The following is a 72,089-nucleotide window of genomic DNA, read 5'->3' as shown; positions in this document are numbered from 1 at the left end:
CAGCCTATACCACCCTGAGAACTTGTTGGAAGAAGCCAACATCTGCATCAATAACGTGTCTAGTAGGGTGAAAGCAGGGCTGCGATCCCCAGTTCTTACAGAAGATACAATATAATATCTGAGTTGGTAGTATGAAAATAAAAAAGTATCAGTGAAATGTCACTTTGCCTTACACTCCTGAAAAGGGGGTACGTCTCCCCCCCCCCCAACAATCTGACCCACATATCTGCAACCTCCTTTCTGCCACAAATCCCAAATAGAGAAGCCTTGGCCTGCAGGAAAATCTGGATTGCATACAAGTTCCAGGAACGGTGAAGCTCCCCTTAGCTCCCCCTGTTCTTGAACGCCACCATTCCCATGCCCTGCACATTGGCCTTAGCAATGGTGATAGGGTGATCCGTGTTCCCCTGGCTTGAAGGACATTAAAAACAGTATAGGGGGAAACCTCCTATGACCATGTATACCCAGGAGCATATCGAGATGCCCCCATGTGTATCTCATGCAGCCAACATAGCAGGGCTGCCACATTATAATGCCCCCACTTACCCTGGGCTGTTCTAACTTGGCAACCCCTATGCAAGCTCTGCGAGGTGACCAAATAAAAGATGGCACCACCCCCTGTACAGCCCCTCATCTTTTCTGGTAACTCATAAGGGCATCATTTGGAGGGGATATAATAACTTGGGCAGAAGAACCATCTTTACCAAGGCTACCCTTCCCAGGAACAATATAGATAGATCGCTCCATCTTTGACACAAAGATCGGACAGTCTCCACTCGCTCATGCACATTTTTCATATACATAATCTCAAAATCCAAATGCAAGTATACCCCCAAGTACTTCAAAGGACCCGTGTTCCATACTAAGGGAAAATTTATCAAGGACCTACAAGGGCAGGCAGAGGACAGTACCATCGCCTCTGAATTCTCAAAATTAATCCAAAGTCCAGAGAAGGAGCCAAACTGCTTGATGAGGTCCACCAACGGGAATACATTACGGGTGGCATCTTCCATAAATATCAACATATCATCAGCAAATAAATTGATTTTGTACTCCTGCAGGCCCACTTGTATGCCTTGCATAGTATGGGACTAGCGGATTTTACAAGCCAAAGGTTCTAATGAAAGTACAAACAGCATTGGCGATAACGGACATCCCTGCCTCATTCCCCTTTGTAGCATGAAAGAGGAAGTGAGCTGTCCATTCACCAGAATTTGCGCCTTGGGACTAGAATGCCCGAATACCCATGAGGAATTCTCCCATAATACCAAACTGGGGAAGAACCCAGAACAAATAATCCCATAAAATTTTATCAAGTGCCTTTTCGGCATCTAAACTGGCAATAATGGCATCCCCCGGTCTCCCACCCTTTGCCTGTATTGCACTTTGTGCTCTTAAAATGTTAGCAGATGCATATCTCCCGGGTACGAATCCGGTTTGGTCGGCATGCACCAGTGAAGACAATACTTTTTCTAGCCTAGAGGCCATTATGCCAGCAAAAAGCTTGAGATCTTGGTTCAAAAGGGATATAGGGCAATAGGAGCCCAACAATTCTTTATCTCTGCCCGGATTGGGGAGGACTACAATAGTTGCATGTGCCATCCTACCAACGTTCTGCCCTCTACTGCACAGTGCCTGACACAGCATCTGAAAAGGGCCAGCAATACAGTGATCTAATATTTTATAATATTCCGGGCCTAGCCCATCCAGCCCCTGAGTTTTTGATAGTTTCAGGTGCTTCAATGCTTGCTGTATCTCCTGCCCAGTGACTGGGGTATTAAGACTGTGTAGTTGGGCCTGAGAGAGAGTGGGAAGCTCCAACTCCCTGAAAACCTGCTCCCTTCTTTCCGCATCACAATGGCCTTTATCATATAAGGTTCTATAAAAATCAATAGAAATCAAACAAAATAAAACATGGAAAAGAAAATAAGATGATACCTTTTTTATTGGACATAACTTAATACATTTCTTGATTAGCTTTCGAAGGTTGCCTCCGAAGCTACTAGAGCACCAGGGACCTTTAAGATAGGACCCACTTGCAGGGGTCTGTAGTGTGAAGGAGAGGTCGGCAATTGCGGCGGTGGGAGGGGGGCTGTGATGTGCGCGAGGGAGGCGGCAGTGCAACGGTGAGGCGGCAGGCAGTGGCCGGGGGGGGGGGGGGGACTCAATGACCCCCACTACCCAGGGGATCCAACCATTGTCAGTCTGCCCCTTTATTTACTCTTACTCTATCCTATATAAAGTGTAGCTTCCTTTCCAGCCTCTTCATATTCCACTTTTATCTATCTCAATTTATTTATGACTCTGTAAACCACTTAGCCAGAATACTGATATGCAGTATATCAAAATAGATGTAAACTTGAACTGCTGTTAGATGCGTAACTGACAATATTCTATAACCTTAGCACACAAATGCGACACACCCCCAGCCCCTCCCATGCCCACACCCTTCCAGCAGTTGCATGCCATGGTTAAAGAATACTAAGTGCAGTTATATACCAATTTGCTCCTATTAACAGACATGCAAGATGATAGAATTAAGGGACATGTTTCTAGAATGGCGACTAAGTGTAATTACTCACCTATTTACAAATTAGTGCCAATTAACTCCAATTATTGCAGATAAATGGTTGTTAATGCCAATTTCTACTACTACTACTTATCACTTCTATAGCGCTACAAGGCATAAGCAGCGCTGTACATCATACACGAAAAAGACAGTCCCTGCTCAAAGAGCTCACAATCTAAATAGGTCAAACACACAAATAGAACAACTAAGAGGTAAGGGAATTAAAGAGAGTGGGGATAAAAGGGTAGATAAAAGGGTACAGGGCAAGTGAGTAGAGGTTAGGAGTCAAAAGCAGTGTTAAAGAGGTGGGCTTTTAGCCTGGATTTGAAAACGGCCAAAGACGGGGCTAGACGTACAGGCTCAGGAAGTCTATTCCAGGCGTGAGGTGCAGCGAGATAAAAGGAACGGAGTCTGCACTTATAGGTCAGTAAGCGAAGTTTGAATTGAATGCGGAAACGGATAGGGAGCCAGTGAAGTGACTTGAGGAGAGGGCTGATGTGAGCATAGCGACTCTGGCGGAAAATGAGTCACGCCCCAGAGTTTTGGACTGATTGAAGAGGAGAGAGATGGCTAAGTGGGAGACCGGTGAGAAGCAGATTGCAATAATCTAGACAAGAGGTGATAAGAGTGTGGGTAAGGGTTCTAACAGAGTGTTCAGACAGGAAGGGACGGATTTTGTTGATGTTATAGAGAAAGAAATGACAGGTTTTGGCAATCTGCTGAATGTGAGCAGAGAAGGAGAGAGAGGAGTCGAAGATGACCCCAAGGTTACGAGCTGATGAGACAGGGAGAATGAGAGTGCCATCCACAGAAATAGAGAAAGGGGGAAGAGGAGAGGTGGGTTTAGGGGGAAAGATGAGGAGCTCGGTTTTGGCCATGTTAAGTTTCAGATGACGTTGAGACATCCCAGGCAGCGATATCAGATAGGCAGGCTGATACATTGGTCTGGATGCTGGTTGAGATTTCAGGGGTAGAGAGGTAGATCTGGGAGTCGTCAGCGTAGAGATGGTATTGAAAGCCATGGGATGATATCAGAGAGCCAAGGGAAGAAGTGTAGATGGAGAACAGGAAAGGACCGAGAACAGAACCCTGAGGTACACCAATTGGTAGTGGGATAGAAGTGGAAGAGGATCCACCAGAGTGTACACTAAAGGTGCAAAGCGAGAGGTAGAAGGAGAACCAGGAAAGAACAGAGCCCTGGAATCCAAGAGAAGACAACATATCAAGGAGTAAGCTGTGATCAACAGTGTCAAAAGTGGCGGATAGATCGAGAAGGATGAGGATAGAATAGAGACCTTTGGATTTTGCCAGTAACAGGTCATTGGAAACTTTTGTAAGCGCAGTTTCAGCTGAATGAAGAGGGCAAAAGCCAGATTAGAGTGGGTCAAGAACAGCATGAGATGAAAAAAAGTGAAGACAGTGGAGGTGAACGGCACGTTCAAGTATCTTGGAGAGGAAGGGGAGGAGGGAGATGGGTCGATAGTTGGAAGGGCAGGTAGGGTCAAGTGAAGGCTTCTTAAGGAGTGGTGTGACCACAGCATGTTTGAAGGCATCAGGAACGGTTGCAGTGGAAAATGATAGATTGAGGATATGACAGATAAAAGGGGTGAGAGCAGGTGTTAAGAAGGTGAGTAGGAATGGGATCAGAGGAACAAGTAGTTCATTTTGAGGAGGAGAGAAGATGTGTTGTTTCCTCATCGGTGACCTCGGGAAAGGAGGAAAAGGACAGAGGGGTTGGGGAGTTTGGGGAATGGATAAGGGGAGGGAGAGGTGGGGGTAGCTTGGTAGAGAATTTGAGGTTTATTTTCTGAACCTTGTCATGGAAGAACTCAGGTAGTGTTTGAGGAGATAGTGAGGGGGGAGTTGGAGATGGAGGCACCTTGAAAAGAGAGTTCAGTGTGGCGAAGAGAAGTCGAGGGTTTGATCCAAGAGAATTAGTCAGCTGGATGTAATAGTCCTGTTTGGCAAGCAAAAGAGCAGATTGGAAGGAGGTCAGCATGAACTTGAAGTGTATGAAGTCAGCAAGGGCAAGAGATTTCACCCACAGGCGTTCGGCTGAGCAGGCACAGGAGCGTAGGTAGCGGATTTTAGAGGTCAGCCAAGGCTGAGGTTTGGTATGCCTTATAGGACGGGGCATGAGAGGTGCAAGAGTGTCTAAAGAAGAGGATAGAATAGTACTGTAAGAAGAGACGGCTTCATTAATAGATTTGGATGGTGCAGTGGTAGAGAAGAGGTTCGAAACACTGGAGGATAGGGTAGTAGGGTCAATAGCCTGAAGATTCCTAGATAAATTGGTTAAGATTGGACGGGATTGGGCAGGAGGAAGTTTAAGTGTGAAGGTTATTAGATGATGGTCAGAGAGGTGAAGATCTGAGGCAAAGAAATTGGAGGGAGAGCAGTTATAGGAAAAAATAAGATCAAGACAGTGACCATTTTGGTGAGTGGGGGAAGTGGAGCTGAGTTGGAGATTGAAGGAGGAGGTTAAGGCGAGGAACTGGGAAACGTAAGAGTTGGAAGGATCATTAGCATGAATGTTAAAATCGCCAAGGATGAGGGAGGGGGAAGAAGGATCATGAAAGAAGGAAAGCCAAGCGGCAAAGTCGCTGAGAAAGGATGTAAGGGACTTATCAGGGGGACAATAGATAACTGCTACTCGAAGAGGCAAAGGAGTGAATAGGCGGACGGAGTAGACTTCAAAGGAAGAAAAGCAGAGAGACTGAGGTGGCAGAAGAGATTGAAATTTGGAAGAGGGTGAGAGTAATAGTCCAACACCACCACCACGGCCAGCAGGGCAAGGAGTATGGGAGAAGAGATAACCACCATGGCAGAGGGCTGTGACTGAAGCCGAGTCTTCAGGGCAGAGCCAAGTTTCTGTTATGGCGAGCGGAGGCTACGAGAGATAAAAAGGTAATGGATAGGAAAGTTTATTGTAGATGGAGCGGGCATTCCATAGGGCGCATGAGAAGGGCAGAGAAGGGGGGGGGGAGGAGAGGAATAGAGATGAGATTGGAGAGGTCATGGTGCGACCTGCACAAATAGGATGAGGGGGACCAGGATTGGGATTGATGTCTCCAGAGAGAAGAAGAAGGAGTAAGAGAGTGCGGAGGAGAGTAGGAGAGGAGTGGTGATGAAGGCGACGAAGGCGAGATGAACTCAGATAGAATGGGGAGGGTACAATGGAAGGAATGAAGTGTTGAAGGCAGAAAGCGAGGAGGGAGGACGAGGACAAGAGAGATGGTGAGGTAATAAAATCAACAAAAGGGCAATGTATAACTGTAGAGAACAGTGGCTTCGGGTGGAGGAATAGATTGGGAAGGGACAGTACTAGGAGGAGAATGTGAAATGGAGCCATATGCAGTGACTCAGGCAGTCCCAAGCGCTAGGTAACAGTCACAAATAAAGGTAAGGCAGTAGGCTGGAGTTGAGGCTAAAAGCTGGAACAGGGGAGCAGAGGTTGCAGGACTGGAGTTGAAGCAGCAGGCAGGAACAGAGGATGCAGGACATGAGCTGAAGCTGCAGGCTGGAGCAGAGGATGCAGGACAGGAGCTGAAGCTGCAGGCTGGAGCTGAGGTTGCAGGCTGGATGCAGGACAGGAGCTGAAGCTGCAGGACTGGAGTTGAAGCTACAGGCTGGAGCAGAGGATGCAGGCTGGATGCAGGACAGGAGCTGAAGCTGCAGGACTGGAGTTGAAGCCACAGGCTGGAGCAGAGGATGCAGGCTGGATGCAGGACAGGAGCTGAAGCTGCAGGATTTATTTATTCAGAAGGTGTGTGAAAAAGATGCTGGTCTCTATGCTGCCTGGGCCAAAAATTCTAGTGGTACTATCTCTTCCAGTGTCACCCTCCATGTGAAAGGTAACAGGTCACCTCTCTTCTTATCTCTCCTCACCCGGCAGGTTTCCCAGTTCCTGAGGTGATCTGGTTTCGGGATGGCCAGGTTCTCTCTGCTGCAGCTGTACCCAGCGTGCAGATCTCTTTTAGCGATGGCCGCGCTAAAATAATGATCCCTGCCGTATCACAAGTGAACAGTGGAAGATACTCCGTACGAGCCACCAACGGAGCAGGACAAGCAACTAGTACCGCCAAACTACTCGTCACAGATATGTCACCGCTTACAGCCACCTTTCTCTGCACATGCACCACGCCAAGCCAATTAGTGCTTAATTTACCAAGTCATTTACATGCATAACTGGCAGTACTCTACAACCTGCGTGAACATTTTGCTCACTAAATGCAAAAATGTGCACAAAAGATTATACAATGAGGGGATTGATGGCTGGATTTAGGAAGCAGGTGCACCAGGCTGCAGAGATAGCTGTGATCAATGGCCCCTGGCCAGGATTGTTAGTTATGACTGATGTAGGTAAGGAATCGGGTTACAAAATAGAACAGGCTTTGATTCATCTTTAAGAGACTACTATTGTATCTGCACCATACAATTAATTCTTCCTTAACAGACCAGACCTTCCTGCCTCCCTTCTCTCCCCCTATCATTACTTTTGTCTATGTCCTTTAAAGAAACCCAGCATTGTCTTCTTCATTCCTCCTTAAAATACCCTATGCTCAACTCGCTGCATAGTATACCACCTTAAATTAATTCCTCCTCAAAATGAGTTTATAAAATTGACTATTTTTTTTCTTCACCTTAACTACTAGGAAACTGTTATACCAATAAAGTTAATTGAATATGATTCCCTCCTTGTTCCCCTTAAGGGACCTTCTAATTACTTTCCCTCACAGCTCTTTGCGCGTCCCCCTCCTCGTTCTGCCTTAAGGTCCCTATGACGTAATGCCCTCCGTTAAAAGCCACACCTGGGCGGTTACCCGGTACTCTGTGAAGCCTTTCTCGTGGGTGCGGGTCTCAGTCACGGAATACTGCCGTTCGTGTTCCTGCCAGCGGGCAGCGCCACCCGCGCGACACGACATGGCATGGGGTAGAAGAAAACCCTGCTGGTGGCGGTCCCTTTAAGCGGAGGAACGCCCTTTCCCCGCTTTTTTTTTTTTTTTTACCCAAGGAGGTTAGATTGTTTCTACCCCCAATACGTCACTGGCGTGGCGAAGCCTTGCGCCAGTACCCGCGAAAGTCGCTTCTGCGCATGTGCTCCAGTCCAGACGGGTGCGTCTTCGTACTTAAAAGCGCAGGGCGAGGGGAGGGAGTTTGGCCTGTGTTAGGCGTGTACTTGCAGGAGCAGAGATGTTTGTAGCCCGCCCATGAGAATGGAAGCCCTAATCTGGCATCCCAAACGTGGTTCTGGAGATACTCCAGTTACTGAAGTTTTCAGCATATTCACATTTTTACTTTGAATATTGATTACAGAGATTTGCGTATCCTGAAAACCTGAGTGTCTGGGGTGCCTCTTGGCCGATTCTCAGAACTCCCAGCGATGAAGCCTACGAGGAGATCCTGTACTTCTGTAACAGTGCAGAAAATTAGGTCTCCAATGCTCAGAGGAAATGGCATTCAAATTATATGTACAGTAAAAGCACCACTGGCCCCTCCTTTTGTTTGCACAGTCCCTGTATGGGATATGTATTGACCTTTCTAGTGTGAGTGCTATTTACGTTATTCTCTGAACATTGTAGTTCCTTTCTTCTATCATGTTTGTTAACTAATTTTTAGAATTGTTAACCGCCTAGTTCTACTGGTTACTTCAGGTGGTATATCAAATTATTATAAATGAATAGCAAGGTGGAGGAATGTTCTTGGTGCATGCGCAAAAGTGTTTAGCAGTAAAAGTAGCTCTTGTGTGCATGCACCAGGCAAACCCAACCCAAGCTTTTAAATATGCTTTTCAAAATTTATTTTAGTTGGAAGGCTTATACTTAAGCTCAGAAAAAAAGTGCTTTCTCTTTCAGGTTATAGCAAAAGAAATCCTCTCTTCAAACCTATCACTACCAGGTCCGAGTTTGTGTTGTTTTTCCGATGTTAAGAGTAGGGTTTGTGCGCTGTTCTCTGAGCATTGGGAAGGCATAGCAAATTATGTCATTAACATACATTTGACTGTTTAAATACAATTTGTGGCCATCTCTGCGACGCATATTGTTCCTGTGCTAAAGATCTCTGAGCATTCCATGCAGATTTATATGCATGCTATTCCTGTGCAAATTGGCCTTACCACCTGTGGTAGGTTTTGAGAATCAACTTGCAGGTTTGGGAGTCATTGCAAAGGCTACACTCCCCCTCCCAGGCATGGCTCAAAGCCTGCTCCGAGATATGAAGAAAAAGAGTAGGTGGTCAACCTCCCACTCTTTTTCTTCATATCTTTGTGGTTTCTCCTGGGACGTTCGAGTTCTCTGTTTTGGCGGATTTTCCTGGACTCAAAGCCTGCAGTTCATCTTCCCTTTTTTAACCGCCCCCCCCCCCCCCCCCCCAGGTAGACAGCATTTCACCTCCCCCTCCGTGCTTCTTCCACGTGGTCAGCATTCCCACCCACCTCTACTCCTACCACCCCTGCCCTGCCCCAAGATACATAAACACCTACAGGGTCCATCCTCTCCACCCAACAGTCAGATTCATTATCAATTCATAATTAAACCAGCAATCCAACACAGTGGCATAGCTAGGACTGAATTGACCCCAGGTGGAACAATTAAGATGGGCCCTCTATAACACCATCTCTGGCACTTGGGGACAGGGGGAGAAAGAAACCCTGCTAAAAGTAAACACATTACAGCCATATATAAAAATCCTTTGTAGAAACATGAAGTAGATAAGGACCAAATAGCCCATCCAGTCTGCCCTTCCTCAGTAACTACTAATTTTTCATTTTCCTAAGGGATCCCACGTGCCTGTTCCACGCTTTCTTAAATTCTGACACAGTCTTCGTCTCCTCGACCTCCACTGAGAGGCCATTCCACACATCCATCACCCTTTCTCTGAAAGTATTTTCTTAGATTCCTCCTAAGCCTATTTCCTCTTAATGTCATCCTATACCCTCTCATTCCAGAATTTTCCTTCATTTGAGAAAGGCTCACCTGTACATTAAAGCCACTGCGGTATTTAAACGTCTCTATAATATCCATCTTCCAGTGTGTATACATGTTGAGGTTCATGAGCATGTAACCTAATACCAAAAAAACCGCTCTAGCAAAATTAACAAATTGGTGCTTATTTGTTAAAAAATGGAGAAAAGCCCTCAGAAACCGTAGGCCAGATTGCCAATGGGTTTAGAGCGTGGTTAGAGCTTGTATCAACTTATAACACACGCTACAGTTCAATCACTGGGCAAAAAAACTCCATTTAAAAAACAGGGCTCATAAAGTTTTTATCACCTCAAATTGATTTGTAAATACACAAAAGGATTTTCTTTCAATATATTTTTTTAAATATTTTTTTCTCTAAATGTTTTTTACACATCAGCATTTCAAAAAAGGAACACTTAGCTTTGTAGTGTGTTAAGACCAGGCACTCATCACTGTCCGTTCTTTTACGGGAACCCGTTTCGCCTAGAAACGTGGCTTCTTCAGGAACGGAGTACTGTTGAAATATGCTGAGAATCTAAGATGAACAAAAATCAAAACGTAATCAAAAAATGAAAGAAAACAATATAGTGATAACACACCTAAAACTCACACCATGGTCATAGATTATAAGTAGATTTTATAAGTAGATTTTTTAGTGTGTGTTAAATTTAATAAAATATTGTATTTGAAAAATATTTTCTATGTTAATTTGGATAATAGAAGATTAGGTCATTGAAAAAGGATAGAAGATTAATTTGACCGATAATTAAGATATTTTACCCATGTTAGTAGTGTAACATTGTGTTTTATGACAGAGACGGCTTACCAATTTAGTAGCCGCCCTCTGGACCAACTCCATCCTATTTATATCTTTCTGTAGTAGCAGTCTCCAGAATTGCACATAGTACTCAAAACGGAGCCTCACCAGAGACTTATACAAGGGCACTATCGCCTCTTTATTCCTGTTGGTCATCCCTCTCTATACATCCAAACATCCTTCTGGCTTTGGCCATCACCTTTTCTACCTGTTTAGCCACCATAAGTTTAGCAGACACAGTCACCCCCCCACCCACCCACAAGTCCCGCTCTTCTTTCGTACACAAAAGCACTTCAACCCCTATATTGTACCATGCCCTTGGATTTGTAACCCTACATTTCTTAGCATAAAATCTTAGTTGCCAATTATCAGACCATTCTTCTGCTCAGCGGCTTCAAAGTGTGCTCGGTGCCAGCGGTCGATATCGGGTACTGACCCGCACGCGTGGTGCATCCAGTGCTTTGGGCCCAACCATCGCCCAGACGCTTGTAAGTTGTGTCTGAGCTTGAAAAAGCGGACACAGGTGTCGAGAAGAGCTCTTTGGGACCATCTTTTCGGAGCTCAGACTGATTCCTCGCCGTCGACATCGGTTCCTCGGCGTCGAGATGGGCCCGGTTTCGGACTGCAGTTAGAGAACTCTTGTCCAATACTGAGGAGGATGCCTCGTGGGATGAAGGGGAAGATCCCAGGTATTTCTCTTCCGAGGAGTCGTGTGGCCTTCCTTCTGATCCAACTCCTTCACCTGAGAGGAAGCTTTCTCCACCGGAGAGTCTCTCCTTCTCGTCATTTGTCCGGGAAATGTCTGTGGCGGTTCCCTTCCCTGTGGTATCTGAGGATGAGCCCAGGACTGAGATGCTTGAGGTCCTTGACTATCCTTCGCCACCTAAGGAGTCATCCACTGTCCCTTTGCATAATGTCCTTAAGGAGACATTGCTTAGGAACTGGATGAAACCACTAAATAATCCCACCATTCCCAAAAAAAGCTGAGTCCCAATATCGGATTCACGGAGAACCTGAGTTGATGAAGTCGCAGTTACCTCACGACTCTATGGTTGTGGATTCCACTCTCAAGAGAGCCAGGAGTTCTAGAGATTTTGCCTCAGCGCCCCCGAGATGAGAATCTAGAACCCTGGACTCTTTTGGGAGGAAGGCCTATCAGTCCTCTGTGCTCGTGTCCAAGATCCAATCATACCAGCTCTACACGAGCATCCACATGCGGAACAATGTTAAGCAACTGGCGGACCTGGTGGACAAGCTCCCTCTGGAGCACGCCAGGCCTTTTCAGGAGGTGGTCAGGCAGCTGAAGGCATGTCGTAAAATCCTGTCCAGGGGTGCTTATGACTCTTTTGATGTTGCATCCAGATCAGCTGCTCAAGGTATAGTGATGCGCAGACTCTCATGGCTGCGTGCCTCTGACCTGGACAATTGGGTCCAGCAGTGGCTTGCGGATGTTCCTTGCCGGGGGGGATAATATTTTTGGCAAGAAAGTTGAGCAGCTCCAGCAGCGGGAAACCGCCCTCGACAAACTCTCCCACCAGGCGCCTTCAGCATCTACCTCAACAGGTAGACGTTTTTTCAAGGGAAGGAGGAATGCTCCCTATGCTTACAATAAGCGTAGGTACATCCACCTTCTTGACAGCCTTCTCAGGCTCAACCCCAGTGCGCTCATTCTCGTCAACAGCGTGCGCCTAGACAGGCCCCTGCAGCTCCCCAGCAAAAGCAAGGGACGGGCTTTTGACTGGCTCCAGTTCAGCATAGCCGCTATAAAAGTGTCTGTCCAGACGATCTGCCAGTCGGGGGAAGGTTAAAATTTTTTCACCAAAGGTGGCCTCTCATAACCTCCAATCGGTGGGTTTTACAAATGGTCCGGCTCGGATACTCCCTAAATTTGATTACCACACTTCCAAATTGCCCACCGGGAGCTCAGTCCTTCAGCTTCCAGCACAGGCAGGTACTTGCAGAGGATCTCTCTGCCCTTCTCAGTGCCAATGCGGTCAAGCCCGTTCCACCAGGGCAAGAAGGGCTGGGATTCTATTCCAGGTACTTCCTTGTGCAAAAGAAAACAGGGGATGCGTCCCATCCTAGACCTAAGGGGCCTGAACAAATACCTGTCCGAGAGAAGTTCAGGATGGTTTCCCTGGGCACCCTTCTTCCCATGATTCAGAAAAACGATTGGCTATGCTCTCTGGTCTTAAAGGATGCTTATACACACATCCCGATACTTCCAGCTCACAGGCAGTATCTTCGATTCCGTCTGGGAACACAGCACTTTCAGTATTGTGTGCTACCCTTTGGTCTTGCGTCTGCGCCCAGGGTCTTTACAAAATGCCTGGCAGTAGTTGCAGTGTCGCTACGCAGACTGGGAGTGCATGTGTTCCCTTATCTCAACGATTGGCAGCTGAAGAACACCTCAGAGGCAAGAGCTCTACAGTCTATGCAGATGACTATTCAACTTCTGGAGCTACTTTGGTTTGTTGTAAATTACCCAAAGTCCCATCTTCTTCCAGTTCAACAACTAGAATTCATAGGAGTTCTTCTGGACTCACAGACGGCTCATGCCTATCTTCCTGAGGCGAGAGCAGACAACCTTCTGTCTCTAGTTTCCATGGCCAGAGCGTCTCAGCAGATCACAGCTCAACAGATGTTGAGGCTTCTAGGCCATATGGCCTCCACAGTTCATGTGACGCCCATGGCCCGCCTTCACATGAGATCTGCTCAATGGACCCTAGCTTCCCAGTGGTATCGAGCTGCAGGGAATCTAGAGGATGCAATCCAGCTGTCCACCGAATTTCACAATTCCCTTCAGTAGTGGACAATTCAATCCAATTTGACCTTGGGACGTCCTTTCGAAATTCCTCAGCCTGACAATGGATGCTGACAACGGATGCATCTCTCCTGGGGTGGGGAGCCCATGTCGATGGGCTCCACACTCAAGGAGCTTGGTCCCTTCAGGAATCAGATCTTCAGATCAATCTCCTGGAGTTGCGAGTGGTCTGGAAAGCTCTAAAGGCTTTCAGAGATCGGCTATCCAATCAAATTATTCAAATTCAGACAGACAACCAGGTTGCCATGTACTACATCAACAAGCAGGGGGGCACCGGATCTCGCCCCCTGTGTCGGGAAGCCGTCCAGATGTGGCTTTGGACACTCCAGCATGGTATGCTTCTCCAAGCCACTTATCTGGCAGGTGTAAACAACAGTCTGGCCGACAGGTTGAGCAGGATCATGCAACCTCACGAGTGGTCACTGAACATGGGCGTTGTCCGCAAGATCTTCCAAGTGTGTCTTCCAAGTGTGTCTTCCAAGCATGGGGCACCCCCTCAGTGGATCTTTTTGCCACTCAGATCAATCACAAGGTCCCTCAGTTCTGTTCCAGACTTCAGGCCCACGACAGACTAGCGTCAGATGCCTTTCTCCTTCATGTATGCATATCCTCCCATACCTCTGATGGGGAAGACTTTGCTGAAACTCAAGCAAGATCGCGGAACCATGATTCTGATTGCTCCTTTTTGGCCGCATCAGATTTGGTTCCCTCTTCTTAAGAACTGGAGATTGGAGTGTTTTCCAACCCTCAGAACGAGGGGGCGCTTCTGCATCCCAGCCTCCAGTCTCTGGCTCTCATGGCCTGGATGTTGAGGGCGTAGAGTTCGCCTCCTTGGGTCTTTCTGAGGGTGGCTCCTGAGTCTTGCTTGCTTCCAGGAAAGATTCCACGAAGAGGTGTTACTCTTTTAAATGGAGGAGGTTTGCTGTCTGGTGTGACAGCAAGGCCCTAGATCCTCGCTCTTGTCCTACACAGACCCTGCTTGAATACCTTCTACACTTGTCAGAGTCTGGTCTCAAGACCAACTCCGTAAGAGTTCACCTTAGCGCAATTAGTGCTTATCATTGTCGTGTAGAGGGTAAGTGTCACGCTTCTTACGAAACACTGGGTCTGTGAGCCCCTGGGCCACCACCGAGGAGCGGCAGCGGCAGGAGAATCACCCAAACAGGAGACAAGGCAGAACACAGACAGACAGGTACACCCCGGACTGGAGTGGCTGGGCTGGAATAGTTCACGAAACCAGCAGAGTCTACTGGCAGGCAGCAAAGCAGCAGGGAACCTAGGAACCACACAGAGTCAGTAGGCTGGCGGCAATCAACAGGAACCCAGGAATCAAGCAGGGTCTTGGGCAGGCAGCAATCAGAAGAATAAACCGGGAAACAAGCTGAGTCTCGGACAGGCAGCAGGCAGCAGAATAATCCAGGAAACAAGCAGAGTCTTGGCCGGTAGCAGACAGTAGAACAATCCAGGAAACAAGCAGAGTCTTGGGCCGGTAGCAGTCAAAAGGGCAAACCAGGAAACAAGCAGAGTCTAGCAGGAACAGAAAGTAGCAAGGAAAGCACAGCAACAAACACTCACAGAAGAACACTCCTCTGAGGACCTCTGTTGCAAGGCAAACTAGAAAACTTCCAGGTGGTTAATAAAGGCAAACTACAAGGGAGTTCACCAGGTACGGGTACTGCTTAGTTCCAAAAAAACTCCCAGAACAGTCTGGAAGGCTGGAAGATCCGGACCGGAATACCTTCTGGAACATGGGAAACAGCCAGCAGTCAGTCCACAGCAGCCACCAGGTCTAACCACCAGGGGGGTGAGGTGAATGAGAGCATGAAACATGGGCACAATCGTAACAGTAAGCCTATCTCTGGACAGCCTTTAGTTGTTCGCTTCATGAGAGGTTTGCTTTTGTCAAAGCCCCCAGTCTGACCTCCACCAGTGTCATGGGATCTCAACGTCGTTCTCAGCCAGCTGATGAAAGCTCCTTTTGAGCCACTGAATTCCTGCCATCTGAAGTACTTGACCTGGAAGGTCATTTTCTTGGTGGCTGTTGCTTCAGCTCGTAGAGTCAGTGAGCTTCAAGCCTTAGTAGTGCATGCTCCTTATCTCAAGTTTCATCACAACAGAGTAGTCCTCCGCACTCACCCTAAGTTCCTGCCGAAGGTGGTGTCAGAGTTCCATCTGAACCAGTCAATTGTCTTGCCAACATTCTTTCCCTGTCCTCATACCCGCCCTGCTGAACGTCAGTTGAATACATTGGACTGCAAGAGAGCATTGGCCTTCTATGTGGAGCGGTCAAGCCCCTTCAGACAGTCCGCACAAATGTTTGTTTCTTTCGAAGCGCGGGGTACAAATTTAACAAAAAAAAAACAGAAGGGGAGTGGCTGTCGGGAAATGCACCATTTCCAATTGGCTAGCAGATTGCATTTCCTTCACTTATGCCCAGGCCCATGACTCTTGAGGGTCATGTCATGGCTCATAGTGTTAGAGCCATGGCAGCATCAGTCAGCCACTATAGAAGAGATTTGCAAGGCTGCGACGTGGTCATCAGTCCACACATTCACATCTCATTACTGCCTTCAGCAGGATTCCCGATGTGACAGTCGGTGCTGCAGAATCTGTTTCGGGTTTAGAATCCAACTCCACCCCCCAGGCCCATTTTTGTTCTGTTCCAGGCTGTACTCTCAGATGTTTCTTCGTAGGTCAGTCTTTATGTCCTTGCCGTTGCGAGGCTCAATTGACCTTCTTTTGTTGTTTTGAGTGAGCCTGGATGCTAGGGATACCCCAATTGTGAGAACAAGCAGCCTGCTTGTCCTCAGAGAAAGCGAAGATACTTACCTGTAGCAGGTATTCTCCAAGGACAGCAGGCTGATTGTTCTCACCAACCTGCCCACCTCCCCTTTTGGAGTTGTTGTTCGTTATATGCTTTTTGATATAACTGAGGCGGGAACAGACGCGAGCGGGCTCGCACTCCAGAAGCTGTCACAAAGCTCTAAGGATTTTTGCTGGGAAAAATGCTCTGTTCCTGGGCCGCCGTGGACACCGACCCACATGTGAGAACAATCAGCCTGCTGTCCTCAGAGAATACCTGCTACAGGTAAGTATCTTCGCTTTATGTGGGATTAACCACTCAATCAAGAGGCTTCAGACAATCCAAAATTCTGCAGCTAGATTGCCTTATAGGGCATGTGAGTTTGATCATATCTTCTCATTGCTTGTTCATCTTCATTGGCTCCCTGTGCCCTTTGGCATTCTTTTTTAAACTCCTTGGCCTTACATGGACTATTACTTATACCTACCCCTATATTTATTTTATATTTGCTCAAACCTTTTTCAGTAGTAGCTCAAGGTGAGTCACACTAAGGTACACTGGGTATTTCCGTCCCTGGAGGGCTCACAATCTAAGTTAGTACCTGAGGCAATAGAGGGTTAAGTGACTTACCCAAGATCACAAGGAGCAGCAGTGGGATTTGAACAAGGTACCACTGGATGTCAAGATAGGTGCTCTAACCACTAGGCCACTCCTCCACTCCTATATTTGGCTTCTCTCACTGTGCCTTACACTCCTTCCTGTTTCTCTTAGATGCTCACTGACTGATTCTTCCCTCTCCAAAACAATCCCAATATGAATCCACCCATCACTATGCTTTTTTCTTCTTTGCCCCAAAATCATGGAATGACCTTGTCTTTGATTCGAAGTAAACCTAATTTAAGAATTTAAAAACTTTATTATAGACTATTTTACGGAAGCTTATCCCTATAGGTGGACTTTGAGTGATGTTGAAAATTAGATGGTTCTGGCATATATTAATAGATGTTTCTCTCCAATCTGAGTTGTGTATGATTACAGTCCTTTATTTATTGTACTTATTTTCTGTTTCAAGTTGTAGTTGTTATAAGCCGCTGTATGACAAAACAGGGGACTTATGTCTATGACTTCTTATGTGAGTGTATGACATATTTGTTCCCCAGTGCATTTCCTCTGTTTGGCCAGCAGATGGTGAGGTTTTTTTAAATTTTTTATTGTAAAGCTTGGAGAAGAGACGGCTGAGGGGAGATATGATAGAGGTCTATAAAATAATGAGTGGAATCGATTGTTTACTCTTTCCAAAAATACTAGGACTAGAGGGCACGCAATGAAGTACAAAATAATAAATTTAAAATGAATCAGAGAAAATATTTCTTCACTCAACGTGTAATTAAACTCTGGAATTTGTTGCCACATCTATATATATAAAACTCACCCTCAACGTTCTATTGGCTGCTGACGTCACTGAAACCAAGGTTCGTATGTTCGAAGCTCTGAAGCCTCGAAAATCACAGTCTCTGGGCCCCGCCCTCGCGTCAAACGTTATGACGTTGAGTGCAGAGGCGGAGCAATTCACCCACATCGACGACGGGTGGGGAGGGGGCCACAGGAAAGCCTTGCTAGCGCCCGTTTCATTGGCTCCAGAAACGGGCCTTTTTTTTACTAGTAATGTAATAAAAGCAGTTAGCTTAGTGAGGTTTAAAAAAGGTTTGGATAGCTTCCTAAAAGAAAAGTCCATAAACCATTGTTAAAATGAGCTTGGGGAAAATCCACTGTGTCTTTCTAGGATAAGCAGCATAAAATGTATTGTACTGTTTCGGGATCTTGCCAGGTACTTGTGACTTGGATTGGCCACTGTTGGAAACAGGATTCTGGGCTTGATGGACCTTCAGTCTGTCCCAGTATGGCAATATTTATGTACTTATGTTACAGAAGTGACTGTTTCTTTCCCACCTGAGCTGTGAGGTAATTTTTAGTCTCAGTATGGGAGCACAGAGGTAAACAACTCTGTCCTCAGACCCTGTTCAAGGCTTCTGAGCAGTTAATTTCCTGAAGTGACAAAGTGTTTAGACAGTTTTAATATTTTATTTCCATTTTACTCACACCTTTTTCAGTAGTAGCTCAAGGTGAGTTACATTCAGGTATACTGGATATTTCTCTGTCCCAGGAGGGATCACAATCTTGGTTTGTACCTGAGGCAATGGAGGGTTAAGTGACTTGCCCAAGATCACAAGGAGCAGCAGTGGGGTTTGAACTGGCCACCTCTGGATTGCAAGACCGGTGCTCTAACCACCAGGCCACTCCTAGAAATCACTGGGGAATAGTTTGAGAGTGGGAGACTTGCCCAGAGGCACTTTAGACCCAGTTGGTGGAAAGGAGGGTGCTAGTATAGAGCACAAGCAGCATAGGAGCCAACGTTTCAAAATTATTGGGGGTGCTAAGCCCAGTGGAAATAACCCCTCCCTGGACACATTCAATTAATATTCTCTATATTGGGGGTGCTAAAGCACCCACAGAGTCGGCTCCTATGACAAGCAGCAGGTGCAGGCAGACCTGAGCAGTGATGGGGACAGATCCTCTAGGTGGCCGCAGGGTTAGCCCCAGGCGGGTGCTAGGCGTTCCATGACACACTGATCTGCTAGTCAAATGGCGGTATACCAAGTTTTAAACATAAACATCACTCTCTCCCTCTGAAGGTCCAGTCTGTTTCTCTTACTTTCTCTCTTCCTTCTACACTGGGGTCCAGCATCCCTCCCCCCTTCCCTTTCTGATTGCTCTCTTTCCTTTGCTCTACCCCCTTGGGTTCAACATCTCTCACCTTTTCTTCCCCAGGCTCTCTCTTAATTTTGCCTTGACCTCACCCTCCTCCCTGCAGACCCAGTATCCCGTTCTTACTCTGCTCCCTCCTCTCTCATCCCCATCTGGGATCACCCCTTTCCACCTCCCCATAGGTCCCAGCATTACTCTAACCCCCCTCTCCCCCCAGCCCTGAAGAGCTGGCGGCGGGCCTGCCAGCAGAGGTAGTAAGCAGGGTTGCCAGGTGGAAAATTTTTTTCCAGCCCGATGGAGCCCAAAAAACAGCCCAAAACCCGCCCAAACACAAACCCCGCCCCTGACACCCCCACCCCCGCGTCATCAACCCCGCCCCCGCCGTCATCAACCCCGCCCCCGCCGTCACCGGCCCCGCCTCCCACATCACCGGCCCCGCCTCCCCGTCATCGCCCCCGCCTCCCACGTCATCAGCCCCGCCTCCACGTCATCGGCCCCGCCTCCCACGTCATCGGCCCCGCCTCCCACGTCACTAACCCCGCCCAAAACGTCATTAACCCCACCCAAAAACGTCACTAACCCCGCCCCCCCGCGGCCGAAAAAACCGCCCTGAAGGCCAAAAACAGCCCAAAAAACCGCAACCCGCGGCGGGTCGCGGAAAACCGCCCAATTGGGCGGTAAAACCGCCCACCTGGCAACACTGGTAGTAAGATAAAGACTGTCTACTGGTGCCACCAGGGCCTTTCCACTGCTGTGGCCTGCCTCTGTGATGTCACTTCCTGTGGATAAGACACAGCAGTGGAAAAGCCGTAGACAGTCTGCTTATCTTGCTGCCTCTGCTGGCCAGCCATCACAAGGAGTGGGGGGGCGTGCAACAGCAGGTAGCTTTGGGCATTTTGATGGGCTCACTCAATGGTAGCTATACCTCTGATCTAACAGTAGTATTAGCAACATTTTACTCCCTGAATTCAACTTTTAAGATTTCTTCCCCTGAGTTGTACAGTACTCATAGCATATGATAGATCTGAATCAAGAATGTGTTTTTTTTTTGTATCAGATTTATGTCTTTGACATGTTATGGATACAGACCATACCAGTTTGCCCAGCATTTGCCTTACTTCCCAACTACTGCAGTTGCTGTCAAAGCCCACACTAGCCCATCCTGATGTGTTGCCATATGTGACACAGACCATGGAAGTCTGTCTGGCACTGCTCTTACTTCCCCACTGTTTGACTTACTGTCTAAGCACCAACTCCTGCCCATCATAACACATCAAAACCCATGAATGAGGTGGTTTAGTTATTTTCATACCACCCTCTATTTAGGGATCCTCTGTATATCCCATGCATTTTAAATTCCGTCACGACTTTTGTCTCCACCGCCACCGGAAGGGCATGTAGGCATTGTATAATTATGGTACAGCCAGAGACCCCCCCCCCCCCCCCCCCCACTGGAATGGTGGCGGGCCCAGTCATAGAGCTCAGGCCATTACAGACCTTGGCTGAGTCAGAAATCTGATGGCTGACATAACTGGGAGCTTACTGGAAAAGTATGGCCTAGTTTGTAGCCCGGATTGAGGCCTAAATAAGCTAAATTAGGAAAAGTTAGGTCAATAGATATGGAAACAAAATGGAGGATTTCAGCACAAAATGGAAGCCGTATCTGTTGCAAAGTGGAATTTTCTGTAATGTAAGTTAGAAAAACAAGTTGAGAAATGAGACTTTCCTGTGAGCAGGATTGTGGTCTGCCATGGTGTGAGAAAGGAAAGGTGTGGCTGGATGCAGGGTCTTGCTTAAGATTTGTGGTCAAGCGAGCTAAAGACAAAACCATGTTAGCAAGATAGAAGCTACTCATTAGCATGAGCCAATCAATGACAACCATGACATTAGCATAGATCCAATCAGGTATATCTACTGTCATATTATCCATATCCTGAGGGCACCTATAAAAATCAGGGTATTTCCTGGTTTAAGTTAGAGAGAAAAGGGTTGCCACTCTCTCTCTCTCCAAGGGAAACTAATGTGTCCAGCAGAATTGACAAATTACCTAATTGCTTTCCCTTGTAAAACCTTTAATTGGTAAGAGAAATTATAAAAGATTAGGAACTAATTAACACCTGTTTGCAGCTGGATTATTATATTCCTATAATTGATTGTACGTGCCTGTTGTCAATCACTGATTTGACTTGTATCTTGGCAAATAAACTCCTCATTCCAAATGATGATTTGTGGGCTTCACTTAATGATGAAAGGCTGTAAGTATAAATGCTTTTTTGCTGTTTCAGGCTATCTTTCGCTGCATTGTATAACTTGTAATCTAAATCCAGTTTGTCATAAGGCTGGTATCTTTTCCTTAGACCTAACGTCTCTCTTAGTGGCAATTCCTTTTAGAACATCACAACTCCTTGATTACCCCAGTACTAGTGCTATTTAGAGATGGAGTCAGATTTAAGGTCACTCCAGCCTTCTTGGGGGGGCTCGGGACCCCTAAATTTACAACAGCATCCACAACCCTCTCTTTGAAAAAGTATTTTCTGATGTTACTCCTAAGTCTATCACCCTACAATTTCAATTCATGTTCTCTAGTTCAACCTCTTCCCAGTCTCTGAAAAATATTTGTTGATATATTACTAATACTTTACTAGTATTTAATTATCTGTATCATATCTCCTCTATCCCGCCTTTCCTCTAGGGTATACATATTGAGATATTTTAGTCTTTTCTCATATCCAAACCCCATACCATTTTGTCACCTTCCTCTGAACCACTTCGTCTTTTTACGACCTTAGCAAAATAGAGACTCCAAAATGAACACAATATTCCAAGTGGGGACTTACCAATGACTTGTAGAGGGGCATTAACTCCCCCTTTCTTCTGCTGGTTACACCTTTATGCAACCTCAAAGTGCCCTCCCCCCCCCCCCCCGGTGGCCAGTGTGTCATCTCCATTTCCCTTCCCTACTCTCAATCCTCAGGATCTGCTACTGCCGCCACCTGCCTACCTCCTTCTATGCCAGCCCTAAGCTTAAAAATGAGCACTGGGTGGAGCAGCATACAGGGCAGGAACGAGCGAGGTTCATTCCTGCCCCCAAAGAGACCACTAGACCAGCAGGGTTTCCTAATATGGGGAGGGGGCATTTTCATTTTCTACAGAAACTGAGCTGCCAATTTCAGTCGCAGATTGGTTTCAGCAGAAACCAAAAATTTCCGAGTTCTGTCAGGCTCTAATCGCAACTCAGTTTCTCAGTCTCCACTTGTTAGTAGTATGGCAAAAATCTGAGTAACTGGACTAGTCTGGTGGAAGAGAAGGAATCCCTAGTTATATCATACTACATAACTGCTGTCGAAGTATGACTATCCTGTACCCAGTAACTGATATTTGCTCTGTTCAGCAACATGTTTAAGGAGTTATTTCACTCTGTGATGGTTACCTCACATCCTCCTCCCAAGCTATTTTGTTCAGGATTGTAATATTTCTCTCTCACTGCAGCTATTCACAAAGAACACCTTGCTCCTGATCAGTATGTAAGATTCCACAGGAACCACATTTCTGGAATTTTTGTTTAAACAGTTTTACCAAGAATAAGCAGGTAAAGTTTTAAATTCAAATTTTTATTTGCAAAAAAAAACAAAACAAATAATGTCATAGTATTTAGATAAACCATGTCATAGTCTGTCCTTCCTCCCTCCCACTCCAAAAAAGAAATCCCTGCAATGGCTGTAAGTTAAGCAGATATAGGTAAGAGCAGATGTTTCATATCATTCTAAAAGCACCATGATCCAAGAAAAGATGGGACACTTCAGCAGAGTGCTGCATTAATAATTGACAGAGGCTCTGATAGACAGCAATCAGTCTTCAAAACATCGCTGCACGAACAGAGACATGAGTTTGCATCTGCTGTCTACTGCCAGGATCTGCAGGTTTCATAAAAAAGCAGTGGAAGATAAAGTAGATTGGCTTAAGCCAGTAGTCCTAGCTGCTTATGAACAAGGAACATGTGTGCCCACCAAGCTGTCTCCTGATCATTCGGCAGTAAATATTCGGCTAGAGATGTCATCAAGAAGCCAGTCGATGCCCAGTAGCAGATTCTCCCCAGTGATGGCGCTACATCCCTGGATATACCAGTGATGGGTCTTAATGTTGTCAAGTTCCAGAGCCTATAGGACAGCAGAAAAAGTGTGAGTGCGAGAGAGAACATCTTAAAATCATATTTCAGCAAAATCAGCTGTTAAAAATACATATGTATGTTTGGGAGTGGAAAGAATTATTTAAAAGCATTTATATTCAGCATATTCAAAAGTTCTGAGCAGATTATAATAAAAAAGAAAGAAATACTTGGTTAGGATAAGGGGATTTTGATATTATTTACTTCCTTTTTGAAACAATTCACTCAAGAATAAGTAAAACATAGGCAACAGACAATTACAGCAGTAAAAATATTCTAATACAAGATATGGCATAAAATGCTACATTACAATGTCAACACAATATGCAATAAAAGTTTAAAAGACTGCATAGGGTGTAAGCAAAGATGGAAAATCTAGATAGATAAGATAGGGTATCAGGAGTAAGAAAATAACAGGACTAATTTAAAGAAAGCTGTACATGAAGTCAGAAAGGTGCTTCAACATTTATCTCAGCTAGGATACGAGTGGTCCCTATTACAGTATGTGCAAACAATATTACTCCTTGTGTGTGTTTGACTAGAAAGTTAATTATTTCTTCCATTAAAGGCCTGGGTGAAGAGCCAAGCTTTCACCTGCTTCCTGAAATAGAGATAAGTCTTGTGTCTCTTTGCGGATGATACCAAACTCTGTAATAGGGCGGACATCCAGAAGGGTGTAAACAACATGAGAGATCTAGAGTAATTCGCAACTAAAATTTAATGCTAAAAAATGCAGGGTCATGCACTTGGGTTACAAAAATCCAAGGGGACAGTATGGTATAGGGGGGTGAAGTACTTTTGTGTACAAAAGAACAGAACTTGAGGCTGATCCTATCTGATGAGCTTAAGGTGGCCAAACAGGTAGAAAAGGCGATGGTCAAAGCCAGAAGGATGCTCAGGTGCACTGGGAGAAGAATGACCAACAGGGAAAAAAAAGAGGTGATAGTGCCCTTGTGTAAGTCTCTGGTGAGACCCCATTTAGAATAGTGTGCAATTCTAGAGACCACACCTGCAAAAAGATATAAACAGGATGGAGCCAGTCCATAGGGTGGCTACAAAATTGGTCAGTGGTCTCTATCATAACGTGTATGGGGACAGACTTGTAGACCTCAATATATATACTTTGGAACAAAGGTAGTAGAGAGGGGATATGATAGAGACATTTAAATACCTCTGAGGCATTAACATACAGGAGGTGAGCCTTTTTCAAATGAAGGAAAACTCTAGTATGAGAGGGCATATGATGAAGTTAAGAGGTTCTAGGCTCAAAAGTAATCTAAGAAAATACTTTTTCACAGAAAGAGTGGTGGACACATGGGTCGTGGAGACCAGGACTGTGTCTGAATTTAAGCAAGCATGTGACAGGCAAGAGGGATCTCTTAGGGAAAGGAGGAGATATCGATTACTGAGGATGGGCAGACTGGATAGGTTATTTGGCCCTTTAAGCAAAGCTTTTCAGGAAGTGCATTCCAGAGTATGGGGGCTATTCCAGAGAAGGCTCATTGGTTGGTATCATATCATGTGATCTCCTTTGGAGAGGGTGTGGTCAGGGATACTCTTTGGGAGGACCTTAATTGGAGGTGTGTAGAAGGAGATTTAGTGCCCACCTTTCCAGTAGTAGCTCAAGATGAGTTATATTTAGATACAATATGTATTTTCCTGTCCCTAGAGAGCTTACAATTTAAGATGCACCTGAGGCAATGAACAGAAGGTTAAATGATTTGCACAAGGCCACAGGGAGTATCAGTGGGATTTGAACCTGGCTTCCATGGTTCTTACCCACTGCTCCAACCACCAGATTATTCCTGCACACAAACTGAGACATGCAGATAGATTTTCAATAACCTACATACCATAAACACTATAGAAGAAACTGGGTGAGATGCAAATGGTCAAGACGCTCACAAGAGGCAGGGCAGGTACAGTGCCTTGTAGAAGTCTTCACATTCCTGTGCATTTTTCACATTCTGAGGTCTAGAAATACAATTCAAAATGCAATAATTATGAGTTTGTTTCATTGATCTGCATAAAACGTACTCTACGCTTTCAGCATGAAAGAACAATTATTGGAAGATTCAAGATTAACTAAAAAAAAAGACTTGACTGCATAAGTCATCATGCCTCCAATTTAATACTTTGTGGAAATCGTGAGCCATTTAGGAAATGTGTTTACCAACTTTGCAATTGGATGGTGCAGTTTTTGCCCTTCTTCATGACACAATAGAGCAAACTTTTTCAATTTGGCTTGGGATCCACTATGGACTGCAGTCTTCAGGTCTTATCACAGATTTTCTTTCAGATTCATGTCTGGGCTTTTTTTCTTGCTGAGCTGCTCCATTGGTGCTTTTGCTTTGTGTTTAGGGTCATTATCCATTTTCCCTCATCCCAGTTCTAGGTCTGCCAGTACTTTAACCATCCACCTTTACCTCGATTTTCACAAACCTCCCCACTAGAAAGTTGCATGGTAACAAAAATCTAACCCGTCCCCGTGGGAATCTAACCCATCTCCACCCGTCCCTGTCGCAAGTAATCTCCTCCATTCCCACCTCTGGCCCACCCAACCCCGCTGCACTGCATTGCACCTCGCCGCACAGTCACCTTGACTCCCCCTCCCAAGAAAGCCAGATTCTATAATGCATTTTCTTCCATACTCTGCTAAATAAAAAAATAAAAATAAAAAAAAAACCCCGCACATTTTCAAAAAAAGCAAATCCATCCATGAGTAACATGTCCCCCTCTCCTCTCATCCCATGTGCTCTATTTCCCCTTTTCCCTTCCCCTTGCTCCCTCCTCCCATGCACAACTCCATCCTTCCACTTCCCCTCGCGAGTCTGCCACTTGAAGTTTCGGCAGCCAGTTTAAAGAAACAGCAGCAGAAAAAGGAACGGATTAGCGGCAACGGGCAGGAAGAATGGAGATCTTTCCAGCCCATTAGACCACCAGGATGTACTGAGATATGTTTGGTGTGGGCACAAAGGGCTAGAGAGGAGGGGAGACATCACTCAACTTGCCTACACTTCCGCGGGATCCCGTTAACCTCGTTCCCCTGCAGCTCTCTTCTCCCCACTGCTGCACAGCATAAGGCTATTACCACAATGCTTCAAAGTAGGGATGGTGTTAGCAGGTTGATATGCTGTGTTTTGTTTCATGCCAACAATGCTTAGCACTGAAATCAGAAAGTTCCACTTTGGTCTCAGATAATAAAATCTTCTCCCAGATGTGCAGTGTGTTCCCTATTTCTTTGCAAAGCTATATAGTACATCATATGGCTTTTCTTCAGCAGTGCCTTCTTTCTACCCTCCTATAAAAGCCATGTTTGTGGAATAATCTTGACATTGTTGAACAGTCAACATTATCCCCAGTCTCATGGAGAGACCTCTATAGTTCTTTTAAAGTAATCTTAGTCCTCACAGTGACCTTCCTTATCAGTTTCCTTAACCCATGGCTGGCTTTAGAACAAGCCTGATTGAAGCAGTGTCTTCATAGTGCCAATGTGCAGTGAAACACCTGCCAGTGTCCCAACAGATATTTATACAATTAAGTTTTCTTACAGTCCTCTCCCATGTTGCACCTTTATCCCAGAGTTCTTTCAGTAGCTCCATGTTCAGCATATTTAGACTTTTGCGTCACATTGACTTCATACAACAGAAACTGCATAACCGAGTTAATTTTGGTTTGCTATGAAAGGTGTGAAGACTTGTGCAATACATATCTTTAGGGTTCTTTTTAAATACGTTGACATTTCTATAATTATTCTTTCACATTGGAAGTGTTGAATATATTATATAGACTTGTGAAAAAAATCTTACTTTAATGCATTTTGAACTGTATTTTTTAGATAGCAAAATGAGAACTTATAGTACTTGTCAATTGTTTATTAGAGCCTGAATGCCACCTTATCTGGTGTAGAGGTCAAAGCGGTTTACAATTCAAAAGTAGAAATTTCTCATAGAAAAGGAACGCCAATTGAGTAATACAACAAACACAAGATTTACAATACATAAAATAAAGCACATCTAAAACATATGCAGGAAGAAAATACTAAAAAATATTTAATCAGAAGTCAGTCCCAAGTAATTACTCTGTGAATCATGTGGAGAGAGGGAGAAGATCCTCAAGTACCATAAAATGCAGTCCAAAACCAAGAAAATGTGGCAGAAAAGAAAAACATTTCCCTTCACTTTTGGGTGCCACAGGCCTGATTAGAATTTCCAAGCACACCTGGACAGTTTGCCTATACGTGTTACATCTTACAACTCCAGATAGAAGTTCTCTTTGGCACAATGCAAGTTCTATGGCAAGCACAGGCAGAAAATCTGAGATTGAGGATCATGCTCCACATGGCTTGGCTTAGGAGTGAAGTTCATTCCTGTCATGGATGGTATGTGCACATCAAACCCATCTGAAGAAATTGCCCCCAAGAGGAACTCAACTCACATCTGGCCCACCCGGCCTGGCCCCCAAAAGCTTATTTGAAAAAGTGTGTTTTAAGAGCAGACTTAAAAGATAATTCAGCGTGTAAGAAAAGAAGTTAAAGAAGGAGGTCATTCCATAGAGCTTCTGCTAAGAAAAAGACAGAATGGGGCTCATTTTCAAAAGAGAAAAATGTCCAAAAGGTGGCATAAATCTGCATTTGGATGTTTTTTCTACAAAAACATCCAAATTGGTACTTTTGAAACCAATTTTTAAATGTTTTTCTATGAAGTCCATCAGAAGTGTGTCCAAATCACAAGGGGTGTGTCAGGGCGGGATCTGGGGGTTCCTAACATTTGGGCATTTTTCTGCCATAATGGAACAAAACATAAAACATCCAGGTTTGTAAATTGGAAGTTTTGGTCTAGATCTGTTGAAGAAGCCAAAAAAAAAAAAAAACCATTCCCTAAATGACCACTGGAAGGAATCAGGGATGACCTCCTCTTACTCCCCTAGTGGTCACTAATGCTCTATCTCCAAAAATTGTGATTAAAAGCTTCAGATGTTATACTCAGGTCCCTTAGAGCAGCATGCAGGTCCCTGGAGTAGTCTGGTGGTGGGAGTAATGCACTACAGGCAGGTGAACCCAGGCCCATAGCACCTGTTATGTAGTGGAAACTGTGAACCCTAAAAAACTCACCAGAAACCCAATGTACCCATATATAGGTGCCCCCTTCACCCATAAGGGCTACTGTAGTAGTGTACAATTGGGAGTAGTGGGTTTTGAGGGGATCAACAGTGAGATGTGTAAAATAGTAACATACACAGTAACATAGTAGATGACGGCAGAAAAAGACCTGCATGTACCTGGGAGCATGTGCCCCCTAGGGAGCCCCATTGCTCTCCTGGGATGTTTGTGTGGCCAGCCTACTAAGAATGCTGGCTCCTCCTATATACTAATGGCTTGATTCTGTGTGGTTTTCACTTGGGACATTTTTTTTATTTTCAAAAATTGACCAAAAAGATAAATGCACAGAGCACAAAAACATCTTACAAATAGCCATTTTTGAGAGAAAAAAAAAAGAGATATTTTTCTGTTTTGAAAATGACTTTACTCCCCACTTGAATTCTGGATGTTATTTGAAAGGGTACCCTAATGCCAAACATTGTTTAATTGCACTATTATACACTCAGTGCAAATATCAGATAATCTAGCTTGTTGCAGTGGAGGTGGCCCATGAGTGATGGTAGAGGCCTGATGCACCAGTTCCCTTGCGCCTGCATAGCTCTGAGAATCCCCTCCACCCACAGAGGCAGCTCTTACCTCACGGATGGTGTCCTTCGTGAGTGCTCCAGGCAGGTCCTGCTTGTTGGCAAAGACCAACAAAGTTGCTCCAGCCAATCGCTAAAGGGAGAGAACAGAAAGAAATGCTCTCCAGAAACCCATCATATAAACCCTTTAGTATCATCCCTGTTTCATCTATAGATCTCGTACTGTACTATCCTCCTGTGGCTGAGACCAGGATGCAACTTGCACTTCATAGCCATTTTTGATGCTGCGTGACCCATCTATGTGTCACTATTAGACCAGCACATTTTTATTTTAAAACACAAAGGAGCCCTTTTCTAAAGCTTAACATAGGCTAATGGAATTAGTCTGCACTAAATGCTAAGAAGCCCAATTCTGTTTGTGCATGCTAAGCTTTAAGATTTAGTAAAAGGGCCCTAAAGTCTTACAAACCACTTCACTTTACAGCCTGATGCTCATTACAACACAGATACATGGTTTTATTTATGTTCAAGCATAGGTATAGTAATTACTATTCACATGCATGCTACATAGTAGCAAATCTATTTAATAGGTATCCTGCTCTTATAATTAAACACTCCAGACAACTTTGTATCCATTTTTACACACTTATGATCTGTTACGATAGAGCCATTTCTACCACGTTTCACCAGTATTTTTCAGGTGTCTACTTTTAGAAGTGGGTTACTGATAACCTTGTGCATGCAGACACTTATTAAAACTTTTTTCTTTTTAAGATTTCCTGTTTCAACAAACAAAATTGTGAAGTATGCTCTAGCTGGGACCTCGCTCCCTGTATTTCTAACCAAAACGTCTTAACCTCTCCGCATCCCTACCAGATATGTATAATTGACCATACTCTGCATCCCCTACAGCAAGCAAGGCTCAAATTGCTGAATTTTGGAAAATATAATGGGTACCAGTAAGCTCAGTGTAACAATTTATACAGTTTTGTGACTTTTATTACAGAGGGATTCATACACCAAAATTCCTGCCAGACTTCCTTATCAAGCTTTAACAGGAGAACCTGATTCTAATATTATATATATGCTGCTTTTTAGCTCCCATTACTCCCTCACCCATAACTGTCTTGTCTGTCTGTATTAGATTGTAAGCTCTTTTGAGCAGGGACTGTCTCTTTGTATCAGGTGTTCAGCACTGCGTGCATCTGGTAGCGCTATACAAATGCTAATAATAATAATTATATTAACATGTTACTTCTTTCAATGTCTCCTTGCCTTGTGTTTTGATAAAGTCTTAATGTTTTTGATACAGGATTATTGTATGTTGGGAGATGATCTCATTAGTTTCCCCACTCACTGCCTTTTGGACTTGTAGATAAAAGAGTAGTGTGTATAAGCTGGAAAATTTCAAAATTTCCCATCTCTACTCAGTAAATGATCTAAAAGTGGCTCCCTTCCATACCTGTCCTGAAAATTTAAGCCCAGCATTCTATCACTTATGCATGTCTGGAGAGAAGACTGTCAGGGGTAACTGAGTCAGCATAGAGATACGAGAGAGAATTTCTCATTTTTGTTTCCTATGTTCTTGATAGCTAATTGTTATGGCCACAAAGTAATTAAACAAACCATTTCTATTTCAGAAGCCTGAATAAAATATATTCAGCTCATTAAAAATCAAGACCAAATGACTGTCAGCATGGTTTAATGGTGAGGTAGAACAGGCGGTGAAAGGCAAAAGAGCATCTTTCAGAAAATGACAAGTAGACCCAAATGAGGAAAACAGGGATGCACATAAACGGTGCAAATTAGATCTAGAACAGTAGTTAAGCCAGGTCAAGAGATACTTTGAAAAGAAGTATGCTGTTCAGGCAATAACTAATTCTAAAAACCTTTTCAAGGGAAAAGGGGCAGATCAAAGACGGCATCTAGAGCTTCTGAGTTTGTCCTTTTTTGGGGGGAGGCTATTTTGTGCCATGCCAAAAGCATAAAGGTAGGCTATGTTCCCTTGTCCCATCACAACTCAACTTACTATGGGGGATCGGCAGCTGTCAATCACTGGCTTTATCCAGCATCAGCCATAATTGGGGATATCCATGAGCAGGGGCTAGGGCAGATCTCCTGCCTGGAGAAGGAGAAATTAGATCTTATCTGCTAATTTGCTTTCCTTTAGTCCCTCCGGACTGGCTCAGAATGCAACTGATGGGTTGTGCACACCTTCCAGCAGGTGGAGACTGAAAACTCTGACTCTAGAGAGCGCCAATAAGAGCCTTGGCTAACTGTAACTAGACTCAATATTATCCTAACAAAGCAGAAGAAGAAAGGCGAAGAAACAATCTGTCCAACCAGGAAACTTGAGCAGCCACCCAGGACGTAGTCCCATTGACTAGAGGCCTCATGGGAAATGGGCCTGTACCATTGCAAGCATAACTGTGGAACACAAACTAACTTGCATTGTCCACTGCTTTTTTTTACCAACAATAAAAACTGCAAACACTCAAAGCAGCTCCATGGAAAAAACTAGACATCATTCCAACAAGCACCGAGTGGGAGGAATCTGGGCCGGTCCGGAGGGCCTAAAGGAAAGCAAATTAGCAGGTAAGATCTAATTTCTCCTTCCTTAGCGTCCCTCCAGACTGGCCCAGAATGCAACTGATGGGAAGTAAAAAAAAGCAGTATCTTCATGGGCGGGACCCTAGCAATCCTGCCGTGAAAATGCGCGCACCAAAAACAGTTTCCTGACGACATTGAATATCTAACCAATAATGTTTTGAGAAGGAATGCAAGGAAGATCACATGATCGCCTTATAAATCTCCAACGGAGGTACCAGGAAACGCTCTGCCCAGCTTGGCCTCTAGTAGAATGGGCCTTTACTCCCTCTGGGATAGGTTTCCCGGAAAGCAGGTAAGCGGAAGCAATCATCTCCTTAAGCCACCTAGAAATGTTAGGTTTAGATGCGGCCAAACCTTTCCGGGAGCCTCCAATCTACTACTTATTTCTAAAGAGCTACTAGACGTACGCGGTGCTGTACACTTGAACATGAAGAGACAGTCCCTGCTCGACAGAGCTTACAATCTAACTAGGACAGGCAAACAGGACAAACAAGAGATAAGGAAATATTAAAGTGAGGATGATAAAATAAGGGTTCTGAACAAGTGAATAAGGGTTAGGAGTTAAAAGCAGCATCAAAAAGGTGGGCTTTTAGCTTAGATTTGAAGACGGCCAGAGATGGAGCTTGATGTACCAGCTCAGGAAGTCTATTCCAGGCATATGGTGCAGCAAGATAAAAGGAACGGAGTCTGGAGATAGCAGTGGAGCAGAAGGGTGCAGATAAGAGAGATTTACCCAGTGAACGGAGTTCCCGGGGAGGAATGCAGAGAGAGGTGAGTGGAGAGGTACTGAGGAGCTGCAGAGTGAATGCACTTATAGGTCAATAAGAGGAGTTTGAACTGTAAGCGGAAACGGATAGGAAGCCAGTGAAGTGACTTGAGGAGAGGGCTAATATGAGCATAATGACATTGGCGGAATATTAGTCGTGCAGCAGAATTTGAACAGATTAAAGAGGAGAGAGATGGCTAAGTGGGAGACCTGTGAGAAGCAAGTTGCAATAGTCTAAGCGAGAGGTGATAAGAGTGTGGATGAGGGTTCTGGTAGTGTGCTCAGAAAGGAAAGGGCGAATTTCGGTGATATTATAGAGAAAGAAACGACAGGTTTTAGCAGTCTGCTGAATATGTGCAGAGCAGGAGAGGGAGGAGTCGAAGATGACCCCAAGATCACGAGCTGATGACACAGGAAGGATGAGAGTGTTATCCATAGAAATAGAAATCAGCAGGAACAGATGATCTGAGCATCTAAGTTCTTCAATTGTCTTCAAATATTGCTTCAAAACTCTTCTGATATCCAAACACCGTAAGCAACGTTGATCCTCTGAACTGGAGGATGAACTTAAAACTGGTAAAACTACTGATTAAGACATATGAAAATGTGACAATATTTTAGGGAGAAAGGAAGGAACCAGGCGCAAAACTACCCGCTCTTTAGAGAATTCCAAAAATGGAGACGGACAAGAAAAAGCCTGCAACTCCTAGTTGAGGCAATGGCTACCAAAAATACTGTCTTTAAGTGTTAAGTCCTTCAGAGAGCAGGATGCCAAGGGCTCAAAAGGAGGCCTAGTAAGAACTGACAGGACCAGATTAAAATTCCAAACTGGAAACAGAGCCCTAGGAGGGTGAAGACACACCCCCCCCTGAAGGAACTGAGAGACACATGGATGACTGGACACGGCCTTACCCTGCACATGCCCTCTAAAACAGGACAGCGCCACTATTTGAACTTTAAGAGAAGCAAGCGCCAGACCTTTATCAAAACCATGCTGCAAAAAATCTAAGACCTCAGCCACCGAAGCACGAAACGGGGCAATGTCACGATTGGAACACCACGCCTCGAATACCCCTTAAGTTCTGATATAATTAAGAGAAGTAGAACGATGTGACCTAAGAATCGTGGCAACTACATTGGCGCAGTAACCTCTCTTCGTCAACCTAGCCCTCTCAAGACAAAATCGAGCCAGGTCTGGATGAACCACTAGTCCCTGCACTAATAGGCCGCGAGACTCTGGCAATCTTAGAGAAGGGCCCACGCAAAGGCGCAGGAGATCGGCATACCATAGCCTGTGAGGCCAATCTGGAGTTATCAAGATCACCAGACCCCTGTGAGCTTCGATTCTTTGAATTAGACGTCCCAGAAGAGGCCATGGAAAAAAGGCATTCTATACATGTTATTCCTGGAATTGTGGATTTTTCCCAAGTCCATAAACCACTACTAAATGGACTTGGGAAAAATCCACAATTCCAGGAACAACATGTATAGTATGTTTGTACATTTGGGAAGCTCGCCAGGTGCCCTTGGCCTGGACTGGCCGCTGTCGTTGACAGGATGCTGGGCTCAATGGACCTTTAGTCTTTTCCCAGTGTGGCATTACTTGTGTACTTATAAGAAGCCCCGACGGCCAGGGCTGGAGCAGAACATCTACCCCACTCGCTTTATGTCTCGCCTTCAACTGAAGTATTGAGGAACCTTTGTGTTGAGATTTGAGGCCAAAAGAGCCATGACAGGAAGCCCCCAACAATCCATAAACCACTCGAAACGCTGTTGTTCCGAGAGCCCATTCTCCCAGATCCAGAGTGTTATGGCTTAGAAAGTCCACCTAAACAGTTGCCATCCCTGCTATGTGAGACGCCGAGATAACTGACAGATGACTCTCTGCCCAACTTATGAGCTGAGCTGCTTCTCTTTCCAACAGAAGACGTCTTCCCCCCCCCCCCCCCCCCGCCAACTGACCTAAGCCACCGCCGTGGCATTGTCCGATAGGATGCTTACTGGCTTGCCTACCAGCAAAGGGCTTCCAACACTAACAGAATCGCCCTGGTTTCCAAGAGGTTGATCGAGCAGGAATCCTCCATCCGAGACCACAGGCCCTGTGCATACTGACCTTGACAGTGAGGTCCCCAATCTTTGAGGCTGGTATCCGTTGTGATCGCTATCCACTGAGGAGGGCCCAGAGGCATTCCCTTGGTCAGGTTGGGTGTCGGAAGCCAGCAACGAAGGCTGGTGCATTCCAGAGTTATCACAGGCAATGTCATCAATAGGGCATCCCTCTGCAGGGACCATCTGGACAGAAAAGACCTTTGCAAAAGGCCTCATATGCACCCTGGCCCATGGAACCACTTTTATCATTGCTGCCATAGAGCCCAACACTTGAAGATAATCCCTTGCACAGGACCTGAATTTGGGCCTGCAACTTGTGAATCCTGGACTGGGGGAGGAATACTCAACCCTGAGCCATGTCAAAGAAAAACCCAGGTAGTCGAGGGTGTGAGACGGAGCTAGGCAACTCTTGAGAAAGTTGACCACTCAACCTAGGGATTACAGAAATTGAACCACTCGACCCGTGACCTGCAAGCTCTCCTGATATGATTTTGCTCTGATCAGCCAATCGTCCAGATATGAACTAACTAAAATGGTGTCCTTCCTGAGACACCACAATCATCATCTTCGTGAAAGTGAGAGGAGCCATACCTAGACCGAACGGAAGAGCCCGAAACTGGTAATGCCTGCCTAAAACCACAAAACAGAGAAAACGCTGATGCATGGGCTGAACTGGAATATGCAAACACGCTTCCGTCAAGTCCAGTGCAGTCAAAAGCTCCTCGGACCTAACCACCACTATGACTAACTGAAGAGTCTCTATATGAAAAGGGGAGACCTTAAGAGCCCGACTGACAGCCTTGAGGTCCAAAATTGGACGGACAGTTCCCATCTTCTTTGGGACGACAAAAGGGAATAACGACCTTGTTTGACTTCCAAGGAGGGAACTAGACAAATAGCTTGTAAGTCGAGAATCCTTAGTATCCCGCACCGTACCCACCTTGAGACATGAGTGACAGGGAGCTTCCAGAAAGGCATCTGGAAGATGCCACAAAAATTCTAAGGCACGCACTTCTCTAATAACCTCTAGCACCCACTGATCGGTGGTAATCTGGGCCCACCTCCAACAGAACCGTGTTAACCGAGCTCCCACAGGAATAAGAGGCTGGACCTGGACACACTCATTGGGCAGGATGGGAGGAGGACTGGAAAGAAACTCCTGACTCACGGCCACCTCTGTGAGTCCCTGAAAGGACTGACCTCTCTGAAAAAAATGGGACTGCTGAGCCGGAGCTATTCTTCCTGGCCTATACTGCTGAAAATCTTGCCCACACCCCCAGACATTGGGGAATCTCGCGACCCCCGGGCTCTATCTTCAGGGAGCCGAGGCACTTTAGTACCTCCCAGACTGCAGACTAACTTGTCCAAGTTGTCTCCAAAAAGAAAAAATCCACAAAACAGGAACTTACTCAACTTCGACTTAACGCTGCATCTGTGAACCAACTGTGCAACCACAGTGTGTGTTTAGCGGCTACACTTAAGGCCATGGATTTGGACGAGGCTCTCAGCAAATCATATAAGGTGTCTGCCAAACAGGCAGAGCCCATCTCAATTTTCGCTACTTCAGCATCTATCACTGCCAAATCACCCAATGCTCTATCCAAGACTTGCTCAGACCAGCGGAAACACGCTCTAGCCACCAAGGAACTACAGACAGCTGCCTGAACCACCAAAGCGGAGACATCAAAACTGCTCTTTAAGACAGCTTCCATACGACTATCTTGAACATCCTTAAGAGCTGTGCCTCCATCCACGGGGACTGTATTTCTCTTAGAAACCGCCAAGACCACTGCGTCAACCACAGGAGGCCTAAGAAGGGACTTTTCAGCATCTGGAACCAGATAGAGACTAATCACAGACCTAGTAAGCCTAAAGGGGGAGTCTGGCACATCCCACTGAGCCTGAATAATGCAGTATTCCTAATATCCTGATGCATAGGAAAGATTTTACCTGGTTTTCTACCGTTCACTAGAAGATCCACTTTACAGCTCTCCCTCCTCAAAATGCAAGGTAGTAGCCACAAAAGACCATTATTAAATTGACTTGGGGAAATTCCACAGCTTATTTCTGGGATAGACCATTATTAAATTGAGTTCGGTAAAATCCACTACTTATTTCTGGGATAAGCAGCATAAAATGTACTGAACCTTTTCGGGATCTTGCCAGGTATTTGTGACCTGGATTGGCCACTGTTCGAAACAGGATGCTGGGCTTGATGGACCTTTGGTCTGTTCCAGTGTTGCAATACTTATGTACTTAAGAAATAAGCTCTTGCAAATCTTCCTTGTGGAAAATATGGACCGCAGACAGGAGAAGAGGTTCCTCACCCAGTTCCATCATACGTAGGGTTACCATATGGCTCCAGAAAAAGGAGGACGGATTGAGCCAGCCGGGTTTTACTTCCATTGCTTTCCATTGAAAGCAATGGAAGTAAAACCCGGCTGGGTCAATTACTTCCATTGAAAGCAATGGAAGTAAAACCCGGTTGGCTCAATCCGTCCTCCTTTTTCTGGAGCCATATGGTAACCCTAATCATACGGGCCTCTTCAGAGATCATACCTTCTCCCAAATAGTCAGCTCCCTCCAAAGAGGGCATATCATGATCGGAAAGCAGATCCTCCTCGGCCCCTGGGACACTTTGCAGGCAGTGTCTGCCTCTCCAATGCGGTACTGTGCCGCATAAAGGCTCTATACATTTGTAAAACAAATTCTGGCGGGACACCCCCTCCCCCCAAAAGAGGGCCCCAAGGGCACCAGTAAAGCTACATCTGCTTGCTTTAAAACTGAGGACTGCAGAGCAGGAGGATGATCCGGCGGCAGTGCATGAGTTAAAATACAGGTCTCGACGGACTGGCTTCCCCTTCATTATCAACGGCGGTGCAAAATTTGCATACCCCCCGTAGCCACAAGCCCCCGCTGCAGACACACTGAACACCGTCTGAGCTTCTCTGTCATGTCTGCAATTAAATGCACTGGCGTGGCTGTTTCACTATTATTTATTTAAACTGTGTGCCGTAGAAAAATCAAAGACAGAAAGAAGGATGCGCCACAGAGGCAAACACAGAGTGCCCTGCTTGTTCGCACCTTTTATATATTTATTTTTTAAGCGGCTGCCTCTCCAAAAGCCATCAAACACTCTTCCCTTGGAGAGGTTGAGGCCCGCTAACAACCTGCAGGAAAGCTAATGCACATCAGGGAGAGGATAGGGGGGAGGGACCCAGCCACTCGAATGTGACACCCGCGAGGCTTCAGGAAACCCCCCCGCGGGTCTTGGCCTTCAGAATTGCAAGAAACACCGGGGCACAGAATAAAACACCACCTCAAGGAAAACCTAAGACAAACACTACTAGACACTGAAAGGACTCACTACCTCCCACCTGCTGGAGACTGATAATACTGAATCTAGTTACAGTTAACCAGGGCTTTTATTGTCTTCTCTTTAGAGTCAGAGTTTTTAGTCTCCACCTGCTGGAAGGCATGAACAACCCACCAGTTACATTCCTGGCCAGTCCAGAAGGACGCTAAGGAACAATATTTTGCTTAGCCTGTCAGGACCGGAGGCTCCCCTGGGACTATGAAGGAATATGGAAGCACAGCTGGGAGGAGAGGTTGAGCAACCTACCCTGAATGCACGGCTGAGGGAGAACTCTCCTCATCTGCTTCTGCGACGGTGACAGTAGTAGCATTGGGAAGTGCAGAAATGCCATGCCCAGTATAATTTGCCACCGAAGAAAGTGTAGATCTTCTTCCACAAAAGCAATGTTGGTTGCAACAGGGGAAATTTGTCATCTAGAGTGGTTCAGGTGATAGTATAATCTCAAACCTCTGGATCATGCAAGGGAAACCATGTTTCATTCCATATGGAGAGCTCTGGAGTCTCCATACCATTATCTGTTCTGGGTTTGTCATTGCTTCTTTGCAATATTCTGCTAGGATTGGAAATCCAGTTCAAAGAACAAATCTGTTAAGACTGCTGAACTGGCTACCAAAATGTCAGCCAAAAAATATTGAATCCTCTATGTTTCAAGACAAAACGGTGGTTCATAAGAAATTGGAGACCCTACATAAATTTTACTAGACATTTACATTTAAAATTGTTGAATTTTCTTTAGTGATGCAGTTCAGGCACTTTATTATGATCCTAAGGCTTCGGTGTGAGCCAATGGGATAGAATACGATCTCTTTAATGTTTATAAAGGTACCAGGCAAGGCTGCCCATTCATTGTCCCCTCTTATTTATGCTGACTTTGGATGGACCTTTTCATAAGACAGATCTTGAACAATCCGGAAATAAAGGGCATCAGAGTAGGGCAGTCTGAATTTTAAATTTCAGCTTTTGCAGATGACCTATGGTCCATCTAGTTCAACCTAATAAATCTCTTCCAATATTGCTGGAAGTATGAGAAAACATGGACATTTTTCAGGTTTAAATATGAGCAAATCTGAGGCCTTGCTGACATCTCACCAGGAAGAATGGGAAGGGCAATTCCCATTACGCTGAGCAAATGATACCTTTAGCTATTTGGGTATTCAACTTATCACTGACCCTAAATATTTATACTACTAGTAAAAAAGGCCCGTTTCTGTTTGAAAAGAAACGGGCGCTAGCAAGGTTTTCCTCTGAGTGTGTATGTTTGAGAGAGGCTTCTGTTCCTGCTGCTGTGCATTCCCCGTGTTGTGCTGATTCGCTGCTCCCTGTATCGTGGCTCCGCCCCTCTCCCTTCTACTGGCCAATCTGGTGTGGGTTGTGTGACATCACTATTATCTACTCCAACTCCAGATCACCCCCAAGGGATCCACGGTTCCAGGCAGCCTCAGAATGTTGGAGGTGAGAATTATTATATAGGATAATATTAATTCCCTTTTACAACATACATGACAGCAATAGGCAATTTGGAATTTCCACTGTCCATATATGGTAGAATAAGCTTGTAACAAATGACTATTTCAACAATGGTTTTATGTGCTACCATATATTTCAGTCTGGATATTGCAAAAGGATCAAGAAATTGTTAAATTTTGTTGGAAAGGGAAAAAAACCTAAAATGAAGATTGACTTAATACACGGTAACTGCTCCTTAGGGAGCTTGGGACTTCCTAATATGCATACTATAATTTAGCTGGCTTTCTGTGACATCTTAAAAATTGGTTATTGGAATCTGAGAATTTTACTCCTTGGAATACAGAATGGGAATTATTTATGCCTCTGCATCCGATTTACCTGTTACATGTTTCATCTGGTAAATTACTACATTTTTTAAAGCACGTTTTGCTGAAACCCTCGAGAGATACATGGAGGGCCCTGATGATTCTATGGCAACACAGCATAACCAAAGCTTGTAATGGACACTATATAATCTTTCCTCTCCTTGATCCCCATTGTAATTGAAACACATGTACCTTATTCAACCACAGTATCACCTGTATTTGTTTCTTTACTGGACATGGCGAATGCCTTTATGATACTATGAGGCATATTTTCAAAGCACTTTGGGAAGCTAAGTTCCATAGGTTTCTATGGAACTTTGGGAGGCTAAGTGCTTTGAAAATGAGCTTGCATGTAAGCCACATTGAGTCTGCAAATAGGTGGGAAAATGTGGGATACAAATGTAACAAATAAATAAAGATGTGGAAGTGCTGGAACTGCGGAATGGGTGAGAGGCGGACATGTGAGGGTGAAGGGAAGAGACGCTGCACTGGACATGCAGAAGGTTGGAGGGAAGGAAGCGAGGGGATGTTTTGGTTGGGGTGCAGTGCTTCTGGGTGGGCCTGGGCCCACCTGTAGCTACACCCCTGGAGGAGAGGCAATACAAGACAAACGTGGGAACAGGGGCCAATAAAGGCACAGAAATCATATGGCAAAGAGAAAGTGAAACTTGCTGATGATGTCAGCAACTGTGAAAAAAACACACTATAGTAAAATTAAAGGAACCTCACAATTAAATGCCGAACACAACCGAGGAGAAATGAAAACTGAAGTAGTTCTGAGGACAGTACGGCTGTAAAGGACTGGGGGGGGGGGAGAGATGAAGACAGCACAGGAACCCTCACATATACTTAACCAAATCTTGATCTCTATGTTACAGCTATCTAGACACATGACTCTGTTGGATATCACCTTTGAGTGTGCATGCATTCTCCTGTGCTGTCAATAGAGAAGCAGTTTTATATTTGAATTTTCATTCCCAGGACATTGCTTTGAATGGAAATGTTCAAATGACTGCAGAGATTAGCAAATGGACCCAGAAGAGGAGGAAACAGTTCCTAGCCCTACATCAGGAAGTCTCCTTGCTGGGGGGGGGGGGGCTTTCCCTTTAAATGTCTTGTTGGTTAGAAAATAGGCAGAACATTTTTTTATGAACCACTCCAATTAAGATTTTTCTTGAGGGGAGAGGGGGTATCTTCTGGATGAAGTATAACTCTGGCAGAATGTATAAGTGAGGTGTTTTATATCCCTTTCATTTTATTTATGCCTGGGTCCATCTCCCTATGGTTCTTTCCAGGATCTTCCTCATGTAATGATCGTAACTGCATCTAGTTCTAGTTTATTACTGCCTCTGATATGATAGATGTTTAAATACTTAAAAAATATTGATATGCAAAGAGATATTAAGTTTTACCTGATAATTTTCTTTCCAATAGTCCTTCCCACTATTCCAGAACCTGTGGGATAGTTGTGTCCATCAACCAGAAGGCAGAAATAGAGAACTGAAAACTGAGCTGAGTCATCTCTCTTGGAATCCATTCCAGCTCCTCAGTATTTACATAGACAAGCAGCAAGGATAAACTCAGAATAAACACAACAATCTTAAACAACTCGCTAACCTAACACCAACCAGACAAGTAAACACGTGTGGACCTCTCTCATCTCTGGACAACTTATAGAGAACAAGAGATATGCAGGAAGCACCATGCAAGGTGCCAGTCATTATCTGACCCATTACTTTGCACTGACTAAAACATCTCAGAAACCTCAGGCAGGCCTCTGGAATAGTGGGAAGGACTAATTGAAAGAAAAGTATCAGGCAAGACCTAATCTCCTTCATGTAAATTCCCACTATTCCAGAACCTGTGAGATGCTCAAAAGCAATCTTTAGAGTGGGTGGGATCCTAGCACCACTGCCCAGAGGACTGAAGTCCCAGAACTGGCTTCTGAACATGCTACAACATTCAGCCTACAGTGTGCTTGGCAAAGGCATGCAGCGTCAACCACATCGCTGCCTTGCAAACATCCACCGGAGACAGTAAGGTAGTCTCCACCCAGGATGTTGCTGTATACTTCGCAGAAAAAGCCCACAAGGCCTGAGGAGCCTGCTTCTCTGCAAGTAAATAAGCTGATGTGATAGTCTCCTTCAGCCATCTAGCAATTGTGGGCTTGGAAGCCATGAGGCCAAGCCTCTGTTTACCAGAAAGCACAGTCTGTCTGTTTTGCAAAACTCAATTTGTGATTTCCAGATATCTAATGAGGACACTATGCACATCAAGAAGCTTCAAGGAAGAATACTGGAGCCTCTTTGTCCTCTCTGCAAAAGTACAGAAGCTCCACAGATAAATGGTTGAGATGAAATGCTGATACCACTTTGGAAGAAAAAAAGGAAATGTGCACTAGGAGGCATATTTTCAAAGCACTTTGGGAGGCTAAGTTCCATATGTTTCTATAGAACTTTGGGAGGCTAAGTGCTTTGAAAATAAGCCTCTAGGAGACCCCTCCGCCTCCAAAAAACAAAGAAAGGGATCTCGACAACAGAGAGCCTGAAGCTCCAAAAGCCTAAATGCCGACACAACAGCCATGAAGAATGCTGTCTTTTAATGTAAGATCTTTCAAGGAGGCCTTCTGGAATGGCTCATAAAGGAGGCTTCTGCAGAGCCTGAAGGACTAAATTAAGGTTCCACTCTGGACATGGCGTATGAAAGGGAGGCTTTAAGTGGCCCACTACCTGCAAGTCAGCCCCTGAAACAGGACAAAGCCGCAACCTGAACTTTCAGAGAACCCAAGTGCTAATCCTTTCTGAAGAAATGCTAGGATGTAAACGATCTGAGCAGAGAAGGGAAGAAAGTGCACGCTCAGAACACCAGTCCTCAAAAGTCATCCACTCTCGAATACGACCTGGATGTACAGCATTTCAGCTTATCCTCTGGCAACAGCTGTTGCTTAGTTTCCCCCAGTTCTTTCACCAAGTTACTGAGATCTGCTCCAAATAGCCACTTGCCCCAAAACAGCAGTTTAACTAGATGTGACTTTGATGCTGCAATCCGTTACCCAATGCCCAGAGTTGCTGATGTGCCGTGACAGCCACAGTCATATTGAAGGCCGTAACCAATAACATTTCATAAATAGCATCCACCCAAGTACGCCAACCCCACTTCCATATGGGCGATACGGTTCCCATCTTGTGTTGCCGATTGCTGATGCCACTTGAGGCATGCTCTTGCCATGAACGAGATGCACAATGTCGCTTGAAGGTCCAAAGAGGCCACTTCAAAGGCTTGTTTCAGTGAGCCTTCTAGCTTCCTATCCTCTAGGTCTTTTAGGGCAATGCCCCCTTCCACTGGCAAGGTGGTCCTCTCAGCCAATGCCATAACTAGAGAGTCCACCCTGGGAAACTGTAATTTATCTAATGGGTAGAGGCGAGCCATGGCTCCTCCCACTCTCAGCTCCCATCCAGAGAGACCCATTTTGCTGTAATCACATCCTGAATGTCTGGATGCATCGGGAAGGCCTTAGAAGGACCTCTAAGCCCCCTCATTATTGACAAAGATAGAATTCCTGATGCCAAAGCAGAAGGCTCCTCAATGGAAAGTGCTGCCAGTGCCTCAGAAATAAGAGTACTGGGCTCCTCTTTATAAAATAGCTTCAGTATTTTCAAATCATCCCCTCCTCAGAAGGGAGCTCTCCCTCCTCTAATGGCTCCTTCAACGATGGCTCCTCTGAATAGACCAAAGCCACATCAGTTAAGGAGGGAGAAGCAGAGATAGCCTCCTCTGCCCACTCCTGAAGCACCTTGCAGCAACTCTGACTGTCCCTGCTTTAGTAAATAGGTCTGGTGTAAATGCTGGAGAAAATGAAGATCCCAATGCAGCTGAATGCTTTTTCGGTCCCTGAGGCTGTAAAATGGAGGCTGTGCTCTGTGGATGATCAACCTGAGACTGCTACTCACTGCCAGTTGACCCCAACAAAATGGTACCTGTTCCTGCGCGCTGTTGCATCAAACTGCTCCCCGAAACCTCCAGCATATTTGGATGCTGATCCACTAGCTGGAGACACAAAATACTGAGGAGCCAGACTGGATGCAAAGAGAGATATCTTGGCTCAGTTTTCAGTTCTCTATCTCCACCTGCTGGTTGATGGATACAACTTATCCCACAGGTTCTGGAATAGTGGGAAGCTATGTAATGGAAACTAATCTTTTTCAGAGACAGGGAAATAGTAGAACTAGAGGTCATAATTTGAGGTTGCAGGGTGGTAGACTTAAGAGCAACACCAGGAAATACCTTTTCACAGAAAGGGTAGTGGAAACCTAGAATGCCCTTTTGGGTAAGGTGGTGAAAACAAAAACAGTGATGAAATTCAAGAATGGGTGGGATAAACATAGAGGATCTGGTGACTCAGAACATCTTATAGTGCTGTCATTGTCCCTGTCCTCTCTAGCTGTTATTGTTCAAAAGAGAGAAGGAGGAATATGATTCTGTGTAGATTATTGAAAGGTGAACCAAGCCATGGTGAAAGATGCCTATCCACTACCTTGAATCAAGGACTCTCTTAATGCATTAGGCCAAGCTCAATATTTCTCTTCACTAGATTTAACTTCTGGCTATTTCTAGGTGGCCATGGCTGAGGAAGATAAAGCTAAGACAACAGTAACAACCCCATTCAGGTTGCTTGAATCCCTATACAAGAAAAGGATGTAATTAAATTAAAACAACATTTTAAACCACCTCATAGCTAGAGTGAGCTTTGACGGTAGCTCCAGAGGTTGGGAAGTAAGACCAATGCCAGGCAGACTTCTACACTCTGAGCCTGTAAATGACAAAGACAGATCAGGATCAAGGCTGGAGTGGGCTTCATTGGAAACTCCAATAGTTGGGAAGTTGGATAAGTGCAGGGCAGACTTCTATGGTCTATGTCCCAAAATTGGCAGGGAGAAATAGATAGAAATTAGGTATGTGTATATATCACATCACATTTAAAGCATATACTACGATTGCGGGTTCTGTGTATCTTTGTGTGAGGTTGGAATATAATCATAAAACTGATACAGTAGATTCCAGTTAATTGGGACACATCCGGATTCCTATACTTTGTCCCAAATAAGCAGCTTTCCCAAAAATAAATTAAGTTGTCAGGGTATCATTAAAAAAAAATGAGTACAGTACCTTCACACTTCTGTTTTTGGGAAAGTACTCGTTGCCTCTCATGTAACGTCCATTCATTTCTCAATTTCTCTTGTTGTTGTACAATCCATTGTAGATTAGGCATTCCAGTAATCTCTGCTAGTTGGCATCCACTGGTGCTTGGTGGTTGTTTTTTCAGTTGTTCAAGCAAGCCAATTTATACTTAATGGGAAAGTGATGCATTAATCACGTTCTATGGATGCTACTGGCCCAATTAAATTGCACGGTGTCCCAAATAAGCAAAACTTTCTTTTCTTATAATTGTGCTTTGTTTTTCTCTCTCAGTTTGGGCCAAATAAATGGCTGCCCCTATTAACCAGTGTCCCTATTATCCAGAATCTACTGTATTAGCGAATAAATGAAACTAGTTAGAAGTGATGGAGGGAAAGAACTTATTAGGATTGAAAGCAATGGTTTTATGGTATTACGTTAAAAGATTGTATCATGTAACTGCCTAGATGAGGTTGGCAAGGCGAGTTGCTGACTACCCTGTTTACAATGCTAGTTTTTAATGATGAAGAAATGGAACATGTGCAGAATGCTAGATACAGTTCTGGCTACTGAATACAGTACTTTTTGACCCTGCTGCTTCAACCCATCCGATCTGATCCCCTCCTTTTTGAGGTCACTGCTTTGATGTGGCAACATTCTCAACTTTTACTCATCTTTTTCCCCCTTTTTTTGTTTTCCTACATTTTCCTTTTTCTTTCCTTAGCTCCCTCTTCCTCCCTTTTTTGTTCCTCTTCCCTTTTTATCCCACAAGTATACTTTTACTTTCTGTAAAATGTTCAGCATCTGGTGGACTGACTCTTGATACTTCAGGTGCATTTCAGTCCTTGTCCCAGGAGGGTTTGTTGGCTGGGCCTATACTGCATCTTTCTTAATGCTTTTGATCTTCTGAAATTTGGGGGTTATCAGCTCTATCTGCCCATATTTTAGGTGTCACCTCAAATTACCTTTACACATTTCTAGTAGGCGATTACTCAGCAAACATTTCTGTTAAATTGTTAATGCAGTAAGGAACAGCAGGAATTCCTCTGCTTGTTGCTTCTTCAGCTAAACCATCATGTAACTCTCTTAGATCAATTTTTCAAACTTCAGGCTGCAAACCAGTACTGGGTCACACCTTTTGTTCTCCTTCCTACACTTCCTCAAATTATTTTTTAAGGAACCAAAGCCAGGCTTCTCTGTTTCAAAACCCTGAAGGATTTGGGCAAGATTTCTATATGTAAGGATTGTGTCTTTGATGGGAGGTCGGGCAAAGTGGAGAAGAGGGTGGGATAGAGCAAAACAGCTAGAGAGGTTCACATAGGATTTACAGTAATGCAGGAGCTGTGCTACTATGCTATACTTAATGTTTTGAGGAGAGTGGAGGCACAGGCAGCAAGTTGCTCTTCACTGGCTACCTGAGAGAGTTGAGAAATGGGTGGAGGGAACAGAGTGAATCACACTGAGGGTTTGGAGGGGTGGTGAAAAGTGAGGTCTGGCCTTGCTGTGCTCAAACTACACCCCTGGGAATGCCTATATGTTACATGTGTATACATAAGCACCATCTTGTTGTTGCATGTATATTGCTACATAATTTTAGAAAAGCCCTTTTCTACATAATAGGTTTTACATGCAGATCAAGAGCCCAGTTACCTCCTCAACCAGCAGGCTGGCCAGTTCCCGTCTGCAGTCTTGTAGCCGTAGTCGATCAGCACTGTCCACCACCCAGATGAGCCCATCAGTGCTCTCAAAGTAGTTCCTCCAGTAGGAGCGCAGAGATTTCTGCCCACCCACATCCCAGATGTTCAGCTTAAACCTAGAGACAATAAGAAGAAACTAAAAATGTCTTTGCATCATGCTCATTCATGCCTGTTAAGCAGGAAAGTCCTATGGGAGTTGATAGAGGCTGGGAAATGGCAAAAATCTAGCAATTGATGACAGGTACAAAAACAGATTTGACCACCAATATTCACATAGTGGCCAAATGACTACTGACCTCAATCTACAAGAGGATATCAGTGTTCTTATGGCCTTGGCACCAAAAAAAGCAAAGAATGTCAGGGGACTCAACTCACCCCCTGTGTTCTAAGGTCTTGATATTAAAACCCAGTGTGGGAGAGATTGTGTCCACGTCCTCCCCATTGAACTTCTTCAAAATGGTGGTTTTCCCAGCATTGTCCAATCCCCTGGAATAAATTTCAGTTAAGGATGTAAAAAAAAAAAAAAAATGAAACAGAAGATCTTATTCCTGCTAAACAACAGCTTTCTTAAATTTCCCAGGCTCCAGGCAAAGACATTAACTCCCCTATCTTGGAAAGAAAGGAGGCAGAGACCTTATTAGCGGACAAAAAATACACCACAGGGAGGATTCAGTACAAGTTCCTCTCAGGACCATCGAGAGGGAAGGGGGCAAGATTCCCTGGGCCTGGCACCAGCCACAGAAACATAGGCATTGCTAAAGGTGGCAAGTGCCACTGCAAAACAAATGGCTTGCCACGCCAGTTTTGGTAGACACGATCAGCATGTTTTCACTCTTTTCCTCCTGCTCCGCGTGGTCCTTCTCCCTTCCCATTCAGCGGTCCTCTATCATTTCTGCGGGCTGCCCAGTGCATCAGTACGGAGTCCTCCATGGATAATGATCGGTCCAGCCACATGAATGGGCGATGCCACAGCTGACCTGGAAGTTCCAAGCTTAGAAGAGTCTTCTGCCCATGCGCAGGCATTCCCGCCATATTTCATAACTCAGCACCACAGCTGTTCGTCAGTTATAAAGCCTTTTGTGTAGTTCTTGTCATTTTATTATACAGTTTATTATTTTCTAAATCATTTTTTTGAGTCGAGTTCTTGAGTTTGATTAGGCAGCACTGATTTTTGCTATGGCTAACAAAAAGTCAGGATTCAAGCGGTGCGGGTCGTATAAGAACAAGATGTCTAATTCCAAAACACGATACCTGCTATAAATATTTGGGCCCCAAGCACGAAGTTTCATCATGTGCACTGTGTCGACAAATGAATGTCAGGGCTCTCAAGATCAGGAAGTTAAAATGCCGCGACATTTTGCATAGACAGTTGCACTTCTCTACTTCTGCGACCGATAATCCCAAGCCTCACTCCAACAAAATGAAGTCGCCACCATGGCAACCTAACCATCATAAAAATGGCCATAAAAACAACTCTAAATATCAACCTCACCTGTCAAACACCATACAGCTTCAGAGCTATCTCCCTCACACTCCTTTGCTAACCAGCATGGAGTACGGGAAGGCTTAATTCAAGAGATTTCTGATCAGCACGCTCAGTCGGCTCCAACTCAAAGATTTAACTCGAAGCCGCATAACCGCTCCGGCACCAAAACTCCCCCTTCTACAACAGAGCCCAGCACGTCAGCATGCAGACGGTTTTTGATGCCAAGGAGTCAGAATCGGAAATCCCCAATTCGGATCAGCCCATATGCGTCGGAGATTCCACAACCTGCTCCAATTCATATCGGAAACGAGGCAGGAGTACCGAGTCAACTAAGTGGTGTCAAAGTGGAAGCCACAGCTCTCATGTAAGTGAGGTTTCAGAAAACAAACAGTCATCATGGTACTCATTCTAAGCAACAAAAATGCAACAATCATCTGCTTCATCAGTGTCTTCCTGCTTGTCAGCCTCATTGTCTCCACCACATTTAGAGACACCTACTCAAGAATTGCATTCCTCTCCTCAAGTACACTCAACATACTATCCTCTTCAAAAGATTTTTCCTATCAGCAGCAGCTGTTGGCTCATCAGTCTCAACCTTCTACAAGTAACAGACCATCATCTCCTGTGACAACCGTTATTGACAAAGGTTCACCTTTCAGAGGCCATCAAGCAAGATTCTGGTGTAGTGGACTCGCCCTTGGAACATCTTGGTGGGTGCATCTTTTCAGCCTCCAGAGCCAACAATAACCCTGACATCAAATGCCTCCAAAAAGGGTTGGGGAGCGTACATCGACAACATGCACACTCAGGGCATATGGACGCCCCAGGAATGACATAAATCCATCAATATCTTAGAACTCAGAGCAATTCATCTAGTGTTTCTGAAATTCTTGTCCCATCTCAGATATCGAGTGATTCAAGTCAGAACAGACAATCAAGTGAAAATCTTCTATGTCAACAAGCAAGGTGGGACAGCTCCCAAGCCCTTTGCAAGGAAGCCCTACAGTTGTGGGTCCTGGTTCTTCCTCTGTCATAGCCTCATACCTACCGGGCAAGCAGAATGTCATCACAGATGGGATGAGCAGACATCTTCAACGTCACGAATGGTTATTAAAGACCACAATTACTCGCACTCTGTTCCAGCAGTGGGTGCTCCATGAGAGACCCACATCCCCTCAGAACAACAAAGGCAAGAGATTTGGTATCCATCTCAGAACAGAAAAGCAGAGGATGCAATCTGCATCTTTTGGTGACATCATCTTCTGTATGCGTTCCCTCCGATACCACCAATATCACTCACACTACAAAAAACAAAACAGGAAAATGCAATAATACTGATAGCACTCCATTGGCCAAGTCAACCGTGGTTTCCAATGCTGATCAACAAGTCAATTCAACCACCGGTTTTCTTGCTCCAACTCTGATTTTCTCAGCCAGAACTCAGGCCAGGTTCATCATCTGAATTTTAAATCTCTCAATTTTGCAGATTGGCTTATTCAACCGAGAATCAAGATAAACATCTTCTCCCTAGGGGCTAGATGCATTAAGCTTTCTGAGCCAGCAACGTGGGTTTTAAACTGGTTTTAGCCAGTTTAACGTGCAAGTAGTAAACAGGGACATGCACAAAAGGGCATTTTCCTGTCACGGTAGCAGCTAACGAAAACGGAATGCAGATGAGCAAATTAGTATTATAATGTGTATAAACCATATTGTAATGAAATGCACTACCATTTTCCGATTCCCTTACCGTGGAAACCCTAACGGGAGGTCTGCACCTCTCGTTGGGGCTACTGTGAGGGAATCGGAAAAAAAAAAAAAAAAAGAAACCCTGCAAGTAGGGTGAGAGATTTGCCTGTTTCCTGCACGAAACGAGGCTTCACCTTAAGAATGCATAGAATGAGAGAAGCCATGCATAAGGTCCACTGCTTCGTAAAAAAAATGTTTTAAGTTGTCAGGCTAATTTGTTTAAAAAAAAGTCCACAGATTTTGGCAACAGGACAGGAGTAACCAAAATCTGCAGCGCGCAGGTCCTCTGTGCACTTGGTATCCAGTGGGTTTATTTACAAACAACAAAAACATTTAGGATACGCTGCTTACTTACAAAAGCATAATAGCATGGGAGTGCCGGAGGGCGGTTGCTTCTCTTTTCTACGGCTGTGGAACACCTTCGCCTCGCTTGTGGGGGATATCGTCTATCTCTTCAGTCTGTCTCTCAGCCAATCACAGCGCATTTAGCTGTGATAAACGCGCTGTGATTGGCTGAGAGACAGACCAGGGCATAAACAGAAAATAAACAAGGTTCCCATGGTAACTGGCAATGAGGGGAGAAGGGTTGGTCTCCGAGGAGTGCTCCGATCGCCTGTGTGTGTGTGAGCTGCGAAGAAGTTGCAGATGTTTCTTTTTTTCCTTTGCAGCTCGCCCCGGCAGGCAGTCTGAGCAACTGCCTGGGGGGAGCTAACCATGCTTCTGGGACTTTTGAAAGGCTTTGAAACGGATCGGATGAGTGTGTCCTTTTCTCTAAATAAACCATGAGTGTATCAATCCGATTTACCTGGCAACCTATTTCTATTCAGCTAAACCTTTTACACTAGGCATGCTCATCAGGGGCGTCCTTTTTTTTTGGTTGTTTTTTTGAGTGAAGGCCTTGGATTGCACAGAGCAGCCAGCATAACGCTTGGCTGCTCTGCGCATGCTCAGCTGGCCGACTGGTTTGGAAGGAAATCGCATGCAAATGACCTGGCAGCGACCAGCCCATTTGCATGGGATTTCCTTGATGCATGCTCGTTTCTTACCGACTCGCTAAGGAATCGGTAAGGGAAGGGCTCTTCCGTGGAGTTTAGTGCATCTAGCCCTAGGAGTCTTACAGATTTTGAAGGCATACAGGAAGGCTCCACTCAGAAATCGTATGTCTCAAAGTGGCGCCATTTTCAACACTGGTGCTCTACAAAGTGTCTGGATCCCGTATCCTGTTCTGTTTCTAATTTTTTGGACTATTTTCACTCTCATCAGGCAAACCTCTCATATACCTCAACAAGAGTTCATGCAGAAGCCTTATCAGTGTTCCATAACCCTTTGACTGAGACCACCCTCTTTAAACATTCTATACTAAAAGTTTCTCCAAGGGCTGCTTCGACTGAACTAGTCTCTTCCTCCACCTACACAGTATGAGACTTGAACTTGGTTCTTGAAGCACTCGTGCAACAGCCTTTTGAGCCACTTACTACATCTTTGAAATGCCTATCATGGAAAACAACACTTCAGCAAGGAGAATTAGGGAGCTGCACGCTTTAGTGCATTACCCTCCTTATCCTCAAATACTACACAAGGTGATCCTCAGGACATACCCTAAATTCCTAAGGTGGTTTCAGACTTCCACTTAAACCAAGTCATCACTTTATGAGTTTTTATCCACCTTCTCATCTTAATCAGAGACCAACAGCTCCATATTCTGGACTGTACTAGATTGTTGTACTGTTTACAAAGAACAGCGTTTCCTTAAAGACCATCACAATTGTTTGTCTTAGCAACTCTGCAACTGATCACACAATGTACATTATCCAACTGGATTGCAGACTGCATATACTTCTGTTATGTCATCTCAGTCAGCATCCATTCCACACATCACAGCTCATGCACTCAAAACAGTAGCAGTGACAAAAGCTCATTTACAGTGAGCTACTCTGCAGGAAATATGTCGAGCTGTGACATGGACGACTACACATACATTTACCAAACATTATTGTGTCGATGAGGGGTCATTGCAAGTTGCTTTTTTTGAATGGGCAGTCCTGGCCTCTTGCCTTTGAAGCTTCAACTCACCTCCACCTCCATTGGCAGCAGATAACAGACTTTTCATTTTATTCTATACCTATATTATATATATATATATATATAATATATATATATGCTTGATATGTACTGTACTCGTGTTATGTTTAGCATGGGAGTCTCCATCTGTGTGGCTGGACAGATCATTGTCCATAGAAAATGTAGAGTTGCTTACCTATAACAGATGTTCTCTGTGGACAAATGATCTTCCCACCCGCCCAGAGCTGAAGCAAGCTTTGAACTAACTGATGAACGGCTGTGGTGCCGAGTGATATAATGTGGTGGGAATGCCTGTTAAGAGTCTTCTAAGCTTGGAACTACTGGGTCAGCTGCGACACTGTGGCATCACCCATTTAAATGGTTGGAAGATCATTTGTCCATGGAAAACGTTCATTACAAGTAAGCAACTCTACTAGCAAGCTGGACCCAGGAACGTTCCCTCTGCTGTGTCCTGCCTCCTCTGACACAACTTCCTGTGTACTATGTAGGTGGACTGGGCACAGCAAAGGAAATGCTTTCAAGGAAGCTTCCTCTCTTTATTGACGCCACCGGCAGCCCGCAGAAACGCTGAAGGACTGCCGAGGGAAGAGATTGATACCAGATCATTGGGGGGGGGAGGGTTAAGAGGGGTAAAGGAAACGCCAGTGTATGTGAAAGGAAAAGGAGAGATGCCACAAAACAGTTAAGGGGGAGAGAGAAAGAGATAGCAGACCACAGGGTGTGGGGGTAGGGCCGGTGAAAGCAAATGCCCTTGTTTACTCTGGGCCTAGCTTCGTGGTTCCTCTCCTCAGAATCAGATGTGCAATTTGGGGTGGCATAGCAAGGTGGCACCCCAACTCTAATATTATTGGTTCCCCTTTCCTTACTGTCAATATGATTTCCTTACCTTTGTCCCTCCCCCCCTCAAGTAATAAGGCCTGGACTATACCTCTCACACCTTTATCTAAGACGCTCATTCTCCATTGCCCTGCGTCCATTGTGATAATGATTTCACACTTAGTACTACACCTACTCATTTCTAAAGCCCTACTAGAAGCAGTCTGTGCTTAATAATTGAGCTTATATTTTCCCTCCCCAGCCTTGGCATGATTAATAACTCTTTAGTGTCCAATGTTCCCGTAATAAGCCATATGGGAACAGATTGATGGGAACATTGGACACTATTAATCCCTCAAACTTGGCACACAGTCACTGCTGGTAGGGAAGGGAGGTGTTACCGCTTCGTTTCTTCTTTCCCTCCCCGCCTCATTCGGTCCTATCTTGGGGTGGGAATAGCAGTTGCGCTCTCCTCTCCCGATAGGCGAAAGGATACAGCATAAGGATGCGCACTTCGCGCTCTTTCTGCTTCATTTTCTTAAGAATGGCGAGCAGCCCCATCTCCTCCCGGAAGCGTCCGTAATGCCGCGCAACCCACCGCTTCCGCCTCTTCTTCAGACGTACCGACCGTTCCTCCTCTGCAAGAACCCCACTGCTTGACTCCGCCGCCCTTAAAGCTCACCACGAAACATGTCTTGCCAGTGCCACCTTAATAAGTCGTCGTGCACAAGGAGGTTAGATTGAGAACTTCATGGACGTCACGATCGTGCATTCTTTTAAATCCTCTTCCCGAGAGTGAGGGGAGACTAGACACACAGCCCTCCCCTGCAACCTTATTGGTCTACCGCGATGCCGTAGCCGCACCACATCTTCCTTTGGAAGCAGTGAACTACGCTACGCCTCAGTTTTTGGCCCGTCCACTCCTATCCCATCTTCTCTACTATTGGTCCCAAGGAGATTTAATGATAGGAGACGGCATGAGCCTATCTGCTCTGCACCATCGAGTGGGCTGAAGGCAGTGGCCGGAGCTTGCCGCCATATTGAAGGACGCAAAACATTCGCAGACATGATTGAAAACAACAGTATTGTTTTATTAAACCTCATTGGTTTTGCATTCTTTGTGTTAGGAGGGGATGGGGAGTTTACGTGGGGTTTGTGAAGGGGGGAAGGGAAGGGTTATATTCAAAATGTATTTGTCAGTGCTCCACAGCAGCTTGCTTTGTTATTTCCAGTGCTGTATTGTGGTTTTCAGGGCTAGGGCTACTCTATGCCTTTATTTTTGCTTATGCTGACAATAAAGATATTTCTATATAAAACCAATAGCAAACGCTTATGACTGCCTATGTGTGGATTTTTATTGAAAAAATTTAAAATCACTAAAACAACATTAAAAATTATTGTAGGTGGTACAAACAGCAGTAATAAATGCTCTGTATTTGTGCTCATTTTTCTACACAATACAGTAATATATGGCCAAATCTCTATGAGGATATCCTGTTTCCTGACGGGTTCATCTTAACTTTTGTTGTAATTTTATTTTATTTAGAACAGAATTTATATCCCACAGTTATGCAAAATGAATTGGTTCAATGTGACTAACACAAGCTTAAGGTAATAATACATTATCCAATACAGGGGGTGTGGTGTTTTGGGTGCGTGGGGTAGAAGAGTCTTAGTTTAGGCTAAGCAAACTTGACATCAGGGAGAAATTTTATGAAGAGAAAAGCCTTGAGATATTTACAAAATTGAAGATAGTTTGCCATGAGTCTCAGGTTGTTTGGAAGTGAGAACAAGGTGGAGTAAACTGATTTTTATACTAGTTTCCGACAGCTTGGGAGGAGAAGGGGCAGGTAGTTTTATGCATTTATGTTCATGTGTTTTGGGGGTAGTAAGATTAAATCGTTCATATATTCTGGGGCGGTGCAAAAAAGGATTTAATATATCATGGTGCATACTTTGAACATTATTCGGGCTCTGATGGGGAACCAGTGTAATGCTTGCATCAGCGGACTGGCACTTGTGAAATGGAAACATCTGAAAATCAGCGGCTGATTTTCAGATGTTTCCATTTCACAAGTGCCAGTCCGCTGATGCAAGCAGCCTGACTGCTGTGTTCTGTGTGGTTTGTAGTTTTTTCAGTAGGCGTTCCTTGCAGCCTGCGTACATTGCATTGCAGTAATCATGTGTGAGTACCATTGATTGTACTAATAAGCGAGTATGGTTTTTAAGAAGAGTCTTCTAATTCTCCACATTGTGTAGAACATTTTTGACGTTACATTTTCCACTTGTTTTTCAAAAGACAGTTTTTGGTCCAGTATCACTACTAGGATCTTGAGGTGGTCTGAGATGGGGGTAGAAGGTTCCTTCAGTGGTGATGCTGGGGTATGTGGTATTGCAGTATGGTGATGTTATTATGAGAAGTTGAGTCTTTTCTTTGTTACGTTTTAGTTTGAAGGCTGATGCCCAGGACTCCATCGTGTTTAGCCCTGTTTTAATCGAATTTGTAATTTTGGTTAGGTCTTGTTCAAAAGGGATGTATATGGTTACATCATCAGCATAGATAAATGGGTGGAATCCTTGTTTTGCTATTGTTTTTGCTTGTGGGATCATCGTAATGCTTTCCACTCCTGACTTGTAACTTTTATCTTATCCTTATGTGTCCTTCTGTCCTTCCCTTATCCTTTTGATCCTGTCTGTCTGTCCTGATCTAGATTGTAAGCTCTTTTGAGCAGGGACTGTCTTTCTTCTTCATGTTCAATTGTAAAGCGCTGCGTACGACTGGTAGCGCTATAGAAATTATTTATAGTAGTAGTAGTAGTAGAATAGAGTGGGTGATATGGGGGATCCTTGTGGGACTCCACTGATTGCTTTACAGGTTGGTGAGGTTGTTTTGTTAATTTTCACCTGAGTTTGATCTGAATGTGAGGAATCCCTAAAACCAGCTGTGAAGTGCTCCACCAATTCCAATTTTGTCTAGCAGGCTTAGTAGGATGGGGTGGCCTACCATGTCAAAAGTTGAGGACAAGTCAAACTGTAGCAGTAAGATCTTTTTGCCTAAGCTTATTTGCCTCCTGAGATTGGCTATTAGCGTTGTTAGGACACTCTCTGTGCTGAACTGACTTCTGAGGCTGGATTGTGAATCGTGGAGTATGGAGAATTTGCATAGATATTCCATCAGCTGTTTGTGAACCATTCTTTCCATGATTTTACCTATGAGTGGGATCGATGCTACTGGTCTATAGTTCTTGACATCACTTCTGCTGATTTTCGTTTTTTTTCAATATGGGGGTTAGTTTTATGTTTCCTTTTTCTGTGGGGCTTAGGCAGTCGGTGGCCCAACTGTATGGGGAGGCTAAAGGGGCGGGGTTACGGGTGTTGCCAGGGGGCGGGGCTTACATCCATAATTGTCTGACAACACACAGAAAAAAAAATAAAAGTAAAATAGTCACAATTAATACCTTTAACAATTCAACATCAGATCCTCCAAAATGTTATAAAACCATGTCTGATGTTATGACAAACAAACTAAAATTAATTTAAAGTAACGTGTAACATAGTAGATGACAGCAGAAAAAGACCTGCACAGTCCATCCAGTCTGCCCAACAAGATAATTTCACGTGTGCTACTTTTTGTGTATACCTTACCTTGATTTGTATCTGCCATTGTCAGGGCACAGACCATATAAGTCTGCCCGGCACTAGCCCCACCTCCCAACCACCAGCCCCGCCTCCTAACCTCGGCTAAGCTTCTGGGGGTCCCTTCCTTCTGAGCAGGATTCCTTTATGTTTTTCCCACGCATGTTTGAATTCCATTACTGTTTTTATCTCCACCACTTCCCGCGGGAGGGCATTCCAAGCATCCACCACTCTCTCCGTGAAAAAAGTGTTGATGTCACCTTAGTACGGCCAACACACAATCTCCACTGCAAAACACTATACACAAACTTGTGCAAAAACACACTCAGAACTCTACCAAACCATAACAGCACTAATCCCAAGGACAGGACGAGCTACAATCTTATGCGTGGAAAGGCAGCACTGTTATTACACCAGGCTCAAACGCCAATACACTACCTAGTAAAAAAAAACAAAACCAAAAGGGCTGCAAATAGTACATGCTAGCAGAATACTGCACCTTGATCACACATGACAACAGATATGACAAAAGGAACTAGAAATCAAAATATATGAAGGCAAAATATTGATCTGGAGGAGAAAGCAGGCGGAGAAGGTCACAGCTGGGCTGGGGAGGCTTAGCCTCCCCAAGCCTCTTATACAGGGCACCTATGCTGTGGGGTAACAGCCCATTGATAGCATCGTTGTCATGTAGGTTGTCAGTTGTTCGAAGAAGAGCTCCTTTCATTAGGTAATTGGGGCAAATGTCCATTAAGCAATAGGCTGTGGAGAATCTGGTTGTTAAATGACAGACCTCCTCGAGTTGGAGTGTTTTGAACAAGGACCACAGTCTGTCGACTGCATTGGGGCCCTCATGGTAGTGTAATTTCCTCAATGAAGGGCTCTATTGCTGTAATCTGCCTTGGGAAGCCTGGTGTTATGAAGATGGAATATATTGAAATTAAATGGAAGTAAAATTAAACCCTCCTTTCATTGGGGCACATGGAATCACATCTTCACTTTATCTCTTTTGTAGAAGTTTACATTTTAGATACACAAATGGATTATTCTGGTTTGAGCATGTTTCACAGACAAGTGGTTTTAAAAGTCAATAATATTTTGTTTCATGCAAATCTTTTATTTATTTAAACAACAACATGGGTTAGAAGCCCCTAATGCAGTACATTGGGTTTCCTATATCTTGTCCTTGTGATGTACTTATACTATGCCAAAACTGAAAACTCATCTTTTTTTCTGGTGGATCAAAAAAGGAGCTCATTGTGAACACTATCCATCCTAAATGGTTGTTTTATGACTGTACATGAGGAATAGTGATATTGCATAAATAAGTGTGTGTTTTTGTTGCATCCAAAGGTTATATAACCTTTTCAAGAAAGCCAGTTAATCATTTAACTTATTAGTGGAACATAACCACAAAGGCATGGTATGGTCACATTTTCAATCAGCTAAGGAACAGGTTATTTTGAGTTAGGCTTCACTGGACCAAATTTGCTTTCCTTGTGCCGTCACCATCCAGTTGGATAAGCAGTGCCTTAAAAAGTGAAAGATAAAGGATTTGTTTTGACTGTATATCCCATATTACCCCAAACAAACTCGGGTTCATTGTGGCTTACATTTGAAAATACTGTACAGTGAGACTGAATAATAGAATTCAATAATATCATAGAAGCAAGTAGATGGATTTGTCTGAAATGTTTAATAAAGTTGAGATTAGCATATATACCCAACTGGGCATTTAAAAGTTTGTCTTTTAATAATGCCACATGTTAAGAAATCATAACCATAAATATAGACAGTTATTCAAACATTATCACATGCACACACCAGAACAGGCATCCATACACACATTGCAAAGTAAACAAGAACTTCTACAGAGCACATCTAAAATTTAATTTTTATTTCTCATTTCCATCTTCCAAAATTCTAGACAGCAGATGTACAGATCAGTAGGACCCAAAGCAGTTCACAACAAGTAGTCAGAAACAACACAGTTTATACCTAATTGTGCTATCAACCTTAGGTTTCGTCTCTGGGTTTATAAAGCAATATCATGTGCATGTAAGGTCTGGATAAATCTACCATAGTAACATAGTAGATGATGGCAGATAAAGATCTGTACGGTCCATCCAGTCAAAGTTTTAAGCAAATGCCCCAAATATGTAATACTTGGTAACAATAATAAAACAGTGATGGAATATTCACATAGCAAGCAGTCACAGATTTATTTTCCACTGAAAATAATTAATTTTGTATGAACTTAGCAGCTAATAGTGTGCTACTTGCATTTACATAAAAACAGACTTTAAGTAGAAATAAATATATATGGGGGCGCTCATGAGTATGAACAAAGATGGCTATTTAGAGCTTGCACTCTGCAGTTCTTCTTTGTAATCCTTCACCATCTGTACTTTTGATCTTTAATTCAGCCTCTACCTGTCACGATTGTGACTGTATTCCATGCCTACACTCACCTCGCCTCCGGGTGCCCAGGCCCTATGGCTGCTGTGGACTGTCTTCTTCCTTTTTCCCAAACATGTTCCAGAGTTCATTCCAGTCCTATTCTGATCTTCCAGCATTCCAGACTTGCTTTGGGGTTCCTGCAGCCAAGCCTCACTTTGGTGCTCTTGCAATCAAGCTTCGCCCTGGTGTTTCTGCTGCCAAGCCTCGCTGTGGTGTTCTTCCAGCCAAGCTGTGCTCAGGTGTTTCTGCTGTCAATCCTCACTCTTACCTGTGACCTCATCTGTAATTGCCTTTATTAAGCACCTGGGAACTTTCAGGCTTGCCTTCGCAACAGAGGTCTTCAGTTGAGTTTTCGTCTTTGTGTGCTTATTGCAGTTCCTGCCCTGCTAGTTCTTGCCTTGTTTGTCTTCAGCTTCAGTTCCCTTCCTGCTTGTGCCTGCGCTGTTTGGCTTCAGTTTTAGTTCCCTTCCTGCTTGTGCCTGCCCTGTTTGGCTTCATTTCAGTTCCCATCCTGCTTGTGTCTGCCCTGTTTGCTTTCAGCTTTCATTCCAGCCTAGCCTGTTCCAGTATCCTGAATCCTGTTCCAGCCAAGCCAAGTCCGTTCCAGCATCCGGTTCCAGCCAAGCCAAGTCTATTCTTATATCCGCTTCCAGCTAAGCCAAGTCCTTTCCAGCATCTGGTTCCAGCCAAGCCAAGTCCGTTCTTGCATCTGCGTCCAGCCAAGCCAAGTCCGTTCCAGCATCTGGTTCCAGCCAAGCCAAGTCTGTTCCTGCATCCGCTTCCAGCCAAGCCAAGTCCATTCCAGCATCCGCTTCCAGCCAAGCCAAGTCCATTCCAGTATCTGGCTCCAGCCAAGCCAAGTCTGTTCCAGAATCTGACTCCAGCCAAGCTTGTTTGAGAGTCCTGAATCTTGTACCAGCCTGTCTGTGTTTAGCCTCGCTTCCTGTTTGGATGGTTCACCTGCTGCTGCTGGTCCCCGGCAGCGGCCCAAGGGCGCACTACTCCGGATCATTCCTCATAGTTGTGACACTACCTTATAAACATTAATCTTCTCTGATGGCTTTCTCAAAGAACCTGAGACAAGAACTCATCCCGCAATACAATTAGGGGATCAAAAGAGCAAACACCGAACAAGTACAATGGAAACAAGAACAACAAGATCTCCTTACAAAACATTATGTAAGAGATTCTGCTCATCAAAGATATCCTAAAGGAAAACTCTGATGCCCTCACAGAAATTAAAGGAGATATTATAGGGCTTAAATGCGGATCAACATTATCTTCCAAAATGGATATAGCTGAAAACAGATATAATGCGCATGATGTGCAACAAGCTCTTCCAAGTCACCCAAACCCTAGAATGAGAAATCGAGGACTTAAATAACTGTTCTCCCCGAAAAAATGGAAGGATCCGACATGACTTCCTTTCCATGTGGCTTCCTCAACTTCTTCACATCCAATTTATGCCATCTTTGGAACTGGAACGTGCTCACTGCACACCTTCCTTTATCCCAGCTAATTCTAAATACTCACATCTGATTGTGATCAAAGTCTTACGATTTCAACATGCCATGCAGATTATTCAAAAGGCTAAAGCTCTTGCTCCTATAAAATTTGAGGGCAAAACTTTGCTATTCGTAGCAGATCTTTATAAACGCACTATACAGAGACACAAACGATTTTTCTCTTTAAGACCAGCATTGAAGAAAGTGGGAGTCAAATACGGATTATCTTTTCCTGCCACCATGACAATAACTATTAATAACATCACAAAATCGTTGGATCCAGACTCCCTGCAGTCATTCCTAGAACAACAAGGCATTGACTTTATGGATTCCAATATGGGTAATTAATCACCCACATAGAATCCTCCTGCTTAACTCACTGAGAGATCTTCTTCTCTGTCAGCTTTGATACTACATGTTTATTCTGAATATTCGATATCAATACTTAAGCTTTAATATCATTAATGCTCACTGCTAATTTGGTATTAAGATAGTTTTCATGTTTTCTTAAAGCCATTTTTAAAATTTCATAAGTAGAGAGATCACTTGATGCATTGAGGAAAGCGGACGTGTTGCTGCCTTCCTCCGGGACCCCCCCCCGCCTTCCCGCCTGGGCCCGCTGCAGAATTGCGCATAAAAGTGGAAAACTTTTCTTAGAGCCTGAAAGTGTCTTATGTATGGACCTCTTTGTCACCCAATCTGAGGCAGCGATGCCGAGCAAAGCTGGCAAAAAGGAATCAGAAAAGGTCCGTGGTCAGAGCGACTCCAAGATGGTGTGGAGCCCAAGTGCCCAAGTAACTTCCCACAGCTCCAGCAACTAACAGAAGCTGTAAAGAGTGCTATGGAACCTCAGTTGACTTAGCTCTCAGATCAACTTGCCAGTTTGGAGGCGATGTTGGAAGACACTACACGTCGCACTGGGGAATTGGAGCACCGCGTGGCGGGGGTGGAAGACACTTCAGAGGTTGGTGCAGGCCCAAGTGCAGCAAATTGACGATTTGGAAAATAGATCTAGAAGATCCAACATTCGGATTCTGGGTTTCCCAGAGTAGGTCTCAGACCAGGTCCTCCCCACATTATTAGAACGCTGGATGGCTTCAGAATTTGCCCTTTCTGATAATGCAGGGTCATTGTGTTTGGAGAGGGCTCACAGAATGGGCCAAAAGCAAGAAGGGGAGAAGAGAGCACAAGTAGTTATAGCTAAAGTGCATAATTTTGTACACAAGGTTGAAATCCTGAGGGGAGCGTACCAAAAATGGGATAGTTTATGCTATGATGGACATCCTGTTAAACTTTTCCAGGATTACTCTCCTGCACTCCAGGAACGCCGTCAATTGTTTAATCCAATTTGCAAATCTCTTTTTGAAGCCAAGCAGAAATTCATAATGGTGTGTGGCACTCCTTTGGAAAACCATCAGAGGCACGAAAGATTTTGGCATGCATCAACTCGACGGAGGGGGTATCTAATTGAATATAACAATAGAGTGGCATATTAATGGGCTTACAGGCACTTAGCTCTGAGAGTGCAGGGCGAGGATGTGGGCTATGGTCCTCCTCCGTGTTGTACTGATAGGTCAATTTAGTACACAGTCTACATGGTAGAACTGAGTTCAATGCAATTTATCTGGGTTTTGGTTTTCTCCTTATGCATATTCTGCTGGGTTGTGCATGCCAGGTAAGGGGGATTATAGTAACTGGATTAAAGGAAAGTGTAATCATTATGGATGTAAAACTGTGGTAAGTGGGTCTTAAGGCTTAAATACGGGCATATAGCTGATTCAATGGAACAAGCACACCAGGAGTTATGTTTAAATGTTTGAAATTTGTTGTACCAGCAAAAGCATGATTTATTTTAATGAGGGGGTAGTAGGATTGGTGTGCTTGTTTAGCAAATATAATTGTCAAGAATGTCTGGGTTATTGGCCCTTCACAGGGGCGTTGGGAGGGGTGGGAGGGGGGGGTCTATCATCACAGTTATCTCCTTTCCTCACTGGCTGTGGGGAAGTCTTATGGGTCTCCTTTTGGATTTTGGGGAATTATATGGTGGGAGGGAAGGAGGGGGGAGGTATAAACAGGGTGGGGGTTGGAGGGAGGGTTCGGGGAAGGGTGGGATTGGGTTCTATGTGAATGTGTGGGTACAGATTTCTCTCCTATGCATTTATGGTAATTGTTAGCTTTATCGCAAGTTCTCTTGCAGGTGGACTTTAGGTATTTGGTTTGGTTCTGAATCATTGGACAGGGGTTTCGAGTGGGGCTGGGCACTCGGACCCTTCGAGTTAAATTGTAAGCATCGCAATTATATAGTCCGCTATAAGCAGCAAGGTGGTTAAATCTATAAGGTTTGTCACGTGGAATACTGGTGGAATAACATCCTCAGTGAAGAGAGCAAAGATCTTGGCGTCTTTATGTCGGCACAACGCAGATATTGTGTGTTTACAGGAGACACGCCTCTCTAGTGAGGAGCACCAGAAATTGAAACGTAATTGGGTGGGAGAAATTTTTTCTTCGCCCGCCATGGGACGGAAGGCTGGTGTAGCTATCTTGATAAGAAAGGGCTTAGCAGCTAAAGCAGAATTGCTTTTGGCAGACCCTCAGGGTAGATATGTTCTATTACATCTATGGCTGCAAAATAGGGAGTTTTTGGTACTTGCATTATACACCCCAAATGCTTATGACCCTATTTTTTTCCAGAATTTGGTGCAAACATGCTTGCCTTATCAGTCCCTTAAATTAATGGCTTTAGGAGATTTCAACTTAGTTGCAGGACCATCAATTGATTGTTCAACTCCTTGGGCAGCCCATCAGGGAGGGCCTTGGTCTCGGGTGCTTCCTTCATTTATGCGCAGCCTTAATTTAGTGGATGCTTGGCAGGCTTTGCATCTGGGGGGAAAAGGATTTCACTCATTTATCAAGGGCTCATGGGACTTTTTCGTGAATCGACTATATTTTAGTGGATCGATCAGTTTTCCCGTGGGTGCTTTCAGTGACTATAGGTTCGGAAGATATATCAGACCATGCAATGGTTTTGATAGATCTGGAAGCATCGAGATATTATCAAACAAAGAAGGGGTGGCGTTTTCCAGTTTACTTACACCAAAATTCTGATTTTACTAGATATCTCCAAAGCAAATGGGAAGATTATGTAGGATTTAATACGCTAGAGGAGTGGCCTAGTGGTTAGGGTGGTGGACTTTAGTCCTGAGGAACTGAGTTCAATTCCCAGCACAGGCAGCTCCTTGTGACTCTGGGCAACTCACTTAACCCTCCATTGCCTGCCGCATTGAGCCTGCCATGAGTGGGAAAAGCGTGGGGTACAAATGTAACAAAAACAAAACATAAGGAAGAGCTTATTATTTCTTGGTCTGCTGCTAAAGCAGTACTTAGGGGAGATGTGATTGCTTACGTCCATGCCCTGTACAAAAAGATCTCCTGAGCCATTCTTAGGCTGGAAGCAAAGTTAAAGCTGGCTAAACGGAAATTTGTTCGATTGCCAAGTTCTGCCAATCGAGAACAGCTACATACCATCCAAGTGGCACTAAACTCGTTACTGCATGAACAAACTACCAGGTCACTTTTATATCATAAATTTAGATTTCAGAAATTTGGAAATAAAGTAGGCCCCTTACTGGCTAGAGTAGTTAAATCCTAGGGACAATCACGAGTTCTTACCGCCTTAAAAGATCATCAGGGTCACATTCAAAATAAAAGTGAAAAGATTGCTGAAATTTTTACCAAGTATTTTTCCAAATTATATACTCCCCAGGAAACACTGGATCGGCCAGGTTTAAGACAATACCTTAGCCAAGCTAATCTTCCTAAGTTAACATGCCAAGAGATAGAGGCCCTCAATGCGCCTATTTCTGGCAAAGAGCTTCTAGAAGTAATTAAGTCCCTGAAGTTATTTTTGGCACCTGGGCCGGATGGAATTTCTGGGGAGTTTTATAAGACACTGTCCATGCAACTTTTGGGTCCCCTGGCAGCTTACTATGAACAGGTTATCACCCAAGGCATCTTTCTGCCACATGCCAATGAAGCTTTGATCTATTTGTTACGGAAACCTGGAAAACAGGCGAATCATACAGACTCATACCGGCCGATATCGCTATTAAACGTAGATATTAAAATATTAGCAAAGATCTTGGCTAATTGTTTATCATTTCTGCTGCCCCAGTCAATAAGTCCCGAACAAGTGGGCTTTGTTAAAAATAGACAAATTGTTGGAAATGTTCGTTGTTTATTGCTAGCAATGGCAGCCTGTCAACATTTTGAATCACCTTCTTTGATAGCGAGCTTAGATGCCGAGAAGGCTTTTGATAAAGTGAGCTGGGACTATCTATTTGAAGTGCTTAGTGATATGGGCTTTCAAGGTTGTTTTTTTCAGGCAATTCAGACGTTGTACTCTAGCCCTTCGACCTCATTGATAATCAACGGGGTCAGTACTTCCCCCTTCTCCATAGGTCGGGGTACGCGCCAGGGGTGTCCCTTATCCCCGTTGCTTTTTATCTTAACTCTGGAGCCGCTATTGCAGATATTGAAGGAGGCTGGAGGGGTTTTGGGAGTGGAAGTGGGGGGAGAAGTAGTCAAGACTTTGGCTTTCGCTGATGACCTGTTGGTGATTATGAGAAACCCTCGAGCCTCCCTACCCACGCTTTTGCGGATAATTCAGCGATTTGGGCATTTTTCGGGTTTTACCCTAAACATGCACAAGTCTCAAGCTCTTTTAGTATTTGAGGGAGGGTGCCCTGTTTGGGGAGGTGATTTTCCACTGACTTGGGCGGGGGGCTTCCTTAGGTACCTGGGAGTGCACATTCTTCAGGATTTATCTCAATTATATGATGCTAATGTCACGCAGCTGTTAGCAGAGACTTGTAATAAATTGCAAGCGTGGCAAGCATATCCATTGTCTCTTATTGGTCGTATAGCTCTGTATAACATGCTAGTTATTCCACGTTGGTTATATGTTTTCCAAGTGTTGCCACTATATCTTAAGTATCAAGATGAGAGGAAAATAAATAGTCAATTACAGAAATTCCGTTGGAAAGGAAAGAGACCGAGGGCTTTTGCAAATCCCAGTGGAATATGGGGGATTGGGACTGATAAGCCTGCGCCAAATCATTGCAGGCAGAATGAGACATATAGCAGACTGGTTTCGTGCCACCCAAGACTTCTCAGCCACTTTGATTGAACTGTCACTCACTGGAAGCATTCATTTTAGTTGTCTGATCCACTCTGCATGAGGGCCTTTGCCTCTGGTGCTTTCTTCTTCATCAATATTGCCCACGGCAAGGGTGGTCTGGCAGTGGATCTGTCGCTCATCTAGCATCTCCCATAACCATTAAAAAATCCAACTGGCCATTAAATCCCCTCCTCTGAACAAGGCCCCAGGACCCGAAGGATTTAATGCTGAATTGTACAAATGTCTATCTGATTCTATTTCTTCATACATATTATTCCAATTTACTTAATGGTCGGGATATAGGTGGCTCTTTCACAGAAGCACAAATCATAGTAATTCCTAAACCTGGGAGAGATCCTTGCTTGGTCTCTAATTATAGACCTAAGTCCCTTATCAATATTGATAGCAAAATTTATGCTAAAATCATAGCTATTCGTCTGACACCAGTTTTAGCAAATGTTATCCACCTAACCAAAATGGTTTCCTACCCAGAAGATTCACCACAGATAATGGCAGACTTTTCTGTGACATCTGCTCAACGAGATAGGATCAGAGGAGAGATTTGATTTCAATTGCATTGGATGCTGAGAAGGTGTTCGATAGGGTTGAGTGGCACTTCTTATTCAAAAGCCTGGCTTGGTTTGGTTTTAAGGACAATTTTATAAACATGATTAAAATTTAATATACCTAACTTTCAGCCAGAATTTATATTAATGATACTCTGTCAGACGCCTTCTTGATCACTAGAGTTACTAGAGAAAGATGTCCATTATCACCTTCATTATTTAATTTAGTTATAAAATCCCTTGTTATTGCTATTTGTGAATCTCCACTTACGCTGGATTAAAGATACATAATACTAATATTAAACTCTTGTTTTATGCTGATGACCTCCTGTTATACACCCATATTCCTTCAATCCCTCATATTCTTTCACTCATAGACCCCTTTTCATTTCTATTAGGTTAGAAAATTAATTGGGAAAAATGTGAATACCTTCCATTATCTGATAGTATTTCACTTTCAGATATATCTTCTTCCACATTTAAGATACAACAATCTCACTTAAAATATCTGGGTATTCTTTTTTGTCTAAACCTAAATGAAACTATTGAAAAGAACACTGACTCCATATTAAAATCAATCCTAGATTCAATTTCCAAATGGTCCCCTCTTCACTTCAATTGGTGAGGTAGGCTAAAAACAATTAAAATAACAATTGCACCCTAGGATTATGATAGGGTGGATTGAACTGGTGGAGGAGTAGCATTGTATGTTAAGGAGGGCCTTGAATCAAATAGACTGAAAATTCTGCAGGAAACAAAACACATTTTAGAATCCCTATGGATTGAAATTCCATGGGTAAAGGGGAAAAGGATATTGACAGGAGTGTACTACTGTCCACTTGGCCAGGATGAACAGACAGTGTAGAAATGTTATCAGAAATTAAGTAGGCTAACAAACTGGGCAACACAACAATAATAGGTGATTTCAATTACCCCGATATTGACTGGGTAAATATAACATCAAGGAATGTTAGGGAGGTAAAATTCCTTGAAGAAATAAAGGACTGCTTTATGGAGTGGTACAGGAGCCAACAAGAGGAGGAAAAATTCTAGACCTAGTCCTTAGTGGAGCGCATGATCTGGTGCAGGAGGTAATGGTTCTGGGGCCACTTGATAACAGTGATCATAATATGATCGGATTTGATATCGGCTTTGGAGTAAGTACACACAGCAGGGGCGTAGCCAGACAGCTGATTTTGGGTGGGCCTAGGCAAGAAGTGAGTGGGCACCAAGTGTTCTCCCCTTCCCCCCCCCCCAAAAAAAAAAATATCTGTACCTTGCCAGTCTGTAGCAGGCATGCACTGAAAACTGAGCATTCACAGGTGCCAGTAACATAGCGCACACCATTTTCATTACCATCAGGGGGAAGTCTTCAGCTGGTAGAGCTTGGAACCCCCATCAGCTACTGCTAAGCACGTGCTACTGTTGGGTGGGCCTGAGCTCTAAGTGGGTGGGCCCTGGCCCACCCAGGCCCACCTGTGGCTACGCCACTGACACACAGGAAATCCAATATGTTATCATTTAACTTTCAAAAAGGAGACTATGATAAAATGAGAAGAATGGTGAAAAAATTTTTTGGAGGAGCAGCTGAGAAGGTCAAGAATTTACATCAGGCATGGATGCTGTTCAAAAATACCATCCTGGAAGCAGTGGCGTAGGAAGGGGGGGGGGGGGGCGGTGGGGCGGTCCGCCCCGGGTGCACACCGCTGGGGGGGTGTCGGCGCCTCGCTGGTTCCTTGCTCTCTCTGCCCCAGAACAGGTTACTTCCTGTTACGGGGCAGAGAGAGCAAGGAACCAGCGAGGCGCTGAAACCCCCCCAGCGGCGTGCTCTCGGCGGATTGGCCCTCCCACCCGCCCCTCACCGCCTTCCAGGTATGTTCTCGCGGGCGGGGTGGGGGTGGGTGTTGCGCTACGGGGGGGAGGGTGCGTTGCGCTGCACCCAGGGGGGATGCGCAGCGGCAACCCGCTTCGGGTGTCAGCTGCCCTCGCGACGCCACTGCCTGGAAGCCCAGGCCAAATATATTCCTTGTATTAAAAAAGGAGGAAGGAAGACCAAATAACAGCCAGCATGGTTAAAAATTGAGGTGAAGGAAGCTATTAGAGCTAAAAGAAAATCCTTCTGAAAATGGAAGAAGGATCTGACTGAAAATAATAAGAAACAGCATAAGGAATGGAAAGTCAAATGCAAAGCGCTGATAATAAGGAAGGCAAAGAGGGACTTTGAAAAAAAAATTGCGTTGGAAGCAAAAACATATAGTAATTTTTTTTTAGGTATATTAAAAGCAAGCAGCTGGCAAAAGAATCAGTTGGATGACCAAGGGGTAAAAGGGGCACTCAGGGAAGACAAAGCCATAGCAGAAAGATTAAATAAATTCTTTGCTTCGGTCTTCACTGATGAGAATTTGGGAGAGACACAGGTGCCAGAAATGGTATTCAAAGCTGACGAGTCAGAGAAACCGAATGAAATCTCTAAAAACCTGGAAGATGTAATGGCGCAATTTGACAAATTGAAGAGTAACAAATCACCTGGACTGGATGATATTCATCCCAGAGTAATGATAGACTTGAAAAATGAGCTTGCACAACTATTGTTGGTAATATGTAATTTATCTTTAAAATCAAGATGGTACTGGAAGACTGGAGGGTGGCCAATTTAACACCAATTTTTAAAAAAGCTTCCAGAGGTGATCTGGGAAATGATAGACCGGTGAGCCTGTCATCGGTGCCAGGCAAAATGGTAGAGACTATTATAAAGAATAAAATGACAGAGCATATTCAAAAGCATGGATTAATGAGACAAAGCCAACATGGATTTAGTGAAGGGAAATCTTGCCTCATCAATTTATTACATTTCTTTTTAAGGGGGAGCAAACATGTGGATAAAGGTGAGCCGGCCGATATTGTGTATCTGGATTTTCTAAAGGCATTTGACAAAGTACCTCATGAAGGACTCCAGAGGAAATTGAAGAGGCATGAGATAGGAGGTAGTGTCCTATTGTGGATTAAAAACTGGTTAAAAGAAAACAGAGAGTAGGGTAATGGTCAGTTTTCTCAATGGAGAGGGGTAGACAGTAGAGTTTCCCAGAGGTCCATGCTGGGACCGCTCTTTTTAACATATTTATAAATGATCTAGTGATGGGAGTAACTAGTGAGGTAATAACATTTGTTGATGACAAAAAGTTATTCAAATTTGTTAAATCACAAGAGGATTGCGAAAAATTACAAGACAACCTTATGAGACCTGGGAGACTGGGCATCTAAATGGCAGATGACGTTTTTTAATGTGAGCAAGTGCAAAGTGATGCATGTGGGAAAGAGGAACCCGAATTATAGCTAGGCATTGCAAGGTTCCGCATTAGGAGTCACTCAGACCAGAAAAGGGATCTAGGCATTATCGTTCATGATGTTGAAACCCTCTGCTCAGTGTGTGGCATCCACTAAGAAAGCAAATAGAATGTTAGGTATTATTAGGAAAGGAATGGAAAACAAAAATGCGGATGTTATAATGCCTTTGTATCGCTCCATGGTACGACTGCACCTCAAATATTCTGTGCAATTCTAGTCACCACATCTCAAAAAAGATCTAGTAGAATTAGAAAAGGTACAGAGAAGGGCAACAAAAATGATAAAGGGGATGGGACTACTTCTCTATGAGGAAAGGCTAAATTGGCTAGGGCTCTTCAGCTTGGAGAAAAGACGGCTGAGGGGAGATATGACAGAGGTCTATAAAATAATGAGTAAGGTGGACTAGATAGACGTAAATTGCTTGTTTACTCTTTTCAAAAATATTAGGGGGTATGCAATGAAGCTACAAAGTAGTAAATTTAAAATGAATCAGTGAATATTTGTTATGATTCTGCCAGTTTGGCAGGGAGAGAGGAGGGACGTCTCTTCTGATTGGCTGCCAGGGTTTGGGCTGATGTCAGTGGGTAGTACTTAAGCCTGCATGTTGCTACTTACTTTGCTTTAGCGTTACTCTGGTGGTGACTAGAAAGCCGTGCAGTTCTCTGTCAGAACGTGCTCTGTGCTCTAACTTTGATCTGAGTTTCCTGTTCAGGGATTTCTTTCCTTCCCCTTTGTATGTGTGTGTGTGTGAGTAATTAGTTCCCTTGCCTCCAGCTGGGCTTCCCTTCGCCAGCTGCTTGTTTGTCAGTGGGGGCTGGGCTTTGTTCAGCCTTCGTTTCAGCTAGGCTGCTTGTCTGAGAGCGTCCTTCTAAGGATCTCTCTTCCCCGTGTCCCGGCCTGCTGGCTCAGTGAGTTTAACCCTTTGTGTACTGTGTATATTGTGTCCCTGCCTCTGACAATGTGTTTGTTCAGTAGGCCGTGCTCATAGGCGCCCGGTATAGGAGGCATGGGGAGGCTAGGCCTCCCCAGCCCAACCGCTGCCCCCACCCCGCGAGCTGCAGACTACCCCACTCCCCAGTCGCCAATCATCTCCCGTCTCTGCCCTCAGCTGCCCGATAGCCCTCGTTCCCTTCCTGCCCTCGCCCTACCTTTAAATATTGTAATTTTCCTTGTGCGGGCGGCGCCGGCATTGCAAGCAGCAGCAGGCTCCAGCCTTCCCTCGCATGGCTCAGCCCTCTTCTGATGTATTTCCTGTTTCCGCGAGGGCAGAACCATGCGAGGGAAGGCTGGAGTCTGCTGCTGCTTGCAATGCTGGCGCCGCCCGCTCGAGAAAAAAGAGTAGTTACTTACCTGTAACAGGTGTTCTCTGAAAACAGCAGGCTGCATATTCTCACAAGTGGGTGACGCCATGTCGGCCCCGGAGGATTTTAAAGCAAAATCTAAAAATCTCTTTTACGGCATTCCGTCGCGCGAGCGATCGCACTGCGCATGTGCGCACACCTCTTCCCGCTCGCTGTGCGGACACGCCCCTCAGTTAAATCCAAAAGATGGAGGAGACAACTCCAAAAGGGGAGGTGGGAGGGTTTGTGAGAATATGCAGCCTGCTGTCTTCGGAGAACACCTGTTACAGGTAAGTAACTACTCTTTCTCCAAAGACAAGCAGGCTGATATTCTCACAAGTGGGGTATCCCTAGCTTCCAGGCTTACACAACACAACAAACAGTGGTCAATTGAGTCTCGCAACGGCGAGGCCAGAATAAAAATTGACCTGAAAAGAAGAAACATCTAAATGAGTGTAGCTTGGAACAGAACAAAAATGGGCTTAGGAGGGTTGGAGTTGGATTCTAAACCCCAAAGAAGTTCTGCAGCCCCGACTGCCCAAACCGACTGACGCGTCGGCTATCCTGCTGAAGGCAGTAGTGAGATGTGAATGTGTGGACTGATGACCACGCCGCAGCTTTGCAGATCTCTTCAATAGTGACTGATCTTAGATGAGCCACCGACTCAGCCATGGCTCTAATTTTGTGAGCCATGACATGGCCCTCTAGAGTCAGTCCAGCTTGGACAAAAATGAAGGAGATGCAATCTGCTAGCCAAGAAGAAATGATGCGGTTTCCGACAGCAACTGGCATTAAAAGAAATAAACAACTGGGCGGACCGTCCGAGGGAGCTCGTCTGCTCCACGCAAAAAGTGCGCAGCTTGCTTTTGCCAGGGCTTGTAAGTTGAGGGAGAAAGAATGTTGGCAAGACAATTGACTGGATCAGCTGGTACTCTGATACCAGCGCCAGTAAGAACTTTGTCTGCATGCGGAGAACTACTCTGTTAAGATGAGAAGTAAGGTAAGGCGCTTGAGCTACTAGAGTCTGAAGCTCACCGACCTTACGAGTTGAAGGAACAGCCACTAAGGAAAACGACCTTCCAGGTCCAATACTTCAGATGGCAGGAATCCAGTGGCCCGAATTGAGCTTGCAGCAGCTGGATGAAAACGACATTGAGACCCCAAGATACTGGATAAGGAGTGATAGGGGCTCTGACCGAAGCAGAAGAGCCAACTGTCAAAATTATTGGGGGTGCTAAGCCCAACAGAAAGAATCCCCCCTAGACACATACAAGGAATTCTCTCAATATTGGGGGAGAAATAAACCTGTCATGAAGTGGACAGCTAAAGGCTGACCTTTTACACGTTGATGATAAGCTCTTATTGCACGAAGATGAATACTAACAGAGTTGGTCTTGAGACCAAACTCAGACAGGTGTAGAAAGAACTCAAGCAAGGTCTGTATAAGACAAGAGGCAGGATCTAGGGCCTTGCTGTCACACCAGACGGCAAACCTCTTCCATGAAAAAGAATAACACCTCTTTGTGAAATCTTTTCTGGAAGCAAGAGTCGGGAGACACTCTCTGGAAAACTCAACGAAACCCACACTCTCAACATCCAGACCGTGTGAGCCAGAGATTGGAGGTTGGGATGTAGAAGTGCCCCCTCGTTCTGCGTAATGAGAGCTGGAAAACATTCCAACTCCAGAAGAAGAGGGAATCCTATCTGACGCAGCTAGAAAGGAGCAATCAGAATCATGGCTCCACAATCTTGCTTGAGAATCAGCAAAGTCTTTT

At 44.6% G+C, this 72,089-nt stretch overlaps 2 protein-coding genes across 5 annotated transcripts in view; both read right to left on the bottom strand.

The window, feature by feature from the left end:
- Positions 1-7,623, bottom strand: part of SNX15 (sorting nexin 15) — a 21,664-nt gene extending 14,041 nt beyond the window's left edge. For 2 of the 3 annotated variants that reach the window (XM_030218645.1, XM_030218646.1), the window contains exon 1: positions 7,393-7,623. In XM_030218645.1, coding sequence (XP_030074505.1) covers positions 7,393-7,494 — 102 coding nt within the window. In that variant the 5' untranslated portion in view covers positions 7,495-7,623. Of the gene's footprint in view, positions 1-7,380 lie in introns of all 3 variants that reach the window. The other variant, XM_030218644.1, reaches the window with a different exon arrangement.
- Positions 7,624-22,331: 14,708 nt separating this feature from the next.
- Positions 22,332-53,277, bottom strand: ARL2 (ADP ribosylation factor like GTPase 2). 2 transcript variants are annotated; one of them, XR_003943786.1, is made up of 6 exons: positions 52,783-53,277; positions 46,532-46,642; positions 46,110-46,272; positions 28,644-28,724; positions 24,760-24,880; positions 22,815-22,898 (listed from the first exon to the last, which is right to left on the bottom strand). XR_003943786.1 is itself a non-coding variant. In XM_030218604.1 (5 exons), exons 1-5 carry the CDS (start codon positions 52,845-52,847, stop codon positions 22,764-22,766), a joined length of 555 nt encoding a protein of 184 aa, XP_030074464.1. In that variant the 5' UTR covers positions 52,848-53,265; the 3' UTR covers positions 22,332-22,763. The 2 variants fall into 2 exon arrangements, 1 of the variants encoding a protein (XP_030074464.1); XM_030218604.1 differs by lacking the exon at positions 24,760-24,880 and having other exon boundaries at positions 22,332-22,898; positions 52,783-53,265.
- Positions 53,278-72,089: the final 18,812 nt, after the last annotated feature.

Source organism: Microcaecilia unicolor, chromosome 11 (genome assembly GCF_901765095.1).
Source record: "Microcaecilia unicolor chromosome 11, aMicUni1.1, whole genome shotgun sequence".
Lineage (NCBI taxonomy): Eukaryota > Metazoa > Chordata > Amphibia > Gymnophiona > Siphonopidae > Microcaecilia > Microcaecilia unicolor.
The sequence above is the reverse complement of the archived record's forward strand: the minus strand, read 5'-3'. Positions and strand labels throughout refer to the sequence as shown.

What these genes read in the sequence shown, in the direction of transcription:
- ARL2 (XM_030218604.1), bottom strand. Translation starts at nt 52,847, where the DNA reads ATGGGGCTGCTCGCCATTCTTAAGAAAATGAAGCAGAAAGAGCGCGAA. An exon ending in AAGACCTTAGAACACAGGGG is followed by an intron (nt 46,273 to 46,531) that starts GTGAGTTGAGTC and finishes TATTGTCTCTAG; the next exon opens with GTTTAAGCTGAACATCTGGG. An exon ending in CGAAGGACACCATCCGTGAG is followed by an intron (nt 22,899 to 28,643) that starts GTAAGAGCTGCC and finishes GCTGTCCTATAG; the next exon opens with GCTCTGGAACTTGACAACAT.